General features: G+C 39.8%; 9 protein-coding genes and 1 non-coding gene across 10 annotated transcripts in view; 4 read left to right on the forward strand and 6 right to left on the reverse strand.

Moving 5' to 3' along the window:
- Window positions 1–5,955: 5,955 nt before the first annotated feature.
- Window positions 5,956–7,508, reverse strand: LOC106377735. Its single transcript, XM_048766684.1, has 2 exons — window positions 7,049–7,508; window positions 5,956–6,839 (listed from the first exon to the last, which is right to left on the reverse strand). The coding sequence occupies exons 1-2, from the start codon at window positions 7,506–7,508 to the stop codon at window positions 5,956–5,958; spliced, it is 1,344 nt and encodes a 447-aa protein (XP_048622641.1).
- A 241-nt stretch (window positions 7,509–7,749) lies between these two features.
- On the reverse strand, window positions 7,750–9,492 carry LOC125591367 (triacylglycerol lipase OBL1-like). Its single transcript, XM_048765485.1, has 3 exons — window positions 9,186–9,492; window positions 8,622–9,093; window positions 7,750–8,271 (listed from the first exon to the last, which is right to left on the reverse strand). The coding sequence occupies exons 1-3, from the start codon at window positions 9,329–9,331 to the stop codon at window positions 7,993–7,995; spliced, it is 897 nt and encodes a 298-aa protein (XP_048621442.1). The 5' UTR covers window positions 9,332–9,492; the 3' UTR covers window positions 7,750–7,992.
- Window positions 9,493–13,013: 3,521 nt separating this feature from the next.
- Window positions 13,014–13,120, forward strand: LOC125592132. Its single transcript, XR_007327981.1, has one exon. It is a non-coding gene; the product is annotated as a small nucleolar RNA R71 (small nucleolar RNA).
- A 4,079-nt stretch (window positions 13,121–17,199) lies between these two features.
- Window positions 17,200–18,752, reverse strand: LOC125591818. Its single transcript, XM_048766685.1, has 3 exons — window positions 18,324–18,752; window positions 18,125–18,183; window positions 17,200–18,025 (listed from the first exon to the last, which is right to left on the reverse strand). Exons 1-3 carry the CDS (start codon window positions 18,750–18,752, stop codon window positions 17,200–17,202), a joined length of 1,314 nt encoding a protein of 437 aa, XP_048622642.1.
- A 241-nt stretch (window positions 18,753–18,993) lies between these two features.
- Window positions 18,994–23,973, reverse strand: LOC106380625 (triacylglycerol lipase OBL1). The gene is made up of 6 exons (XM_013820430.3): window positions 23,565–23,973; window positions 22,913–23,106; window positions 22,472–22,505; window positions 20,430–20,565; window positions 19,866–20,337; window positions 18,994–19,515 (listed from the first exon to the last, which is right to left on the reverse strand). Exons 1-6 carry the CDS (start codon window positions 23,956–23,958, stop codon window positions 19,237–19,239), a joined length of 1,509 nt encoding a protein of 502 aa, XP_013675884.3. The 5' UTR covers window positions 23,959–23,973; the 3' UTR covers window positions 18,994–19,236.
- A 22,973-nt stretch (window positions 23,974–46,946) lies between these two features.
- Window positions 46,947–48,074, forward strand: LOC125591819. The gene is made up of 3 exons (XM_048766686.1): window positions 46,947–47,411; window positions 47,471–47,772; window positions 47,924–48,074. The coding sequence occupies exons 1-3, from the start codon at window positions 46,947–46,949 to the stop codon at window positions 48,072–48,074; spliced, it is 918 nt and encodes a 305-aa protein (XP_048622643.1).
- A 1,872-nt stretch (window positions 48,075–49,946) lies between these two features.
- LOC125591820 lies at window positions 49,947–51,737 on the forward strand. Its single transcript, XM_048766687.1, has 5 exons — window positions 49,947–50,159; window positions 50,237–50,477; window positions 50,564–51,180; window positions 51,251–51,469; window positions 51,549–51,737. The coding sequence occupies exons 1-5, from the start codon at window positions 49,947–49,949 to the stop codon at window positions 51,735–51,737; spliced, it is 1,479 nt and encodes a 492-aa protein (XP_048622644.1).
- A 3,263-nt stretch (window positions 51,738–55,000) lies between these two features.
- Window positions 55,001–55,819, reverse strand: LOC125591821. Its single transcript, XM_048766688.1, has one exon. It carries the CDS (start codon window positions 55,817–55,819, stop codon window positions 55,001–55,003), a length of 819 nt encoding a protein of 272 aa, XP_048622645.1.
- Window positions 55,820–57,315: 1,496 nt separating this feature from the next.
- Window positions 57,316–58,778, forward strand: LOC125591822. Its single transcript, XM_048766689.1, has 3 exons — window positions 57,316–57,382; window positions 57,468–58,084; window positions 58,155–58,778. Exons 1-3 carry the CDS (start codon window positions 57,316–57,318, stop codon window positions 58,776–58,778), a joined length of 1,308 nt encoding a protein of 435 aa, XP_048622646.1.
- A 5,628-nt stretch (window positions 58,779–64,406) lies between these two features.
- LOC125591823 overlaps window positions 64,407–68,839 on the reverse strand; it is a 5,480-nt gene continuing 1,047 nt past the window's right edge. Inside the window, exons 4-10 of the mRNA XM_048766690.1 lie at window positions 68,571–68,839; window positions 67,431–67,704; window positions 65,407–65,478; window positions 64,981–65,074; window positions 64,766–64,866; window positions 64,600–64,671; window positions 64,407–64,463 (exon numbers count right to left, since the gene is read on the reverse strand). The exon at window positions 68,571–68,839 is cut by the window's right edge and continues 18 nt beyond it. Coding sequence (XP_048622647.1) covers window positions 64,407–64,463; window positions 64,600–64,671; window positions 64,766–64,866; window positions 64,981–65,074; window positions 65,407–65,478; window positions 67,431–67,704; window positions 68,571–68,839 — 939 coding nt within the window. The remainder of the gene's footprint in view (window positions 64,464–64,599; window positions 64,672–64,765; window positions 64,867–64,980; window positions 65,075–65,406; window positions 65,479–67,430; window positions 67,705–68,570) is intronic.

The following is a 68,839-nucleotide window of genomic DNA, read 5'->3' on the forward strand; positions in this document are numbered from 1 at the left end:
TTGAATGAATATCTAAAATATAGAATTTCTAGGGTAATTTATTCTATGCTTCACATGATTATTCTTATTGCTTGTTTCTAGAGTAATTAACTAGAAACAAGATCATAGGATAGTTAGGTGCACGTGACATCATGGTCTATTACCTTATTTTAATCATGTTGAGCTAGGTTGTTAGACGCACGCGAAAACTGGTTTAGACAACTTAGTGAACAAATCGAATTGGTTCTGAAACGCTTGTCTGGAAGGAGTATCTATCGACATTCACTCTATAGTATCAATCGACACTCACTCTATAGTATCAATCGACATTCATTCATAAGTTCACATGCGAGTGATGGAATCACATGATTCCAGGCATCTGATTAGTAAGCGCATGCGATAGCTTGTTTACTTGCTTATATGAATTTGAGTTCTAGGATCAACCATTAGCATCTATAGATTTCAGTTCTGATAACCTGAATGAAACCCTAAGTCTAGTACCCTCCTTCATCACTAACAAACTCTCTACTATTTAATTTCTTGTTATTTATTGCTTTCTATTTCTTAGCCTAGCTTGATCTGAAACTCAAGTCTATTGTGTGAGATGTCGAGTCTCTGTGGATATGATCCTTAAGTGCTGCAATCGATCTTTTATTTGAGAGAGTTCCTCTTGGGGTAATTTGAGCACATCACTGATCATACTAGATGCACATTAAGGATTGTCAGGAGCACAAAGAGAAAGAAACTGCACTTTCAGTTGTTTAATTATCTCACTCAACATCTAGACTTCCTGAAGGTGGCTGAAGAGTATTGGAATATAACGGAACCGGTTTATCATTCTTGATCGGGTCTTCGCGTTTTCCACATGAAGCTTAAACTCCTCAAACCGCTTCTTTGTGCTCTGAACAAAAGGAAATATGGATACATTACCAGATGAACCAAAGTTGCGTATGAGGTCCTATGTGACAGGCAGGGAAATGTTTACTGGATCCTTGCCCTGACATGTTTTTGGCTGAAGCTAACATTAACACTCAGTGGCAGCACTATACAGAAGTGGAGGAGCAGTTCTATCGGCAAAAATCAAGAATCACTTGGTTGAAATACGGGGATCATAACACAGCCTTTTTCCATCGAGCAGTAAAAATTAGAAGAGCAAAAAAAAACACTGTGAGGAAAATTAGATATCGGAATGGGGTTGAGAAATCTGATCCTAACGAAAAAAAGGAAACGGCAGTGGCTTACTTCACCAAGTTTCTGCAGGTGGAGCAGCAGGGACATGGGTTGTCTCAGTCTGATCTTGAAAACATTATCTCCTATAGATGTTCAATTCCCATGGCTGAAACCTTGACAAGTCTAGTATCAGCCGAGGATATTCACAAGATTATCCTCTCAATACCATCGGGTAAGACTCATGGTCCTGACAGGTACACTAAAGAGTTCTTCGTTGCATCTTGGTCAGTAGTAGGTCTCGATTTTGTCAACGCGGTTCAATCCTTCTTTCAGAATGGTTTCATGCTGGCTGGAGTGAATGGTACAGTTCTGACCTTGATCCCAAAAAAGACAACCCTCAAGAGATGAAGGATTATAGACCCATTTCGTGTTGCAGCACAATCTATAAGGTTATCTCAAAAATTCTTGTGAACAGACTGAAAACGATGCTTCCTGAAGCTATGCTACCTAACCAAAGTGCCTTCATCAAGGACCGATTACTCTTGGAGAACGTTTTGTTGGCAACCAAATTAGTAAAAGACTATCACAAAGATACAATTGCTCCTAAAAGTGCGCTATAAATTGATACCACCAAAGCATTTGATACAGTTAGATGGCACTTCGTCATTCTCACCTTGAAAGCCATGGGCATTCCCGACATCTTAATTTTCTGGATTCAAAGATGTATCTCCACAGCCTCGTTTTTGGTGAAAGTTAACGGGGAGCTTGAGGGTTTCTTCACTAGCAGAGATAAGAATTTATAATAATAAATCGGTTTATTCACTAGCGGTGAATGTTAACAATATCGTAGAAAATTCGTCGGAAAAACTATCATCATAAATCCATCAAAATTTCCGCCGACAATATATTTTCCTAATGAAATAAAGGCGACGACACGTTTTATGTCGAGATTCCTTTGATAATTGTCATTCTCGACGGATCCTCAACGAGTACATCTGTCGGCATGTGCTATTTTCTTATAGTGTAAGAAGATTTGGAAGTACCTCATGCCTGTCACACCTATAGTTAGTTGTAAGAAGGCATATTGGTTATGGTATGTCGTTCCGAGGCATGCTTTTCGTTTATGGGTTTCTCATGTGGATCTTCTACCAATTAGGAGTATGCTTCCCACTGAAACTTGGCTATTGACTCTTCTTGATGTCTTTGTTTCTAATACTCTGAGACTAGATCACATGTTCTGGCATTGAGCCATCTCTGCTCAGCTCTAGGGCATGCCCTTTCTCCAACTTGGACAAACAAGGACTTCTCTACTGGATTGCTATCAGCTAGTTCACTGGATGATTACTCCAGAACATGGCCTCTCATTAACTCTTGGCTCAAACCGTCCTCTTCATAATTTGGACTGAAAAGAATAACTGGCTCCATACCGGCTCCTCGAGTCCGCCACTTATTCTCTTCAAGAAGCTCGATAGACTACTCGGGATATGTTCTTGCTTGGCTAGCTACCCCTTAGCCGGTGTCAATGTTTTCTCTTCCAGTGGTTTACCTATGCATAACCCTGCTAATAGTCTACCAAACTTTGTTCCATCTTGGTTTTTTAATTTTTTAGTCAAATATTATTTTCTGCTTTTAAGCACTTTTAAAGTAAACTCGGATTCACATTTTATCCAAAAAAGAAGTAAGACAACCATTTGTGTGGAAATAATTTTACCAACATTACTATAACACGATAAAAGTCACACATACACAAAACATATACAGAAAATAAATGCTCCAGTACAATTTATTGAGCACATAAAGTAGAGATACGTACGATTATTACATATAACAGAAAATAAATGCTCCAGTATAAATTATTCAACCCAACAAGAGCGCATAAAGTAGATACGATTACTACAAATTTAAAGTGGCTTTTAAAGACTATAGGTCTCAAGAACACGAACACGGCAACTCGAACTTGAATGTAAGATCACACAAATAAGAGCCCTTCTTATTAACTCTTGAGGAAACTATCTCAAAACCTCAAACTCACAAACTCATTAAGTTATGCTACACACCATCATCTCCTTATATAACTCTTTATTTATCCTAACCTCATTAGGATTAACACAACTAGATATTTCCTATTCTCTTATAGATAAACACAACATAAATAGGAAACTTGCAACTCAAGTCTTATTCGAGCTTATCCAACATTCTCCCTCTTAAGCTTGAAATCACTTTGTGTCAACTCTTGCACTCCAATGAAATCTCTCATTTCCTTAAACTTGATTCTTCCTAATGCCTTGGTTAGTATTTCAGCCTTTTGCTCAGTTCCAGGTACATGCTCAACTTCTATCAACTCCCTCTCAACACATTCACGTATGAAGTGATACCTTGAGTGTATGTGCTTGCTTCTTCCGTGAAAGACTGTGTTCTTTGTCAAGGCTATTCCAGATTGATTGTCGATCCTAATGGTGACCTTCTCTCTCGAACATCCGGTGACCTCACTCAGCACATCACGCAACCAAATTGCTTGTCTAGCAGCCTCTGTTCCTGCCATGAATTCCGCCTCACAACTAGACAACGCAAGAGTGTCTTGCTTTTGTGAACACCACGTAATAGGACTCTTTCCTAGATAGAAGATGTGCCCGGTCGTGCTCCTGCCATCATCTGGATCCATATTATAGCTGCTATCGCTATAACCCATCAGTCGAGGTATCTTGCTTGACGATCTTTCGAAAGACAAGCCGAGGTTTGCGCTCCCTTGTAGATATCTCAGACATTGCTTCAGCGCCACTCCATGTGATTCTCTCGGACTGTGCATATAACGGCTAAGTACACCTACTGTGAAGGATAGATCAGGTCTCGTATGCAATAAGTATCTCAAACAGCCAATATTTCTTCTATAGTTTGTAGCATCAATCTCTGTTTCTTCCTGTGCTTTCGACAAGTTCAGTCCAAGTTCCATTGGAGTTTGGACCGGATTACACTTAGACAATCCTGCGTCTTCAAGTATCTTCATCGCATAACGCCTTTGATTCAGAGTAATCCCATACTCATGCTGACAAACCTCCATGCCAAGATAATAAGTGAGCTTGCCTAAATCACTCATGTCAAACTTGCTCGCCATATTCCTTTTGAACTCATCAATAAGCTTCTTGTCTGTTCCGGTAACAAAGAGATCATCTAAGTATACTGCTACCACAAGAAGCTCTCCTTTAACCACCTTCCGGTAGACTGATGGCTCCTTTGAGCACTTAACAAACTCGAGTTCCATTAGTATTTGATTGAGCTTGTTATTCCACGCCCACGGTGCTTGTCTCAAACAATATAACGCCTTGTTGAGTTTGTAAACCTTATTCTCACTTCCCTTGATCTCGAACCCCTCTGGTTGTGATACAAACACGACTTCTTTGAGTTCTCCGTGTAAGAACGTGGTTTTAACATCTAGATGATGAATCTCCCATCCATTGGTTGCAGCTAAGTTGATCAATAGCCGTATGGTCTCAAGACGTGCAACTTGCGCGAAGACTTCATCAAAGTCGATCCCATGTTGTTGTACATACCCTTTAGCTACCAATCGTGCTTTGAATTTTTTGATGGCCCCATCTGAGTTTCTCTTTAGCTTGATACCCATTTAAGACCAATCGGTTTTGCTCCATAAGGAAGATCAACTAGATCAAACGTTATGTTCTTCACAATGGAGCCGATCTCTTCTTCACACGCCCTTTTCCATTCTTTTGAATTCTTTGCTTCTCAAAAATTCCCAGGCTCATTGTTAAGATATAGCAATACCTCTTCACCTAGTTTTTCGGCCAGTAAGATGTAATCTTCGAGGTATTTAGGCTGCGTTGTTTGTCTTTCTGATCTTCTCAATGGCTGAGGTTGATTCTCTTCTTCGTTAATGCTCTGTTCCAGAACAGAGCTGATACCTTCATCCTCATGTTTCTCTTCTTTGCTTGCGTTGATGTTGCTTGCGCTGGAAGTTATTCTTTCTTCTCCTTCTACACTGTGATTTCCAAATTCACCAAGCGTGACCACGAAGCTTTGATCATTATGTGTCTCTGTACCATCTCTGCTCTAGTTCCAGCCTCTTGTTTCGTCAAAGACGATGTCTCGACTAACAGTCACCTTACGCATTGATGGATCATAGAGATGGTATGCCTTTGACCCCGGTTCTGTGCCTAGATGAACCAGCACTCTCAACCTATCATCAAGCTTTGTTAGATGTGGTCCGACTATCTTTGCATACGCCAAATATCCAAACACTCGAACATGACTTATATTTGGCTTTCTTCCCCGCAACATCTCATATGGCGTCTTTGATTCCAAGGATCTTGTGGCTAGACGATTGATAAGATATGTATCATGCCTAATAGCCTCTCCCTGAATATAGTTTGGCATAGACATATGTTTCATCATGCTTCTCGTCATGCCCATTAGAGTACGGTTTCGTCGCTCAACAACGCCGTTCTGCTGCGGTGTATAAGGCGCAGTGAGGTGTCATTTTATTCCAGCTTCTTCACAATAGACATTGAACTTGTGGCTCACAAACTCTCCCCCTCTATCTGTTCTGAGTGATTGTATTCTCTCTTTCGTTTCTTGCTCTGTCAGGCTTCTCAACATTTTGAACTTATTGAATGCTTCTCCTTTTTCCCTCAATAGCATTGTCCACATGTATCTTGTATAATAATCAATAACTACAAAGATGTACCTTTTCTGGACATGTGTACTCGGTGTTATGGGACCACAGAGGTCGGCGTGAAGTAGTTCCAGTACCTTCGTATCCCGGTACGTAGTTGATTTAGGGAATGATTGCCTTGCTTACTTCCCAAGCATACAAGACCCGCATATATTTGACTCGATATGTTCCTTTGGCATCCCAATAGCTAGCTCTTTCCTCATCATATTGCGAATGGTCTCGTGATTGGCATGTCCTAAACGTGCGTGCCATCGATTTGCCTCTCCTTCTGCAGTTAGGTAAAGACAGGGCGTGCTCTCTATTCCCATACGAACTTTGTACAATCTGTTCTTGGATCTTGTAGCTCTGACAAGCAACTTCCCTTCCTGATCATGCATCGTTAGTACTTCTCCTCTCATTCCTATATCACAACCAGCCTCTGTAGACTGCCCAGCCTCTGTAGCCTGCCCTAGGCTGATAATATTATTCTTTAGGTCTGGTATCCAGTAAACATCAGTCATCTTCCTTGAGTCTCCGTTTATGTCAGTGAATGAGATCGTGCCCTTTCCTTTTATATCGATTCGGGAATCATCTCCAAACCGCACCTTTCCGGAGATTGTTTTATCAATGGTTGAGAAGTATCTTTTATCTCCCGTCATGTGGTTTGAAGCCCCATTATCGAGATACCCTACGTTCTCTTCTCCACTATTAGTCTCGTACTTATCTGGCAACACGTTCTTCTCATTCAGGAACACAACTTCATGCATCATGAGCTCATCGGACTCTTGCGTATCAGCATTGTCTGTCTCCTGGGCCTCTTGCAGTTTAAGCTTTAGTTCCGGACATTGAGCTACAAAGTGACCTATTTTGTCACACCGGAAGCAAGTGATTCGCGACGCGTCTCTCTTGTAATTGAATCGACCACGACCTCTTCCTCTGTAATATGAACGTCCTCCACGTTCTCTTCCTCTGTATGAGTTGTAGTCTCGATTTCCTTGCTCTGAGTTGTAGTAGCTTGGTTGCTCTCCTTGAGGTTTACCAAGATTATTTGCTTATGTATTTGCATACATTAGCTTTCCCTTGTCGTCCTCATCTTGATCGTCTTCACAGATACGCTCTTCATACATCTTTAGACGTCCAATAATATCTTTAAAACTTGTTGTAGAAAGATCGAGTACTTTCTCAAGAGATGCGACAATATGTATGTATTTTTTTCGAGGAAGACTCATCAAAAACTTCTTAACAATTTTTTTTCTTCAATGGTTACTCCTACGGCAGCTGATCTTGATGCTAATTCAGACAATTTTCCTCCGAAATCATCAATGCTTTCTGTTTCCTTCATCTTCAAACGATCGAACTCGGTCATTAAGGTTTGAAGTCTTGCTTCTTTGACCCGCTCTGCTCCTACATGCCGAGTTTTGATAGCATCCCACACTTGCTTTGCTGCCCCAAGCTCTTCGACCTGCAGTATAAGACTCTCTGGAATTGATTGGAACAAAAGGGCTAACGCCATATCATTCTTCTCGTTATTCTCAGCTTCTGTCTCCACGGCCTCCCAGACCTTATGAACTCGAAGGAGAATCTTCATCCTCATTGCCCATACAGTGTAATTTGTTGTATTGAGCATAGGACACTTTATGGTTGACGATCCTCCTCCATCCCTGGCTCTTTCGGTTGTCGCAACTATATCACCCATTGTTTTTGTGTGGCTCTGATACCAAATAAAGACTATAGGTCTCAAGAACACGAACACAGCAACTCGAACTTGAATGTGAGATCACACAAATAAGAACCCTTCTTATTAACTCTTGAGGAAACTATCTCAAAACCTCAAACTCACAAATTCATTAAGTTATTGTACACACCAGCATCTCCTTATATAAATCTTTATTTATCCTAACCTCATTAGGATTAGCAACTCGAACTTGAATGTAAGATCACACAAATAAGAACCCTTCTTATTAACTCATGCGGAAACTATCTCAAAACCTCAAACTCACAAACTTATTAAGTTATGCTATACACCAGCATCTCCTTATATAACTCTTTATTTATCCTAACCTCATTAGGATTAACACAACTAGATATTTCCTATTCTCTTATAGATAAACACAACATAAATAGGAAACTTGCAACTCAAGTCTTATTCAAGCTTATCCAACAGCTTTGAGTTTTAACTTTTAAGCAATAAGGGCAAGTTTATCCTCTGGGGTAGTAAATGATCGAGACAATCCTCCCAAGCGCGTGGAGTTGACGTAATCATATGGCAGATGATTAGAGGCACCAGGGAATATTATTCCGAAAACCCTAATAGACCTCATAATCCAATTCTCTTTGTAGTCACTGCCTTTCCAAAACCGTATTATGAAACTCCTTATGAACTCCCACGCACCATTTAACAGCTTCGGTATTAGCCACAGCAAGTTGAAGTAATTTTCATTTGGTGCATCTTCCCTTACCTTTAAAACGATAAAAATGCTTTAAACAGTAAACTAAAGAACTTTGCTAGCTCGTTTAAAAGTAAGGAAATACTATAATTTATATTTAGGGTTTAGAAATGCTTATGAGTCAAGATTAAAAATAGCAAATAAATTCAAAATTAGATTATATACCCTTTATGGGTCACCATACAGGTTATCTATCATCTATCATGTCAATTTCACGTGAAAAAATGATAATCATCTTTAAAGCCCAAATTAAAGGTCCTTCTTTCATACTTGACAAAACTCCCTCTCTTTATTGTTCTTTGTCATCTTTTAAATAAATTAGCAAGACAACAAATAATTGGACACGTGATGCTTTATTTTACCTTTCCTTTGTAGAGACTATTGAAGTAATTGCAAGTTCCGTAGTGCTTGAACGAGAATAAAACCTTGTCATCAAAGGGTATTCTAGGCACAATATCGTTGTTATAAACAAACCTCTCATACTCTATTCCATGCTTTCTCACCACTTCCTTCATAAACTCCCCAAACACCTCATCCCCTATGCGTGGCTGTCCAAATGTGTAGACTCCCTCTAGTTTATCTAGCAACTCATCCTCACCGTGAATCGCCAGTACTGCCGGAAAAAGAGCGGCTAGTGCCCCACCAAGGCTGTGACCCGTTAGAATAAACTTAAGGTTCTTGTTTTTTGCAAACATGTCCCTAAGCTTCTGTCTAATTGTGTAGTACGCATATTGGTGTCCTAGAGGTATTATTTCTTTGGGCCATCCATTTTTTTGGAGGCCTAGAGCTTTAGAGAACCCTGCGTGAACTTTGCCAACGTTTTTCAACTCGTACCTAATTAATAATTAAAATTTGTAAAACACTGATATATCGAGTAATTATATTGATATAGAAATGCAGGTATATATTAGAACATATATACGTACCAAGAGATGTCTAGATCAGTGCACCAATCATCAACGTCGAAAGGCTCGGTTCCTCTGAAGCTAACGACGATAAGATTTGGATTTGTACTCGATGCCTTGAATACGAAGGCTTGCGTCAGGTTTCTATTTTGGAACGCTGATCTCATAAATAAAATATAAAAAAAATTGGCAAATTTCAGATTTTATTTCGATGTGTTTCAAATTATATAAAGGTTCAAATATATAAACTATTATGTAAAAGAATATTTTTAACTGCAACAAGAAAAATAAATCAAATTTTCTCTTAAGAAATTTTGAAAATAAAATTTAATGTTGTAAGAATAACAATTGATGTTATAGTTTTTCTTGTCTCTGATCTCAATATCAAACTCCTGTAGCTGTAAGATCCACCGTAAGAGTCTCGGTTTAGCATCTTTTTTCGTCATCAGGTACTTCAAGGCTGCATGATCTGTGTGCACGATTACTTTCAAGCCCACCAAATAGAACCTGAACTTCTCGAAAGCATAAACTACTGCCAGCAACTCCTTCTCAGTGGTAGCATACTTGATTTGAGCATCATCAAGCGTTCGGCTGGCATAATAGATCACATGGAGTTTCTTGTCTTTTCGCTGCCCCAAAACAGCTCCAATCGCGTAATCACTTGCGTCACACATTATTTCAAATGGCAAGTCCCAATCTGGTGGCTGCACAATGGGAGCACTGACTAGAGACTTCTTGAGAATCTGAAACGCAGCGAGGCAGTCAGCATCAAAAACAAACTTCGCTTCTTTGCACAACAGACGGGTGAGCGGCCTCGCTATCATAGAGAAGTCTTTGATAAATCTCCTGTAGAAACCGGCATGTCCCAGAAAACTCCGAATATCCCTCACTGTCCTAGGATGCTGTAGGCTGGTCATAACTTCAATCTTTGCTTTGTCAACCTCGATACCCTGCTCTGATATCCTGTGACCCAAAACAATGCCATCTTTCACCATGAAATGGCACTTCTCCCAATTTAGCACCAAGTTCTTCTCCTCACATCTTTCCAGCACCTTGCACAGATTAGCAAGGCAGTCGGTAAATGAAGAACCGTAGACTGAGAAATCGTCCATAAAAACCTCCATAATGTCCTCAATAAGATCAGTAAAGATCGACATCATGCATCTCTAGAAAGTGGCAGGAGCATTGCACAATCCGAAGGGCATTCTCCTGTAGGCAAAAGTACCGTATGGACAGGTGAATGTTGTCTTCTCTTGGTCCTCTGGATGAATGGGTATCTGAAAGAACCCGGAGTAGCCATCGAGAAAACAGTAGTAGGGGTGGTTGGCTAGTCTTTCCAGCATCTGGTCAATGAAAGGAAGTGGGAAGTGGTCCTTCCTTGTGGCTGAGTTTAGCTTCCTGTAGTCAATGCACATCCTATGCCCTGTGACTGTTCTGGTAGGAATCAGCTCAGCCTTCTCGTTTGTGATGACAGTGATGCCACCCTTCTTAGGAACCACATGAACCGGGCTCACCCAAGTGCTGTCTGAAATTGGGTAGATCACCCCTGCACTCAACAGCTTTAGAATCTCCTTTTTCACAACTTCCATCAGTTTGGGATTCAGTCTTCGCTGGTGCTCTATGGACGTCTTTGACTCATCCTCCAAGTGAATCTTGTGCATGCAAAGATCTGGAGAAATACCTGTAATATCATCCAAAGAGTACCCCAATGTTTTTCTATACTTTCGCAATTTTGAAAGAAGCAAAGCGGTCTCCACATTATTCAGGTTAGCACAAATAATAACAGGATATGTGGAATTCGGTCCCAAGAATGCATACCTCAGCCCAGCTGGGAGGGCTTTAAGTTCCACCTTTGGAGCATTCTCCTCACTCCAATCTGGTTGGGAGGATGACGGTTTGACGGTTTTATCGGTGCCTGAGTCTTCAAGGCTGACATAGGCGACATGCTTCTCAATCGGTGAGGCTGAATCCAAAATCTCAGAAAATCCAACCACTTCTTGGTTCATGAACCCGAACTCACTCTCCCTTTGGGTCAATGCGACTTGTAGAGGATCATCAGTGTGCAACTCTTCATCCATTTCCTCCACCAGTTCAGTCAATGTATCAACCCAGAAAGTCTGTTCATCAATAGTCGGATTTTTTAGCACCTTCTCCACATTGTATCTCATCGCCATGTCTCCTAGACGTAAGTCTATATGCCCATTCTGTACATCAATCATGGCTCCAGCAGTAGCTAAAAACGGTCTGCCCAAAATGAGAGGATCTTTAGGTTCCTCTTCCAGCTCCAGAACTACAAAATCGGTAAGCACATATCCCTTTCGAACACCAACAGGGATGTTTTCTAGTACACCGACTGGTCTTCGCACTGATCGGTCAGCAAGGACCAAGGAGATCCTTGTAGGTGTGTAGTTTGTCATGCTTAGCCTCTCAGAGACAGAGAAAGGCATTAGGCTCACTCCTGAACCCAGATCGCAGAGACTCTTCTCAAAGGTAAGTGATCCAATGCGGCATGGTAGAACAAATGCTCCGGGATCTTCACGCTTTTTAGGCATGACATTTTGTAGAACTGCGCTACATTCCTCATTGAACATCAACACGCCACGCTCTAGGCTCATCTTATCGGTAAGAATCTCCTTCAAGTACCTTTTAAGAGAAGGTACCATCTTCACCGCTTCAACGAATGGCAATCTCACATGTAATTCCCCAACAAGGTTCTTTAGCTTCTCGTACTCACGTTCTTTGATCTTCTGCCTTGGTCTGGATGGGTATGGAGCCTTAGGAACATAAGCAGGAGGCGCCACATACACCTCTTCAGGTTCAGAGGTATTTGGCTTCGTTGACACGGGATCGGTCGATCCACATGGACCGGATCGGTCGATCTCCTTCCCCTTGGATCGGTCGATCTGTTCCTGAGATCGGTCGATCTCTTTCTTATTCGATTCCTCAATCGTTTTTTCACTCCTAAGTGTTACAGCATTCACAAACTCCTTGGGATTCGTCTCTGACTTCCCTGGTAGAAATCCAGGTGCTGTTCTGCTGCTGGAGGCGGTTTGAGCAACTTGCTTTTCCAAAACTTTCAAATGGGTGTTCAAAGCTTCAAACTTCCCATTAAGCTCTCCATACATGTTATCCACCTTGGTGTTTATCTCTGCAGTGCTATTCTTCTGACCTTCTAGCACCATTTGCAGCATCTTCTTAATTTCGTTATCCTGAGAAGACTGTGACGAAGAGGCATTCCCTTGATTCTGGTAGTTGTTGTACTGCTGCCTTTGCTGAAATCCTGAGTTGCCCGAGTTGTTCCCCTGATATTGATTTCTGTTCTGATATCCCTGGTTGAACACACTCTGGTTCTGATTCTGGTTCTGCCTGTTTCCTGCCTGAGGGTAGGACTGATGTTGTGGATTCTCCACATTGTTGCTCCGGTAAGACTGATTATTTTGCTGATTTTGACTCCATCCAAGGTTCTGATTGTAGCCTCTGTTGTAGTTTCCTTGACCACCAATGTAGTTCACATCAGCTTGCATATCATCTGAATCATCACCAACAGTTTCTTGTGAGGAACTATAGCCTTGCTCCTCCACAAATTTCACAGATTTCTGATCTCTCTTGAGAAGCATCTCAATCTTGGCATTCAGCTCATCTATCTTCTTGGATTCATAACCAACACCCTTCTGGCTGGTGTCAAACCTTGACTTGCGGTTTGCTTTGCTGGATGACAGGTTGTTCAGCAAGGTGTAAGCTTCTTCAACAGTCTTGGTCATGAAATCACCATTACTTGCTGTGTCCATGGCATCTTGACTCTCTTCATGAACTCCATTATAGAAAATGTTCAGCAAGCTCACATCAGTGTAACCATGGTGAGGGCAGTCCTGTGTGTACTCCTTGAAACGCTCCCAAGCCTCATGAAAGCTTTCTGAATCAAGCTGCTGAAAGCTTCCAATTCTGCTTCTCAGATATGTGGACCTTGACTTGGTGAAGAAATGCTGTAGAAAAGCAGCTCTTGTCTCTTCCCATGTAGTAAGAGATCCTGGAGGGATGGACTTTAACCATCTGATAGCTTTATCAGCTAAGGAAAACGGGAACAACCTGCATTTCAAAGCGCCTTGAGGAACTCCATTATGTCTGCTGGTGTCACAGACTCGCTCAAAATGCTCCAAGTGATACATCGGGTCCTCAGACGGGTTTCCATGAAACGGATTTTTCTCCACCAAATTAATGAGACCAGTCTTGATCTCAAAGTCTCTTCTCTCAATGGGAGGTGGGCGAATCCCAGAACGATCGGCATAGAATGCATCTGGTGTATCATAATGTGCAAGCGTCATCCTAGGCATGCCATAGTCTCCAGCCTGTTGTCTTGCAGCTACACCAGCCTGCTGATTATCACCAGCATTGTTGCCTTCTCGTTCTTCTACAGGAATTGGATTTTGCGGGTTGTCCTGAAACTGGTCTTCTTGGTGTTCAGCCATTTCAACCTCTTCAGCGGACTCAAGTCTTTTCTTTTTCACTTGTCTCTCTAGGCGGCCGAGCTCTAACTCCAAAGGTATTAAATTCGATGATCCTTTGCTTCTAGTATGAAATCCGCTCATTCACCTGAAAACACAAACAGAAAGAGAAAGACAGAAACATTAGACAAAATAAAAATGCTATAGTCTTAAACTGATCATTAACTCTAGGGTGACCAAATGGTCCCCGGCAACGGCGCCAAAAACCTGATGTGTCGAGTTTTAACCCGATTATCTAACTGCAAGTGCACAGTAAAGTACGCAGTAGTAATGCGGGATCGAATCCACAGGGACCGATGATCACACGTAGAGTTGCAGACAAGTTAATAGCTACAGCGAACGAAGATATATTTTTGATGGTTTTTATTTAATTTTCTTTAGTGTCACAAAACATAAACAAGCTGTAAAAAGATGATTTAAACGATTTGAAAACTATTTTAAAACAAACGTTGGGCATTGGGAATTCTCAGGGATTTCTTTTTAATCAAGATACAATTAATGGCAGACACAGGGATATATTAAGAACCGTCTAGAACTCAAACACGATATTAGAATTAACCTACTTCCGTAGCGCTAATTCTCTATGTTATAGAAATCTCCACACTAACTTCCGCTGAGTTTCAATTTCTAAACAAGCATTAAGAACAGATTCAATATGTTCACAAAGCGCAATAACATCAACTTCCGAGGGTTAAGGACACTTTGCTCATCTAAAGTATTTTCGGAAGTTCAAACAATCACTTTCGGTGCATCAAACAATCTGATATCATGAACTAAGTGATCAATTCAGTTCAAGCAGTAAGAAATCCATTAGATGAAGAACCAAAACGTAATCCCTTAGTCTACACACGTTTTATGAATCAAAACATCAAGAAATCCCCTATGAGAACCCCTAAACCCAACTAGATGACTACTCACACATAACTAAACAAGAACAAAACGATTTTGATGAAGAAAACATGATAAGATTGTATTAAAACAGAGTAAAGGTTCAGAAAATCTTCTCCAAATGGTTTTGAGATGAACTTCTTTACAAATCTTCACAAATCACACAAAACAAGCTACAAAACTCTCAAATCTCTCTCAAGAACTTGTAAATCTCCTTCTTGGTCGTCTCTGGTCTTTTCTGAGTCCCAAAGGTCGAGTTCTTCTTTTTTTCATTATTGAGGGGAGTGGGTAAAAAGGAGTGAAAAGCTCGTCTGTGCGTGTGGAGCCCGTAGAGCGTGGGATCTGTCGATCCACATGGACAGGATCGGTCGATCTGTTGCTGAAAGCGTGGGATCGGTCGATTCACATGGACCAGATCGGTCGATCTCCGTCTGTGCGATCAATACTTCTCATTCGGTCCATTGTTCGGTCCATCTTGCTTCTGAATAAATCCCGAATGCGTTCTTTTCTTGCAAGCTATCTAGTAACCTGCATATTACACTTAAGAACACCAAAACGCATCAAATAGACCAAAACATTAATTAAAACCGACCATTTAATTGCTCCAAAACGAGTTTAAAACCGTTAAAAACACGGAATATCAATATAACGGCTAAGTACACCTACTGTGAAGGATAGATCAGGTCTCGTATGCAATAAGTATCTCAAACAGCCAATATTTCTTCTATAGTTTGTAGCATCAATCTCTGTTTCTTCCTCTGCTTTCGACAAGTTCAGTCCAAGTTCCATTGGAGTTTGGACCGGATTACACTTAGACAATCCTGCGTCTTCAAGTATCTTCATCGCATAACGCCTTTGATTCAGAGTAATCCCATACTCATGCTGACAAACCTCCATGCCAAGATAATAGGTGAGCTTGCCTAAATCACTCATGTCAAACTTGCTCGCCATATTCCTTTTGAACTCATCAATAAGCTTCTTGTCTGTTCCGGTAACAAAGAGATCGTCTAAGTATACTGCTACCACAAGGAGCTCTCCTTTAACCACCTTCCGGTAGACTGATGGCTCCTTTGAGCACTTAACAAACTCGAGTCCCATTAGTATTTGATTGAGCTTGTTATTCCACGCCCACGGTGCTTGTCTCAAACAATATAACGCCTTGTTGAGTTTGTAAACCTTATTCTCACTTCCCTTGATCTCGAACCCCTCTGGTTGTGATACAAACACGACTTCTTTGAGTTCTCCGTGTAAGAACGTGGTTTTAACATCTAGATGATGAACCTCCCATCCATTGGTTGCAGCTAAGTTGATCAATAGCCGTATGGTCTCAAGACGTGCAACTTGCGCGAAGACTTCATCAAAGTCGATCCCATGTTGTTGTACATACCCTTTAGCTACCAATCGTGCTTTGAATTTGTTGATGGTCCCATCTGAGTTTCTCTTTAGCTTGATACCCATTTAAGACCAATCGGTTTTGCTCCATAAGGAAGATCAACTAGATCAAACGTTATGTTCTTCACAATGGAGCCGATCTCTTCTTCACACGCCCTTTTCCATTCTTTTGAATTCTTTGCTTCTCAAAAATTCCCAGGCTCATTGTTAAGATATAGCAATACCTCTTCACCTAGTTTTTCGGCCAGTAAGATGTAATCTTCGAGGTATTTAGGCTGCGTTGTTTGTCTTTCTGATCATCTCAATGGCTGAGGTTGATTCTCTTCTTCGTTAATGCTCTGTTCCAGAACAGAGCTGATACCTTCATCCTCACGTTTCTCTTCTTTGCTTGCGTTGATGTTGCTTGCGCTGGAAGTTATTCTTTCTTCTCCTTCTACACTGTGATTTCCAAATTCACCAAGCGTGACCACGAAGCTTTGATCATTATGTGTCTCTGTACCATCTCTGCTCCAGTTCCAGCCTCTTGTTTCGTCAAAGACGATGTCTCGACTAACAGTCACCTTACGCATTGATGGATCATAGAGATGGTATGCCTTTGACCCCGGTTCTGTGCCTAGATGAACCAGCACTCTCGACCTATCATCAAGCTTTGTTAGATGTGGTCCGACTATCTTTGCATACGCCAAATATCCAAACACTCGAACATGACTTATATTTGGCTTTCTTCCCCGCAACATCTCATATGGCGTCTTTGATTCCAAGGATCTTGTGGCTAGACGATTGATAAGATATGTCGCATGCCTAATAGCCTCTCCCTGAATATAGTTTGGCATAGACATATGTTTCATCATGCTTCTCGTCATGCCCATTAGAGTACGGTTTCGTCGCTCAACAACGCCGTTCTGCTGCGGTGTATAAGGCGCAGTGAGGTGTCATTTTATTCCAGCTTCTTCACAATAGACATTGAACTTGTGGCTCACAAACTCTCCCCCTCTATCTGTTCTGAGTGATTGTATTCTCTCTTTCGTTTCTTGCTCTGTCAGGCTTCTCAACATTTTGAACTTATTGAATGCTTCTCCTTTTTCCCTCAATAGCATTGTCCACATGTATCTTGTATAATAATCAATAACTACAAAGATGTACCTTTTCTGGACATGTGTACTCGGTGTTATGGGACCACAGAGGTCGGCGTGAAGTAGTTCCAGTACCTTCGTATCCCGGTACGTAGTTGATTTAGGGAATGATTGCCTTGCTTACTTCCCAAGCATACAAGACCCGCATATATTTGACTCGATATGTTCCTTTGGCATCCCAATAGCTAGCTCTTTCCTCATCATATTGCGAATGGTCTCGTGATTGGCATGTCCTAGACGTGCGTGCCATCGACTTGCCTCTCCTTCTGCAGTTAGGTAAAGACAGGGCGTGCTCTCTATTCCCATACGAACTTTGTACAATCTGTTCTTGTATCTTGTAGCTCTGACAAGCAACTTCCCTTCCTGATCATGCATCGTTAGTACTTCTCCTCTCATTCTTATATCACAACCAGCCTCTGTAGACTGCCCAGCCTCTGTAGCCTGCCCTAGGCTGATAATATTACTCTTTAGGTCTGGTATCCAGTAAACATCAGTCATCTTCCTTGAGTCTCCGTTTATGTCAGTGAATGAGATCGTGCCCTTTCCTTTTATATCGATTCGGGAATCATCTCCAAAACGCACCTTTCCGGAGATTGTTTTATCAATGGTTGAGAAGTATCTTTTATCTCCCGTCATGTGGTTTGAAGCCCCATTATCGAGATACCCTACGTTCTCTTCTCCACTATTAGTCTCGTACTTATCTGGCAACACGTTCTTCTCATTCAGGAACACAACTTCATGCATCATGAGCTCATCGGACTCTTGCGTATCAGCATTGTCTGTCTCCTGGGCCTCTTGCAGTTTAAGCTTTAGTTCCGGACATTGAGCTACAAAGTGACCTATTTTGTCACACCGGAAGCAAGTGATTCGCGACGCGTCTCTCTTGTAATTGAATCGACCACGACCTCTTCCTCTGTAATATGAACGTCCTCCACGTTCTCTTCCTCTGTATGAGTTGTAGTCTCGATTTCCTTGCTCTGAGTTGTAGTAGCTTGGTTTCTCTCCTTGAGGTTTACCAAGATTATTTGCTTATGTATTTGCATACATTAGCTTTCCCTTGTCGTCCTCATCTTGATCGTCTTCACAGATACGCTCTTCATACACCTTTAGACGTCCAATAATATCTTTAAAACTTGTTGTAGAAAGATCGAGTACTTGCTCAAGAGATGCGACAATATGTATGTATTTTTTTCGAGGAAGACTCATCAAAAACTTCTTAACAATTTTTTTTCTTCAATGGTTACTCCTACGGCAGCTGATCTTGATGCTAATTCAGACAATTTTCCTCCGAAATCATCAATGCTTTCTGTTTCCTTCATCTTCAAACGATCGAACTCGGTCATTAAGGTTTGAAGTCTTGCTTCTTTGACCCGCTCTGCTCCTACATGCCGAGTTTTGATAGCATCCCACACTTGCTTTGCTGCCCCAAGCTCTTCGACCTGCAGTATAAGACTCTCTGGAATTGATTGGAACAAAAGGGCTAACGCCATATCATTCTTCTCGTTATTCTTAGCTTCTGTCTCCACGGCCTCCCAGACCTTATGAACTCGAAGGAGAATCTTCATCCTCATTGCCCATACAGTGTAATTTGTTGTATTGAGCATAGGACACTTTATGGTTGACGATCCTCCTCCATCCCTGGCTCTTTCGGTTGTCGCAACTATATCACCCATTGTTTTTGTGTGGCTCTGATACCAAATAAAGACTATAGGTCTCAAGAACACGAACACAGCAACTCGAACTTGAATGTGAGATCACACAAATAAGAACCCTTCTTATTAACTCTTGAGGAAACTATCTCAAAACCTCAAACTCACAAATTCATTAAGTTATTGTACACACCAGCATCTCCTTATATAAATCTTTATTTATCCTAACCTCATTAGGATTAGCAACTCGAATTTGAATGTAAGATCACACAAATAAGAACCCTTCTTATTAACTCTTGCGGAAACTATCTCAAAACCTCAAACTCACAAACTTATTAAGTTATGCTATACACCAGCATCTCCTTATATAACTCTTTATTTATCCTAACCTCATTAGGATTAACACAACTAGATATTTCCTATTCTCTTATAGATAAACACAACATAAATAGGAAATTTGCAACTCAAGTCTTATTCAAGCTTATCCAACAGCTTTGAGTTTTAACTTTTAAGCAATAAGGGCAAGTTTATCCTCTGGGGTAGTAAATGATCGAGACAATCCTCCCAAGCGCGTGGAGTTGACGTAATCATATGGCAGATGATTAGAGGCACCAGGGAATATTATTCCGAAAACCCTAATAGACCTCATAATCCAATTCTCTTTGTAGTCACTGCCTTTCCAAAACCGTATTATGAAACTCCTTATGAACTCCCACGCACCATTTAACAGCTTCGGTATTAGCCACAGCAAGTTGAAGTAATTTTCATTTGGTGCATCTTCCCTTACCTTTAAAACGATAAAAATGCTTTAAACAGTAAACTAAAGAACTTTGCTAGCTCGTTTAAAAGTAAGGAAATACTATAATTTATATTTAGGGTTTAGAAATGCTTATGAGTCAAGATTAAAAATAGCAAATAAATTCAAAATTAGATTATATACCCTTTATGGGTCACCATACAGGTTATCTATCATCTATCATGTCAATTTCACGTGAAAAAATGATAATCATCTTTAAAGCCCAAATTAAAGGTCCTTCTTTCATACTTGACAAAACTCCCTCTCTTTATTGTTCTTTGTCATCTTTTAAATAAATTAGCAAGACAACAAATAATTGGACACGTGATGCTTTATTTTACCTTTCCTTTGTAGAGACTATTGAAGTAATTGCAAGTTCCGTAGTGCTTGAACGAGAATAAAACCTTGTCATCAAAGGGTATTCTAGGCACAATATCGTTGTTATAAACAAACCTCTCATACTCTATTCCATGCTTTCTCACCACTTCCTTCATAAACTCCCCAAACACCTCATCCCCTATGCGTGGCTGTCCAAATGTGTAGACTCCCTCTAGTTTATCTAGCAACTCATCCTCACCGTGAATCGCCAGTACTGCCGGAAAAAGAGCGGCTAGTGCCCCACCAAGGCTGTGACCCGTTAGAATAAACTTAAGGTTCTTGTTTTTTGCAAACATGTCCCTAAGCTTCTGTCTAATTGTGTAGTACGCATATTGGTGTCCTAGAGGTATTATTTCTTTGGGCCATCCATTTTTTTGGAGGCCTAGAGCTTTAGAGAACCCTGCGTGAACTTTGCCAACGTTTTTCAACTCGTACCTAATTAATAATTAAAATTTGTAAAACACTGATATATCGAGTAATTATATTGATATAGAAATGCAGGTATATATTAGAACATATATACGTACCAAGAGATGTCTAGATCAGTGCACCAATCATCAACGTCGAAAGGCTCGGTTCCTCTGAAGCTAACGACGATAAGATTTGGATTTGTACTCGATGCCTTGAATACGAAGGCTTGCGTCAGGTTTCTATTTTGGAACGCTGATCTCATAAATAAAATATAAAAAAAATTGGCAAATTTCAGATTTTATTTCGATGTGTTTCAAATTATATAAAGGTTCAAATATATAAACTATTATGTAAAAGAATATTTTTAACTGCAACAAGAAAAATAAATCAAATTTTCTCTTAAGAAATTTTGAAAATAAAATTTAATGTTGTAAGAATAACAATTGATGTTATAGTTTTTCTTGTAACCGCAATTGATTAGAGCACTTCCCATAGGAAGTTATGAAGTTCTTAATAAAAAGTTAAGCATAGATATATAAAAAAAAAAATTATTTTGTGTATTTAAAAATTTGTGAGATTCTTTTGCTAAAGTATTTTTGGTAAAAAGTTTCATGATTTTGAAATACCCACTACAATAATTATAATATTTGTTAGTTTATCATATTTTGACAACTTTCTGATATACTTCAATGAAGGTGTTTATTATGTATTAAACGCCAAGCTAATTACGAATCTGATATATATACTTCAATGAAGGTGTTTTTTTGTATCAAAAGCCAAGCTAATTACGAATCGTGATCCACAAAACAAGATCATTCAGCCGATGTAATTCAACCACTAGTCTACAACCATGTGGGGAGTTAAACTCTTGTGGTGTTTCTTAAACAATAATTTTTGGAATCAAGAACGTTAAAATAAGATCTCCATCTAGTCAAAAAAAGATCTCCATTGTTTTGAATAATGTTTCGTTGTTTTAAGTAAAGATTTTTGGTTTAGTACGTAGAGATGATATACTATTTTTTAATGTATCAATCTACTAATACCATCATGCACTTTCTGTTTCACGAATCTTCACTTCTAACATATATAAAATATATTTAATCAAAACATATATAAAATCTATATCTTGTTCTCATCATATTTGTGGTCTTAAATATATATAATATATGATTACTACTGTTGATCAAACAGTGCAACAACCATAAATTTAGTTGGGAAATTAGCATACTACAAATGCACCGAACATTGTAATCATCAACATAGTTTTAAATAATATGTAACCTTCTACTTGTATTCTATGCAGTCATAAAATTTACAAAACATATATCAACTTATTGTATAACAAAATGTCTCACTGATCATGTATATAATCTAATAATTTGTCGTATACGAGTGTCATATGCCATTCGTGTTTCGATAAAATGTACATATATATAATTAACATTTAAGTTTTACTAAAGGTTAATTATCTTAGCTAAAAACTGAAATATTTCATAAGTTCTGAAAAAACCATCCACATAAACTCTCCAATCTAATAATATTTTATGCCTAAAATTTAAATGAATCCCAAAATTAGTCCTATTTGCATAAAATTATATTTATGGTTTTTAAGTTTAAATGCTAAACTTTCTGGATTATATTTGCCAAATTTAGTTTGAAATTTAAAAAAGTTCGATCATTAACATTTAAGACCGTATACATACTTGAAAAATTTCTACTTTTACATGCATGAAAATACGCTTCAATAATAGATTCGCAGACGACTCCTTTAAGTAAATCAGTAGGTTCCCTTGTTTTAAACAACGACCGAGTTTCTCTATATCATCATGAGCTCACTCGCATACCCGTTTTTGTAGTCTAAAATGAAGGAACTGAAATAATTAACTTATTGCGAAAAACTTTCCCACCTTTTTTCTTACTATCAACTGTATGCTTTACGTCCACCGTAAACACATCTATATAATTTCCACGTTATGTTTTACATATTCCTCTTTCAAATGCTTTATGACTTTTGGGGCTCTATTTATGACTTTCTGTATTTGATCTTCCGAATCCTTTATGCTCTAAACTTTAAAGTGGGATAAAAACATTCCCGAAAGAACAAAGCGTATAGTTTTTAACATTTGTACCAAAAAACAAAGCGTATAGTTTAATTTACCGTTGTAAAAGTCGTAGTAACTCACGAAGTCCATCTGCATCACAGGATAGATATAGTCAGACTGAGAGTGTGAGAATTAAAACAATTATTTGTTATATATAAAAAGTCACAAAATCAGTATTACTACTTATAGAGATCTAGTCATCTAATATATCTATTATTTTGACAAAAAATATATATCTATTATTATAATTATTAGTGGCAGTTTGGAACGCGCCAAAGATATACAAGACAAAAAAAGTTATCGATTAAAGGGTTAATTAAATCATTTAACTTCTGATTTTTACAAGCAACAAAGAGAACTATTTGTATCATTAGACTCGTACGATATAATTAATCGTGCGAGGAAACGATCAAGAGAAGAAAGAAGAAGATGAAGTTAGTGAGGCGTGTCTTTGCTAAAAAAAAAAGAAAAAAAAAAGAGAAGAAGCTGAATTTGACCTTCCAAGTGTTCTTTACTACGGAAGTGATGAAAGATTTGTTCTCATAAGAGACCTTAGAAGCCATTATTGACAACATCGACTTGTACTCGATGGTCCCAACACTTATGTTCTTGTCAAGCTCTACTCTTCGATCTGTGCATCCTACAAATGACACATATGTCGCCGACGATTCCTCTGGCTTTACCAACTTTCCTGTAACAAAAGGTTTTGGTTATTCCTGTAAAAGTATTTACCAACATCATCCACAAGAATAGGTGGATAATTTGTCCTAAAAATTCTATAATGTTCTTCATAAATTACGCGTTGAATTCATTTTATCTTATTAAACAATTCAAAACTCTTGATGCAATATCATTCATTACTTTATTTTAATATGTGTGTCTTGCATGTACAGTAATGCTCGTTCTGTTACAAGTCCGTTTAAGGTATGATAAGTGTCGTTTGTCTAAGTCCAAAAGTCCAAAAGTCCGAGGAGAGTGTTAAAATATAGGACTACATGATATATGCTCCTTGAGATGTTAAAATTTTCGGGATACTTATGTCATTATGTAAACGAAGGAAACAACTAAAACCTTCTCCAAGTTCAAGAATTTGTTTGTAGTGACAAGTGGAGATAGTTAATAGAAGTATGTTATTGTTAGATTTGTTACCTGTCAAAACATGAAGTATCAACTTGAAGAAGCCTCCATTTGCCGTAAGAAGATTAGGCCAATAGGTGAGAAAACGTCCTATGGATGCAAAGGGTTTTCTTAAGAGCATTAATATCTTTTGAACCAAAACGGCTAACACAATGATCCATCGAGTTGCGAAAGTTCTCCGGACGCTTTTGAGCGTGTCCGGTGGAGAATCTATGAATCCTGTGTTGGTCAGGTTGGGGAAAAACAAAAGGAGAAGGAGATCAAGAATACTTGCTTTGGTCGGATCGACCAGAAAATAGCTACTACAGAATTTCATATCGGTTTGGGACATTATCACTATATGAAAAGACCAGACTTTGCCGAAAAAGAAGAAGAAAGAAGTGATGTTGGTTGATTTGTGAGTCATGCAAGCTAGAGCAAGGCTACGTATTTATAGTGCTTGTAATAATTGGTATCATAATTTTTAGTTATTTATTGTAACTTTACGGTTGATAAAATCATATAAGTCCCTTGTGGTTACTAATTAAAATCCCTCGTTGCTTTTCACGTGCTAAAAATATATCAAATGGAATCCATTTACAGTGTATAACCTAAACGAGCGTACCTACCTCGAGTATTTTGTGTTTGCCTAATTAACGTGAAACAAAAAAACAGGCTGATTATATTGTATATTTTCTAATAGTCCAGGGACTTGGAATATAACATTTAGACTTATTTATTTCGTGGAGATTTAACCAGTTGAATTAAAAAGAGTTTTGTGTGTTTTATACTTTTATTTCGGTACATGCACTTCTTTCAAAATTTTCATTTTGTTTTTCACAGTCAACTTTCTCCAAAGTTTGTGCGTTCCATGATTCCATCCTCTAGTATGTATATTATGCATACAATAAATAGGGTATTTGGTTTTACTTCATGAATGTAGATTTGTGGTTGTGTACATCAATTGGATTATCTAATTTGGATATCAGTATTTTTAATGTCTACTTAATTTGGTTGATAATAATTTGATCACCAAAGGTTCTTTTATGGAATACTAGGGTCGGCCGTAGGGCGGGATATATTTTACTTGTGATTTAGCTTATTACTTTTTTCTGATTTTGTGGTTGTGTTTTAGATTTACATTTACATTTGCAAGATATGTGTATGATAATGATTTTTGTCTTTTAAAAATTTTTGGTGAAGAGGGATTATATGTGATAAGATATATTTTGCTTGATTACTGTAGTTGTTTTTGTTGTCCAAAAAATTAACTTTATGATACTATATATTAGTTAAATTTTTCTACTTAATTAAATTATTTGATATATAATGTGTGTTATATTTGATGATAGTATATAAATGTCTTTTATCTGTAATTCAATTAAAACATCAGAATATTGAAATTTAACAAAAAAAAATGAAAGAAGAATTTTTTTAAATGATTTGTTTATGTTTTTATAAAATTTATATATATAATATTTATGTTATTATTATTTTGTCGAATTGAGTTATATTTTATATATGTCCAAATCAAGACCAGTAAAATTTATTAATTATTGTGTCTATTCATTTGTCGAGTATTAATTTATAGACTTTCTACAACATATATATATATATATATTATTTATTTATTCATTATTTTGTGTCGATATAATGAATATCCATTTATTGGTTAAATATTTTTATTACCAAAAATTATCGACTAAAGCAAGAATTTCATTGATTATACAATTTGTTAAGAAAATACATTTCAAACTGAAGCAAACATATAATGGAGTATGAACCAAAACCAAATTGTTGCGTGTTAAGAGCATATCAAAAATAGATGAGGTGTTTTTTCTTCTTTCAATATATTGCTAATACATTTTTATAGTTTGGAAGATATTTTATTTCTGGATATTCGTGCTTAGCAGGAAATAATTATCGTAGTTAGTGTAGCCGTTGTTGAAATGTCTTTATAATGGTCGAGAGACGTGCAGAGATAAACACAAATAAATGAGGCTGGAACAGAGAGTTTGAGTTAGAAATCGTTTGCGTGGCTGCTAAATTAAGAGAGAGGCTGTGCTGGGAGTCCTCGCTGTAGGTGTGAGGACTAAAATTAGATCAATTCGCCTTGAGGGATGATTGTATCACATTGAGAAATATTTACATAGTTCATGAACATGATTGAATGGATTTACCAAACATGATTGAAACAAGATCAGTATCTAATAAATCAAAGTAGTTGCAAACTTAAGCATAACATTCTATCACCCTCGCTCATTTAGAGCGTGGAATGGTTAATTAAAGTGTCCCAAAAATCGATGAACAGACGTTGGCAATCCTTTGATAAAGACATTTGTGAACTGAAGAGAAGAGTGAACATGAAGAACCTTAATTAACCTGGCCCAGTTTAACCTTTTATCTGACAAAGTGAACGTTCATTTCAGTGTGTTTGGTTCTTTGATGCTTCATTGGATTACTAGAGAGATACAACACTGATGTTATCACAATGAACCACCAACTCTTTAGCTAAGGGACAATCTAGCTCAAAAAGAAGATTATGCAGTCAACAAGCTTCTGCTACAGTATTTTCAACGCTTTTGTTCTATGCTTCAACAGTTGAGCGAGACACCATTGGCTGTGGTTCCGAGGACAAAAGGACAAAATTAACACCAAGATAGACACATAACCGGATGTTCAGCAACGTGTATCTGGATAACAAGCCAAATCGGCATCACTATACGGAATCAATTAATTTATGCTTCCCTGTCGGACAGAGAAACTGATACATAATTAAGTTACAAAAAAAAGACCAGAAGTCATTAGCTAAACTAGAAAGGATTATGGTCATTTGTTATAAATTTTCAATTCTATTGATTGTTGGGATGAAATTGATATTTCATGATGTGGGTTGGGGTCCGGAAATATTACGGAAACCTCATAGTATTCAAAAAAGAGAAAAAATACAAAGAAAGCTGATACATAATTTCAAGTTTCTAAGTCTAAAAACTGAACTAATGCATAAACCAAAGAGACATATACTCCACAGAGAGGTCTACATCAGGGAAATCCCTTATCTCTTTATTTATGTATTATGTATATGGAAGTATTGGTAGCAAATATTAAAAAGACAGAGAGAGAAAAACAATTGACGAGCATAAAAGTTGCAAGGGCTTGTCCCTAAATTTCTCATTTGCTATTTGCAAACGATAGTCTTTTCTTTTGCAAAGCACAAAAGAGAGCAATGTCAAACAATTCTCATGATTCTAAAGGAATATGAAGTGATATCGGGTTAGCAGATAAATTTTCAAAAATCTTCGATTCAATTTGGTCACAAGATTGAAGAACCAATCAGAAATGAACTACGGGACATTTTAGGGATACATAATTTAGGCGATATGGGATCTTATTTCGGAATTCTTGAGAATTTGGGAGGATAAAAATTACAGGTTTTTTGTTTTGTTCAAGATCACTTGAATAATAGAGTAAATGGATGAACTTTCAAGTTTTTTACCAAGGGGGGAAAATAAATGATTATAAAATCTGTGGTAACGGCTTTGCCAAACCATTTAATGTCCTGTTTTCGCATACCAAAGATGATAAACTATGTAGCCCCAAGGATGAAGGAGGTTTGGGTTTTCAAGACCTCACAGATTTTAATACAGCCATGCTTGGGGAGCAATTTTGGAGATTGATAGACAAACCGAATACACTATTCTCTCATGTGTTCAAAGGAAGGTATTTCAGGAATGCATCACCCCTGAAACCAATTAGATCGTACTCGTCGTCCTATGGTTGGCGCAGAATTGTCTTTGCTAGATCTCTAGTTAACAAAGGACTAATCAAACGGGTGTGATTAGGATCTTATATATCTGTATGAAATGATCCTTGGCTCCCATCCACTTGCCTGAGACCATCAAATAAAAATCAGCACAATCTTTACCCGGACCTTACAGTGGATTCTCTCATCAATGTAACATCGAGGATATGGAGTTTACAGGTCATTCGGACTCTGGTGGATCCTCAAGATGTGAAAATAATTGAAAGTATACCATTAAGCCGAATTCATACAGTAGATCACGATGGATGGCATTTTTTAAATAATGGGAGATACACGTTTAAATCTGGATATAAAGTAGAACGAGTATACTTGGATAGAGAAATTATGCTACCTGAGTATGGTCATTCGTTCTCTCCTCTGAAGGCTTTCTGCTGGAAGGTTCGCTGTCCACCTAAGATGAAACAATTTTTTCGCAACTGGTATCAGGATGTATAGAGGTTAAGAAAAAAATTATTTACAAGAGGAATACAAGGGGATACAATTTGTGCACGATGTGGAGAACCTGATGAATCCATAAATCATTATTTTTTATGTCCACCGGCGGTTAAGGTTTAGGCACTCTCACGAATTCCTTCGAATCCAGACATCTTTCCCACTCAATCACTCTTTGCGAGCATGGATTATTTATTTTGGAGGTTTCTCCGGAATTGGATGTACATCAATTTGCATGGATCTTATGGTACATATGAAAGGAAGAAATAACAGAGTTTTTAGTAATTTGGACATTGATCCTAGAGATACTCTTAAACTGGCAGAAACAGAGTCTTTACTTTGCGCTGAGGCGCAGATCTCACTTACATGGGGAATCGAGCAAACTCGATAACTAAAACGAAAATAAGCCTAAAATTCTCTAAGTGTCGAGTTTCACTGGGAATTATTATGTGTCTACTTCTCTCTGCCTAGGATCCCTTTATATATGCCTCCAATGTCAGCCGTCTTTTCTTTTCTATCATGATTTGGGTTTATCCTTTTGCCGAGATTCTTCCATATCTTCCTGAAATCCATGTTTATTTTAGAAATTTATATTTATCCGCCATTTTCCATTTTTATTCATTCAAGCCAAGTAAACTGACATTGCAATCCGGGGTGGTTCTCATTTCAAATCATAAATGGGACCGTTTTATGATTTATGCATTTTTTACGACTTTTCTCGGAGAAATCGTCGATTTTTTCGATTTACGGTTTTTATGTTGTTGGTCTTATGAATTGATGAAAATCAATTTGTCTAAAACACAATGGTGTTAAGTCAACCATCCTGGACTTGACGTTTGACTTAAGCTTTTACGAGAAAAGAATATCTTGCTTGTTTTCTCCGTAAAATTCGGAAAATCTGATTGCGACGAAACAAAAGACATATCGAATGATATTCAATCAAGAACATGATGATCAGTGGACATGGCAATGAGAAGGCTTCATGGGCTATGAAAAGAGACAATGAAGGGAAAGAGAGAGAGAGAGAGAGAGTCCATTGGCGATGAAGACTCGAGAAGAGGATGTTCAGACAATTAAGACTCAAGGAGAGGGTGCCATGGGTAATGTTGTTGGACGATGAAGGCATGAGGCAGCTTGACGAGTGATGTGAAATGAGCTTAAAGAGAGATGTGAGTTAAGGAGGAGCTTGACGAGCGACGTGAGCTTGAAGAGCGATGTGAGCCAGAGGAGCTTGACGAGTGATGTCAGCTAATTACGAGGATCTTGACGGGCAATGTGGAGTGAGATGAAGCTTGGAGGGCGATGTCAAGCTTGAAGGAAGATGCAAATCATGATGCCAAGCTTAACGGGCGATGCGAATCATGATACCATGCTTGATGGGCGATGCAAAGTGTGATTCCAAGCTCAAGGGGCGATACAAACAAGATGCCAAGCTTAAGGGGCGATGCGAAGCAAGATGTCTTCATTGAAAGGCGATGTGAAGTAAAGAAAAGGAAAGAAGTGGAACCCATGGGCCAAGAAGAGTGCTTGGTGGGCGATGCAAAGCAAGGAGAGAGTGATTGGAGGGCGATACTGAAGAGAGAGGAGAAAGGAGGTGGGTCCCATGAGTAATGAAGCCTTTCTATTGTTCATTTCTTTTTTCTGTTGATCGTTTAATATACTTTCAAAACTGTTTTGTTTGTGTTACGCAAGTTTTTCCGCAAAGATTTTTTGAATGTTTTTTGGCGGAAGATTAATTCGTAGATTTTGTTACGAAAGCTTTTCCGCGGAAATATTCTGAATTTCATTTTACAGAAGATTGTTTCGTAAAGACTCGTTTTACGAAAAAAATTCCGCAAAAACTTCTTGAAAGTCGTTTTATGAAAGATTGTTTCATAAAACTCATCATTTGTCGCAAAAACCTTCGAGATGAATTTTTTCTGAGTATCTCATGTTTGGATAAAAATTCTTTTATTCCCTGTCCGGGATGAAATATACCAAGTTTGTTCTTGTATCCTTATGCAATTAGGCTAGGCTTTTGCAGTATAATTTCTTCGACATTTCCAGCTCATATTTGCTTAATGCACAATTTCTCAGAGGATTTTAGCTGTTGATTTTGTCATGACCGATTTTGATCACATCACCAATTTTTATTATAATATTAAACAGATTTATTTAAGATATGATATAGAAACTTTAATTGTTATATATTCATGTATATTATTATCTCATTTTGCCTACAAAATAGAAATTATAAATGTTTTATTAAAACATATAAAGGTATTTTCAAATATATTTTAAATAATTTGATGATTAATACTATTCACACAGATATGTTTGAATTATATAAATAGAAAAAATAAATTCCAATTTAATAGTTTCTCAAAAATAAACATTGAAGAGAATTTATTTGGCATATAAAAGATACATATCTATCTATCAATCTTTATTTTTAAAACTAAAGTACCTTCTAAGAATAACCATTCCTACATCGTAATAACTACACCTTGTGCCACTGAATTAATATTAATTAATTAACTATAATTACTATGTTTATGTATATTAATTAACTAGAAAGATATATTTATTAATATGCATAAACATACTAGTAATTGTTTTAATTTAAATAAATACATCAAAAATGGTTAATGTAGTTAAAAATATTAATTGAAGAGTATGTTTTATAACATATCATTTTGATTGATTTAATATCCAACAACAATATGAGGAATCAACAAAGTACATACAATTAAAAACCGCCGATCTATTATAAATGTTATATATTACAAATCGAAAATAAACATCCGAACGGACGCATGTCTGTCTAATTATTATAGTATTGTGTTGTAAAGAATTTCATATGTCTATTCTATTAAAACAAACACATTTGTGGATACACGGGTAAAGTTATAGTGTTATATTACAAAATGTACCATTGGGATATTAGTGAAAATTCAATATTCTATTGAGGATTATTTTATCATATTAAATTGGTCACAAAACATAGAATGTTTAAAAATATTTTCATAAAGCTTAATGATATACAATGAATTTTACCACATTTAAACCATGGTATATGATTGTTTTAGAGTCTATTACATGGGTTTGGAATATGTTTTAGAATATTTTCAGGTTCAGGTACGTTCTGGAGAACTTTGGTGATTATGAAGCTTTTTAAGGTGCAGAACTGCACTGATGCGTCAGACGTTTAGCCATGGATGGAGGCCTTCCCACGGCACGATTTAGCTGATCTTTTGACACAAGATAGAGATTTGAGTTTTTCAATGCACCCGATTTAAAGTCCATCCAACGATTAGATCTAAAGTTCTGCCTGATTTAATGAAGAGTGGTACATCTGCCTCACGAGAGAAAGCTGTCGAGAAAATGAAGGAATGTCGATTGATGACACAACCTTGGTGTCGATCAACGGTGAACCCAGAAGACGGGCCGAGACTATTTCATAACCATCGTTTGTCGTTCATATGGATACTGAGTTACCAGTATGGTTTACAGAGTTTTAGTTGAGTATGCGTATGTTGATGCCAAACAAAAAAATTATCTTCTGGTTCTAAATAGAAAACCATATTAAATCTTAGAATTAAATGAATTTAAATGGGAACGGAGTTTGCATAGACATGAGCTTTAAATAAGACGGGTTTAAATGAAGCGGGTTTGCCTATTTTCACATCTCTAATAAAAAATGCTACATTTGTTTTTACTTCAATTATTTTATTATAATTGAAGTACAAAATAATACTTACTTATTTTTAAGCGATTACTTACAGATTTTCATTTCATTTTTAATTAACCAATTCATTTATTATTTTCCCAAATAAATCAACTTCATTTACTACATGAGTACAAAATAGTTACCTATTTTTAATTATTTTATTATATATTTTATATTCCTTTTCTCACTCTTTTAATTATTTTATTAATTATTTTTACTATAATATTTTGAGCATATTAACAATAATAATTCGACATCTTTGAATGAAATTTATCCATTTGTGACAAGAATTCAAAATGGTTGAGAGAGAGTTTTTATTTATTTACATAATTAGTTAGAAACAGACATTTGAGGACCTGTTCAACTACGAGTTGTTTCTTTCGGATATCTGTTTTTTTTATAATAATAATTACTGGGTTTAATTTAATGTATAGAAATCTAAAATTATCCAAAAACTAATGTATATGAAACAACTTTGGATATTTTTACCAAAAGTAACAAAATTAACCTTAAATAACCAAATAACTAAAAGTAACCATATTATCCGATTTGATTCGGGTTCGATTTTGATGTATAAAAACCTAAGAAAATTAAAATACTTATACAATTAATTATACGATGACACATATAAAATATATAATATTAATCATGGAAAATAAAATACAATTTATTTAAAAAAAAACAAAAAAGGAAATTAATACCCGCAGCGTGCGAGTCAATCTCTACTGTTATATTAAATAAATGATACGTGATTAGTATCAGATGTTGAGCAAACACACATAAAATTACAGTTGTCATATCCATACATTTCACTTATTTTTGGTATGTGGTTTAGGTGGTTCGAATAACCTTTACCTTAAAGGTCAAATACTTATGCCATACTTTGCATTTAAATTGGAATAACCTTTAGCGAAAAAGGAATACTTTTATATTTTCCTTTATTTTTTTTATCAATGAAAATAAATTAGAACCATTAATTTAATCAATAAATCTTATAAAAAAAAAGCAACAACTAAACTGAGATTAACAACTGAAGAGGTTTGCTTCTCCTATTAAGAAAGTATAAAAAATCCTAGAACTATTTGACAATTTTGTTTTTATGTGTAACATTCACATACGCTTTTATAAAAATCAAATTTATGGTATAGTTAAGGTTAATATGACTAGAATTTAATATTGATATTTTATTTCCTTTTCAATTATTAAAATGGTGGGATCATGGTCGTCTATATCTGGAATGATCTTTGATTCCAACCATTCGTCGGAGACCATCTAACAGTAACATTTAAACTTCCACCCTAACCTTATAGTGGATTGACTCATCAATTCAGCATCGTGTACATGGAATTTGCAGAAAATTCAGTATTTGGTGGATCCTCAGAATATGAAAATTATTGACCTCTACGCAGAACTCGGACGAAAAATAGTGATGAATCTGTGAAATATGGATACAAAGTGGAACGAGTTTATCCGGATAAGGAAGTATCGCCAACAGTGGTCGGCCCCATAGTTGTTACATTGAAAGTGTTTTGCTGGAAAGTACGATACCCACTGAAAATAAAGCATTTTATGTGACAAATAATGTCATGATGTATACACTACAAGAAAATCGAGTATTAATAGCATCGGAAAAACGCTATGTAACGATATTATAGCGTTAATAGGTACGCAGTATCATCGACCGCAATAATAGGTCTGCCACCTAAGATAACGTTATGTTGTTGTGCTACCGTATTGAAATATACTATAGCGCGTTTTTATATGCAACTAAATATTTTCTAATCGCATTTTCTTTTTGCTATTATTTACATTATTATAATTATATATATTAATTGTTATTTTCGTATTACTATTGATATTAAATAAGTGTAATTTTTTCTTTAATATTCTTTTATAGAAATAGAAATAAAAAAATATTATTTATTAATACAAGGGCTGGGCAAATAAACCGAACCCGAAAACCCGAACCAAATCCGATCCGATAAAAAAGAATCCGAACCGATCTGAACCCGACGTAAATACCGAATGGATCTTGTTTTGTGGTATTTCGGGTTATGAGTATTATCTGAACCGAGCCCGAATCTAAATATATATCCGATAGAACTCGAAACATTCAAAACCTCGAAAAGATCTTGTACCAAACATGATCTTAATTCCTAATATGCATCCAAAATACACTAAGAAATATTGAACATCTAAAATACTTATCTATTACATAATGGTTGGTGGTTCTATTAAATGAAGGTTGATGGTTGAAGATGGCCGTTGAATCTTGAAGCATTCAGATTTTGATTTTGTTTACGTTAAACAATGTTTTTCATTTCATCATAACTTGTGAAGAACCCTAAGATAGGGAGGATCACTTTAGCTGGGTGTTGGATATGATCCGAGAAGGCAAACGGCTCTTCTGGAACTAAGATGGATTGAAAGGATCGTCAAGAGATGCGGAATGACTCTTGATATACCCACGATCTAAGGCTAACCACCAAAGAAAGAATGAATGTGTTGGCTAACCACCAAACAACACACAAAGATGAATTGGCTGACCACCAAATCAACAAGCCAGTTCACACCAATGAACTAGCTAAAGAACTCTCTCTCTCACTCAGAGAAGAAACAAAATAAACAACCAAAACTAAACTGATTTTATTGATGAAATGGACTACATATTTATAATGTTTTGTAGATCTAGGAATTAAATGAAAAAGTAGATCTAGATCTAGATCTAGTCTTTAATACGAAAATAAAGAGATAAGACGAGACAAGGTGACTGTTCGGCTTCTGTCCAGATTCGTTGTATCCTGAAGCATGAACCGCGGTAAGGAAAACGACGGATGTGGGACTGTCCGTATGAACCACCATGTCCGGATCATGAACCAGACTGGACCAAGTGCGTCCTATGTCTTCAGAAAGGTGAAAGATCCTTGCCTTAGTGAGATTTGGCTGATCAAAGTGCATGAACTGATCAAAAGGGTCGATCAGTCCATCAGTATGGTCGCCGGTACGTGCAGTATGAGGCAATCGAGCCAAAAGAGAGAAGTCTCGATCATTTTGTGAAACCTCATGATCCAAGTCAAGTCTGGCATGATCTTTCTCAAGTCTGGCATAATCTTTCTCAAGTCTGGCATGATCTAAGTCAAGTCTGGTACGGTGAGAAACATGAACCTCGGTTGAAATGTTCAAAACGTCCTGAACTCCATGCTGAGCTGGTTCCATGTAATGATCTGTGGACTGCGGCACATCAATCCCTTTCTCTTCAAAAAGATTTGTCCTCAAATCTGAAACATTAAAAGGAAAAGGATTATAAGCAAAAGAACCATAATCAGAACGTTGCTCACCTTGAGTTCGGTCCGGTTTGTGAATGGAAGAAGATCCTTCTTTATGACCACAATTTTGCTCTCCACCTGACCCTTCCTTCGGTTCATGTGCATAGTCATCGAAAATTGGTAAAGGGTCTTCCTTTTCTCGCTCGGTTTCAATTTTCTCCAAAGTCACCAACGATTTCTGTTTTTGGCACTTGTTGGCATAATGACTGACCCTAAGGCATTTGAAGCACCTGGTAGAAAGAGCCTTGCTTGTGGTTTTCACAGCCTTGCTTTTATCAGAAGACAACACATTAGTTTTCAAATCAGAATTTGAAGGAGAAGAAGAATTACTTTGTTGTTTTGGTGCATGTTGGGGTCAAAATCGGTCACGACGAAATCAATGTCTGAAAGTCCGTAAAAATCGGCATGAACGTTTTTACGAAAAATAAATCTTAGAAAAAGATCTATTTTTACGAAGAATCTTGTGGAGAAAACACATTCACGAAAAATCGGAGAAAGACGCGAACAAGGTTGCCGCGTAGCAAACATCGCAAAAGCTGGTCGCTACGTAGCGACCGAGCTCTCACCAAAGCTCGGTCGCTACGTAGCGTGCTCGGTCGCTACGTAGCGTGCTCGGTCGCTACGTAGCGTGCTCGGTCGCTACGTAGCGTGCTCGGTCGCTACGTAGCGTGCTCGGTCGCTACGTAGCGTGCTCGGTCGCTACGTAGCGTGCTCGGTCGCTACGTAGCGTGCTCGGTCGCTACGTAGCGTGCTCGGTCGCTACGTAGCGTGCTCGGTCGCTACGTAGCGTGCCCGGTCGCTACGTAGCGTGCCCGGTCGCTACGTAGCGTGCTCGGTCGCTACGTAGCGTGCTCGGTCGCTACGTAGCGTGCCCGGTCGCTACGTAGCGTGCCCGGTCGCTACGTAGCGTGCTCGGTCGCTACGTAGCGTGCTCGGTCGCTACGTAGCGTGCTCGGTCGCTACGTAGCGTGCTCGGTCGCTACGTAGCGTGCTCGGTCGCTACGTAGCGTGCTCGGTCGCTACGTAGCGTGCTCGGTCGCTACGTAACGACCTAGCTCTCCCCGAAGCTCGGTCGCTACGTAGCAACCGAGCTCTCCCCGAAGCTCGGTCGCTACGTAGCGACCGAGCACGCACACGACTCGGTCGCTACGTAGCGACCGTGCTTTCTTAAAAATCGATACGACACGAATCCATGCATTCTCGTTTACTCTTTAGTGCTATCTCCCGAAAACCATAGCCAACCCATTTCATGTTTCTCGTCATTTGAAGTCATCAATCGAACTTTACGATAAAAACCGCGGAAAGTTCGTTTTTATCGAAAGAAGCCGTAATAAACGTTTCGAGTCAAACAACGGCCCAAAGAGACCTAAGACGTGACTCGAAATCCACTTACGATTTCTTAACCAAAACCCCATAAACCGTAGGGCGGTTTATGCTTGGTTCGCAAGGAAAGATAAATGTCAAGTTTCCGCGGATAAATACGAAGTATTCGAAGATAATTAGAAAAATCGGGAAAAACTTAATATCTCCATTTTTAAGTTATGACGGCTTAAGGGCAGAAGAGGAAAAAGCGTAAACCGACCTAGGAGCGAGTATATAAGGAGTCCTAGGCGAGAGGCACGGGGAACAACTTTTGAGACGGAGAACTCTCGGCACTTAGAAACTCTGAGACATTATTCTCGACATGCTCTGTTTCCATGACTGGCACCCAATTACCAGACGAACGCGCACAAGCAGTTCGATCTCTTGGTTCACTCTTGAACTACGTTCAGCTTGATCCTCGAAAGGGGTACGTAGGCAGCCTTTCATAAGGTTCAGTCCGAAATCAATCAAAAGCTTTTCTGTATTTTCTTCGTCTTTTGTTATCGAGCTGCGACTCAACTAGGTTTGAGCTTTTAGGCCGCTAGAACTAGGTTACTCGCGGACAGCCTTTGCGGCCAAAGCTTTTATGATCTCTTGTAATGATCGCAACGCTCTTACGCGGACTTGAAATAAGATCTATTGTTTTCTCTAAATTCGTTTGTTATCTTTTCACGATTTCCGCATATATTTGGTCACTTGCCGTTGGCTCTCGCAGAGATCTGGGACCTCTGGGAAATTAGGGTTTTCCTAGTTTCCTAATTTAAACGTAAATCGACAGTGCGAATTTCGGTTCCCACAGTGTAGAAGAAGTGTTGGTGTTTCCCTTCTTTTTGAGTTGCCGGACAACATGAATCGCTTTATGCAACATCTTTTCCAAGCTGGCATAAGTCTGAAGCTCGTTCTGATCAGACACATCACGGTTGCTTCTCTTGGCTTTGGTGAAGGGAAAATCACCACTCCTGATCCACTTCTCATCATCATCGAACTTGTTTTGTCTCTTCCTTTGGTTTTTTTGTTTCTGCACAAAATCAAACCCATTAGAAGCAAACTGTTTCTTATTTCCAAAAATTATTTGCTCTTTTTCTAACATGGTTTTAAAAGGAAAGTAAATGTCTTGTTGTAGTTTTGATTTCTTGAGAAGTCCAAACATCGTGAAAACACTTAACAAAAGAGTTAGCAAATAAAAATCCTCACACTCTCAAAGTGTTTAGCTCACGATTTTTAGGTGATCACTCAGAGTTCTTTCCACTGGTTCAAAGGATGATAGGCAGTCAAAATTCAGCAATCAAAACCCAAAACAAACTTTTGTGGGAAAAAGAAAAGAAAAAGAAAGATAAAGAGAATTTTGATATGGATCCGCCTTAACTGTCCTAAGGCTGAGTTTCTCTTCAGCCAGCAGGGTTTCTCTTCCACCACTCCCCCTGGATTTCTCTTCAGGAGTGATTAAAGCCAAAACTTTTACTCTTTTTTTTTTTTTGATAGATTATTTTTTCTCTCTTTTTTTTTTTAATAACTGGCGATCACAAGGGAGTAAAAGAACAGTCCGGATCCAACAAGAAATAAGAAAATAAGATGAGAAGATGAAAAGAAATAAGAAAATAAGATGAGAAGATGAAAAGATGAATTGAAAACAAACCAGCCAAAGTGGCTCTGATACCAACTGAAGAACCCTTAGATAGGGAGGATCACTTTAGCTGGGTGTTGGATATGATCCGAGAAGGAAAACGGCACTTCTGGAACTAAGATGGATTGAAAGGATCGTCAAGAGATGCGGAATGACTCTTAATATACCCACGATCTAAAGCTAACCACCAAAGAAAGAATGAATGTGTGTGGGAACTTAAATTCGCACTGTCGATTTCTGTTTAAATAAGGAAACTAGGAAAACCCTAATTTCCCAGAGGTCCCGGATATCTGCTGATACCACACGCCAAGCAATCAGAACACAATAATGACAACGATAAAGTATAAGAAATTGAAAAGAGAGCAAAGTAGATCTTATTCCGAATTCAAGTTTGAGCGTTACAACAACGTAAGAGCCTGGGCTACGAGAGCTGTCGGCGAGATTCCTAGTTCTAAACCCTAAGACGGCAACAACCTAGTTGAGTCGCAGCTCGAATAACAAAAACGGAAATATGCCTAATTGCTCTAAGTGCTAAGTTTGCTCTGAGAAAAGTCCTCCCTATGCCCCTCACCTAGGACTACTTATATACTGGCTCCTAGGTCGGTTTACGCTTTTCCTCTTCTGCCCTTAAGCCGCCATAGCATAAACATGGAGATATTCAATTTTTTCCGATCTTCGTAATTATCTTCAAAATTTCGTATTTATCTGCGGAAACTTGACATTTATCTTTCCTCGCAAACCAAGCGTAAACCATCATGCGGCTTACAGGCTGTTGGTTAAGAAATCGTAAGTTGGGCCTCGAGTCATGTCTTAGGTCCCTTTGGGCCGACTTCTGCCTCGAGGCGTTTATTACGGCTTCTCTCGATAAAGAGTGACCTTCCCGCGGTTTTTACCGTAAAGCTTGATCGATGACTTAGAATGGCGGGAAACATGAAATGGGTTCGCTACGGTCTTCGGCAGATAGCATCGAAGGGTAGACGAGAATGCATGGACTAATGTCGTATCGACGTCTCGGAAGAGCTCGGTCGCTACGTAGCGACCGAGCGGAAGCGACCGAGCGGAACGAACGTTCATTCTTGGTCGCTGTGTAGCGACCCTTTTCGAGCTCTTTTCTGATGTCTCGTGTTTCCTCCGCAAAGCTTTTCGTAAGGAAGAATCTATTTCGAAAAAGTATTTGTCGAAGAAGGTTTTTCGTTTTCTTCTTCGAGGATTTGGACGTTAACTTCGTCGTAACCGTTTTCGACCCCAACAGTTAGCTCCCCCAGCTCGTTAGGATCGTGGGTTTCTAGTGAGATCCCAACGTGCGGTATGGCGAGTTCGGACGAGATTGGTGTATTTGGGCGAAGTTCGTGTCCGAAAATCCGCAAGTAAATAGTAATTTCTCATGCCTAAAAGAAGGGAGGTAATTTCTTCACAATCTTTACACTTACTCATTCTCATAGAGAGGTTTCTTGAAAAATTATTTCCTCTTTCTCTTTCTCTCTATCATTTCCTTCTTGACAAAAAAAGAAAAATACGAGATGTCGATTAAGAAAAGGAGTTCGAAAAAAGGGTCCTTGCCCGCGAATATTTCTGAAGAGCTCTGTGTGCCAAAGATGGAATTTGTTCCTCATTCGGTACACCAAGCCGAGAACGAGGCATGGTGGGTGGCGTGTTACGGTTCGATCACGCCTCCCAAAGAAAAATCGTTCCCGGTAATGAACCATCGCCCGGTGGAGGAAGGTGCACCAAGTAGGAGTACTAGTGAATTCCTCGAGGTCATGCGGTCGTTCTACCATATTTCGGACGCGGTGGAGTTCAGGGTTCCTCGTCGAGGAGAGCACGCTAGTAGTCCCCCGGAAGGTTACTTTACTTATTACGAAGCATTCGTGGTGCGCTGTCGTTTGTGGTTCCCGATTCCCGAAATTATCGTCCGTGTGTTGGATCGTTTCGGGGTGGCGATAAGCCAACTGAATCCTCTTGGCATGCAGCACCTCATTGGAGTCCTGATCCTGAGTTACGAGCATGGTCTCTCCCTTATCGTCGATCATTTCGAAGCGCTACTTTGGTTACAGATCATCAAGGATACGGATACGTACAGGCTGGTTCCTCGGAACTTCATGTCAGTGGTAAAGTTTTTTACTTCTAACTTCAAATGGTGGAAGAAGTTTTTCTTCTTCGTTCGTGTAGACGCCGCGTCCGTTGAGGAGAGTTGTATCCCATTGTTCCGGAGGTTGCCGAACAATCGTCCCTTCATCAATCCTCTTGCTCTGTTTCCCGAGGAAATTATTGCGGTGAGGAATCTTCTCAGGAACGGTCCTTTTTTCTGGACTTCCTTTACGCCGAAGAGAGTTCGAAAGGCGTTGAGGTTTGTGCATCCTAGTCCTGCTTTGGGCGGAGAAACAAGGACTGATTCCGAGCCTATTGACCAAGGTTCCAACGCTGCTCCCACGATTGCGACAGGACTGAATTCTTCGAAGGGGAAAGATATTGACCTCGGTGACCTAGTGTTTTCGGTGGACGATTGCATGCTTCCAGGATGGGATCCGGATCTTGCTTTCGGCGATGGAAGCGGTACGAGCGAGGTCCCTATTCCGGACTTCGATGATTTCTTCGCTGGTCTTCCGTCGCGCTTCGATGCTCCTCCGGCCACGAACGAGTCGGGGAGGCCAAAAGTCGTCGCGGAAGGATCTCGTATCATCAACGGGGTATAAGCTTTAAGAATTTTGACGATCGTTATTATATATATATTTTTTTTTTGATTATAACGTGTCAATCGGTTTTACAGGGCTTGAACTTGCTTGGATCGGCCATTGAGGCGAGCCATAGAGAGGCCATGATCTATCGCTTTAAAGCGGAGAAGGCGGAAAAGGATCTTGCTCGCATGCGAGACGAGATGTTGGCGCGAGATGCTCAACTCGCTCGTGATCATGCCAGGGCTGTTCGTAGGGCGGAACGGAAGGGCAAGAGGGAAATTGTCGAGGTGATGAAGACTCGCACCTCTCAATTCCAGGTTGAGTAGGGGAACCTCAAGAACGCTTTCAACTCGCTGGGCGACTTCCGCGAGTGTCGCGGCTCAGTCGGGAGCCTTTGGAAGATGCGGGCGGATGACTACGTTTTCGAGAGGGAGATGGAGTTAATGAAGGGTGGCATGAAGGATCATGCTCACGCTGAGACGCTCATTTCTCCGATCGATGGGAAGATTCAGGGATTCAGGGATCCCATCCCGGTTTCTCCTGATACCGTAGAAACCACGACTGATTTTGCCGGTGACGATGAGGAAGTGAACTATCCCGCGGATGCATTCGGAGCTTCCTTGTCCGGGAATTTTAACTTTGATCTGTGAGTGTTTTGACGGGAAGAAGTTTTTTCCCTTATCTAGTATTTTGCGGCCAAGTGTGGCCTTTGTTCATATATGTCCGGCCGAGTGTGGCCTTCGAACTTTGTATGGGCCTGTTTTAGCCGTTTTTTTTTTGTTTTTATCGGGACTGGCCGTTGGTGGCTTTGAACCCCTACCGCTATGTGGTTTATATAATGGATGTTTGTTTGAGTTACTTTGTTTCGAGTAAGTTTGAAGTAAACATGAGTTGTCGTCTCATATTTAACTTCGTTGAGGCGTTCAATCTGTTGGTTCGTTTGAGACGTGAGTTTTCGTAAAAATTATTTATTCTTATGATCTTTCGGGAATGTTGAGATATGAACGGAGAGACATGTTTTATGAACGTGAGATATCATGTCTTTGAGATGTCTGAGACCAATACGATGGGTTTAGGGCAAGACCTAGGTTTACTCTCGGTTTTAAGGTTTGTGCGGTGACTAGCCGGCTATCGGTTTTCCTGTTGCGATTTCTACCTGATTCGTACCGATATAAAGTCCGTGATAGGTTCTCGGCTTATACGACTTGTATGGTACGAATCGAGCATCTTTCCAGAGACAATTTTTAAGCCAACTGGAAGTGCTAGACCAAAATTTCGGATTTTTTTTTGTAGCGCGCTTTCGTCCTTGTGTTGGACGTTCGAAGATCAAAAGAGTGATCAAGTTGCGTTTGTTTAAGATGGCTGCTGTGTTCGTCGGGGCCAATCGACGAACGGGATGTAAAATTTTTGGTGGTCGCGTTCGGACAATTTGTTTGTATCGTCTCGATTTTTAACTTGGCGACGTCTCGCAGTTATTTCGAAGACTATACGTATATTTTCAGTGCTGAAGAGAGATTGTCTTGCAATTTTGGGCCGTACGAGGCTGCTGACAAGAGTATTAACAAAAACGGAAATATGCCTAATTGCTGTAAGTGCTAAGCTTGCTCTAAGTCCTCCCTATGCCTCTCACCTAGGACTCCTTATATATTGGCTCCTAGGTCGGTTTACGCTTTTCCTCTTCTGCCTTTAAGCCGCCATAGCATAAAAATGGAGATATTCCATTTTTTCCGATCTTCGTAATTATCTTCAAAATTTCGTATTTATCCGCGGAAACTTGACATTTATCTTTCCTCGCAAACCAAGCGTAAACCGTCATGCGGCTTACGAGCTGTTGGTTAAGAAATCGTAAGTTGAGCCTCGAGTCATGTCTTAGGTCCCTTTGGGCCGTCTTCTGACTCGAGGCGTTTATTACGGCTTCTTTCGATAAAGAGTGAACTTCCCGCGGTTTTTTCCGTAAAGCTTGATCGATGACTTTGAATGGCGGGAAACATGAAATGGGTTCGCTACGGTCTTCGGGAGATAGCATCGAAGGGTAGACAACAAATGCATGGACTAATGTCGTATCGACGTCTCGGAAGAGCTCGGTCGCTACGTAGCGACCGAGCGAACGAACGCTCGGTCGCTACGTAGCGACCGAGCGGAACACGCGTTCGGTCGCTGTGTAGCGACCCTTTTTGAGCTCTTGTCCGATGTCTCGTGTTTCCTCCGCAAAGCTTTTCGTAAGGAAGAATCTATTTCGAAAAAGTATTTGTCGAAGAAGGTTTTTCGTTTTCTTCTTCAGGGATTTGGACGTTAACTTCGTCGTAACCGTTTTCGACCCCAACAATGTGTTGGCTAACCACCAAACAACACACAAAGATTAATTAGCTGACCACCAAATCAACAAGCCGGTTCACACCAATGAACTAGCTAAAGAACTCTCTCTCTCACTCAGAGAAGAAACAAAATAAACAACCAAAACTGAACTCCTTTATTCATCAAATGGACTACATATTTATAGTGTTTTGTAGTCAAAGACAATTAAAGAAAATGTGGGAAAACAATGAATAGAAAATACAAATTTGACTAGATCTAGTCATGGCACGGAAAATGGAGAAGACTAGATCTGGTCAAGGCACGGAAAATGGAGAAGACTAGTCAAGATGTCAAGGTTCATCCGAACCAGATGGATGCACGGGGTAACGATAAGGACGCTTGCGGGACTGTCCGGATGGTCCGCCGGATGAGAATGCATGTCCGTCTTCGGTTTCTTCACCACCCAAGTCAAGTCTGGCATGATCCAAGTCAAGTCTGGTACGGTGAAAAACATGAACCTCGGTTGAAATGTTCTGAACGTCCTGAACTCCATGCTGAGCTGGTTCCATGTAATGATCCGTGGACTGCGGCACATCTACTTGGTTTTTGTTTTATGCTTTTATTTATTTGGTTTTCTTTTTATCAGTAAATATGTTTACTTTTCATTTGATTTTGAATGATCACATTTGATGTTCTTTATTTTTGAATCGATTTTACTTAGTTTTGGTTACAAAATAGGCACAAATTAAATATTTTAAAACTTAAGAACCGATTTTACTCATGTTTTGGTTATAAAATAGGTAAAAATCATGTACTTTTAAACCGAAAAATCGATTAAAATCCGAACCCGAAAGTATATTGGGTTGTACCGGTTCTTTGAAGATTTACTAACCCCGATTCAAACTCGATAGAACCCGAATCGGTCCCGAACCGAACTTTCGTATAATTCGAATAGGACTGATTTTGATAAACCCAAAAAACCGAATCCCGATTGACACCCCGAATGCCCAGGCCTAGTTAATACCTTACAAAAAATGATGTATACTAAACCAAAGCAAAAAAAATAATCTAAATCCAAACTAAACCAAGTAAAAAAAACACTAAACCAAACCAAAGAAAAACCTAAACCTAAATCTGAGTTGAATCATCATCAGCCGCATCACGTCGTCATCTTCATCCACCGCATCACCATCACGCCATACATCCTTTGTCTTCTTCACTCTCCGGTGAGCAGAGGCGGCTAGCACCACCACCATGCCGTAACTCCTCTGTCTTCAAGCTCATGACAACCATCTCTGCTCACGATCCACCTTCCTGTACCAAATCAAAAGAAAATCAGAGAGAGAGAGATTGAAAGAGAGAGAGAGAGAAAGAGCTTGGTTCTCGTGAAGAAAGATGCGAAACGGATCCAGAGTGGCCAAGGTGGAGTAGATGACGGCATAAACTCCGAGGCTTGTTGGTGGTAGGGAAGCTCGTCGCCGTCTAAATCGGTGAGTCTGAGAGCTATAAGCTATCTTCCGGCGACTGTAGAGCTTCCGAATTGACTCCGACGTCGTTTATCGAAGGATTCACTCTACCGGATCGAGATGAGTTCGTGACGGTTAGAGAGAGTTAGATCTGAGGGTGGGGAGATTCGTTAGAGCTTCTCCGGGAAGCCTCGTCGAAGAGAGGTGGTACTTGATAGAGAGAAGCGAAGGTTGTCCAGATTCGGAGAACTTCGGCGGAGGAGATAGATGTCAGAGAAGTATCAGAGAGTGAAACGAGATAGAGAAATAGGAGAAAAAAAGGAAGTAAGAAGCTTCGACGCCATTGATGCCGTTCTTTGAGCTCTCTCGCTCTCTCTATCTTTGAGAAATTGAGATTTGGAGAAGATGACAAGTCGTATAGGAGAAGATAAACGAGAAAGAAAGAGATTTAATTGTTACCCTTGGATTACATTTCATCAATGGCTAGAAATTGCGATCTTTGAGAAACAATTTTAACCAATGAGAAATAAGGTTGAAGATAGACAAAAGGATAATTTTGACCTTTAGATTCTAATCAATCAATGGCCATAAAAAAAGTAATAAAAATTGTTTTTTCATATCTTTTTAATTGTTTGGAGTTTTGGGAGTATACGGATTAGATTTTTTATATGAAGATTTGTGATTAAGATATGTTTAGTGTTTAATGAAATTTAGGGAATATGGTTTATAGGTTATATATAGTTTTAATGTTTTGGATTAAGTTATATGTTTAATGAAATTTAGGGAATATGGTTGTTATATGTTTAATGTTTTGGATTAAGTTATATGTTTAATTTTGAAGATGTCAACTTTAAATATGAAAATATTAAAGGTTTAAGGTTTGTATGAAGATTTGAAGTTAAATAATAAAAAGATTAAAGTTGTTAGATTTTAGTCAAGTTTAGTGTATATGATTAATTTTGGGGTATGATATATATAAGTCTATAGTCTAGGGTTTGAGGTTAGATTTAATAAACTAAATTTTTAACAAATATTAAAATTTGAATTAAAATTTAAAACATGAGATTAAGATTATTTGATTAATAAAAAGATTAGAGTTGAAAGATTTTTAATTAGAATTTAGGGTATATGATTAACTTAAGATTAGTTTCAAGTTTGGAGTTTAGAATAAAGGTTTGAGTATAAGGTTTGAGGGTTAAAGGTTTGGGGTATTGATTTAAGATTTGAGATTAATTTTTAAAAATATTAATTTTTTGAGTTTATATTTAAGATTTGAAGTTAAATTTAAGATTTGATGTTAAAATTTTAGAGTTAAAATTTTTTAGTTTAGAGTTTATGATTCAGGGTTTATAGTTTATGATTTTTGGAGGCAAATATAATGGAGGGAGAGAAAAAGTGAAACAAGGGGTGAGAGGAAAAATCAATTGTTTTCCCGCTTAAATTATGCATAGCGTTTTGAAAATGAAAGTGCTATGTATATTATGTTTCGAAAAAGCGTTTGCAGAATTAAATCCGGACTAACCAAACATAGCGTTTGCATTTTCACAAACGCTATGTAAAAGTAAGAGGTATGAAAAACACAACATAATCGAAAAAACGCTATCCTGTTATGATATCAAGATTTCTTGTAGTGATAGTAGTTAAGAAAAACCTGTGACCGAGGGGATGCAAGGTGATATACATTCTGCTAGATGTGGAGCATCGGATGTATCAATAAACCATGCATTTTTTGAATTTCTACCGGCAGTTCAACTTTGGGCACTCTCAAAGATTCCATCGTATTCGTATATTTTACTTACCCATTCACTTTTTGTAAATATGGATCATCTGTTTTGGAGAGTCTTCTCACAAATGGAAGATCACCAGTTTGCATGGATATTATGGTACATTTGGAAGGGTCGGAAAAACAAAGTCTTCAATAATGTGGATCGATGGAATCTTTACTTTTGGGTGAGGAACATGCATCAATTACACAAAGGATAGTCCAAAATACAGAGGTAGAGATTACGACTTTACTATCCATACCAGGCAGATGGTGTTTTACAAATGGACCACGGAAAGACTGGAAAAAATTTCAGGACAAAATTGGTATATTACCTTAGAAGAATTTGATTGATTGGTGGGGCCAAGAAACACTTGGGCTAGTCTGTCCCCCCTTCACTCGGAAGTAGAAGCGTTTATTTGGGTTATGGAATGCATGAGAAATTTAAGTCAATTTCATGTCACATTTGCAACGGATTCTCAATTGGTGAAGATGGTTTTGGAACCAAGAGAAATGCCAACATTTGTAAGTTATTTGGAAGACATAAAAATCCTAAAATGAAATTTCACAACTTAGAGATCATTCATGTACCACAAATACAAAGCACGAATACAAAGTTCAATATCGGATAGCTTTGCACGCAGTGCCAGGAAACAACTGTCGTTTATCGTTCAAATGGATGCGGAGTTACCAGTTTGATTTGTAGAGTCTTCGTGAGCTTATGTTGATGAAAAAAAACTACTTACATTTATTCCTATGTTTTATGAATAACAAAGTATCTTACATCTCTATAATAGTTTTGAGAAATCTATTTTTGATGTATTCCTCAAGTTACTTTTCACAAGCCTAACTATGTAAGCAATTTTAATAAATTTAAATTAACCTAACAATTACTTTTTAGATATTATGATTTAAATGCGTATATATGACTTATTTATTAAATGCTGCCACAACAAGATAGTAATTTTCACTTGTATCCTATAGCTTTTGCTATAGTTGATTCTGAGAATGATGCCTCATGGAGTTGGTTTATGAAATGTCTGAAAACCATCATTCCTGATGAAGAGGATTTGGTTTATGTCTCTGATCATGCAACCTCAATTGAAAACGCTCTTTTACAACATTATCTGCTTGCTCACCATGGAATCTGCGTCTTTCACTTTGAAAAGAATGTCCAGGACAATTTCAAGAGTTCAACACTTGTCCCTTTGGTTGTTGAAGCTGCTTATGCCTACACCAAGGATGATTTTGATTGCTATTTTCATGAGATTGAGGCGTCCGACATTGTATTAGCAGATTATCTTCGTAAAGCAGACTTCAGGAAGTGGTCCCGAGCTTATTCTCCTGCAAATGGCTTCAACATCATGACGTCAAACTTGGCCGAATCTATAAATTCTTTGCTGAAAGTGAGTCGTGAGTATCCAATAGTCTGTCTTTTGACACTATTAGGATGATAATGACTAAGTGGTTCACTGAACAACGTGAGCAAGGAGTTCGTCACATGCACCCTGTCACTCTCGTTGTGGGGAACAAGATGAAGGAGCTATATGATTTTACGTCTCGCTTTCTCGAAGTTTCCAAAATCAATGATTCAGAGTTTGAGGTTAAGGGAGATACAAGAGATCAAGTGGTGAATTTTCAAACAAGGCATTGCTCATGCTTTGTGTTTGATGTTGAGAAGTTTCCTTGTGCTCATGCAATTGCCGCTGCAAAGGCTGGAAATAAGCATGAAACTGATTATGTCGATGAGTTTTTCTCCAATAAAAGGTGCGTTCTCTCAGTCATTGTGGTAATACTTTACCACGTCTATATAATTGATCGAATTTATAAGGTTTTATAAACATTGTTCTACAACACTTCTTTTTCATTTTTCTTTCTTGGTTGTACCTTTATCTAATTCTCTTAATTTTCTTATTAGGTTTACACTAGCATATTCAGAGAGTGTATATCCTGTTGGTGATAAAGCATATTGGGATATTCCTCCCCATGTAGCTTCGTTTGTTTGTCGCCCTCCATCTACACGATTTCCTAGTGGCAGGAGGGAAAAAAAGAGGATACCAAGTTCGTAGGAGTATGGAAAATATCGGCCCATATCCAAACCATCACCCAAGTCTTACAAATGTAGCAGATGTGGATAGAAAGGACACAACAAAGGTAGTTGTGTAATGCCTATTTGATAACTGAGTAGTATAAAAACTTGTGTGCAATTGATTATTTTATATGATGTTATAAGAGACAATTGGAATCACATAGCTTTTGGGGAACCTTTTATTATTACATTTATCATTTTATAATGCTTTATAAAGTTTACATGTGTCTAATAGAAGTTATGTTACTTATTATACGAAATGTGTACATTAACCACCCTTTATAAAACATTAGGATTCAGATTAATTGCAGAAATTATATGTTCTTTTGATATCTTAGCTTACCTGCATGAACATAAATAAAATATGTTTCCTTATCAAAGGATTAAGGTACAAACCAAAAAATATTTTCCTCATCATGGAGGATTAAGGTACAAGCCAAAAGATGTTTCTCATTGAAGACATCAACAAAAGATAACACTAAAACTGAAAGTTTCATTGATATTAGTTAAAAGCACTAAAAACTGAAAGAGCTTCATTTCTTCAAATTCGCCATGCTTCTAATCGGTTTTTTCCAGATCTTCCAATACACGTCCTATCACATCACCAGCTGAATCTTCTTGTTTCTTTTGTCTTTTTGATTTGGAGGTGTCAACGTTAGGTTCCTTTATAAGCATAATAATCAAGAAAATCAGAAATGATAATTGGATGTAGTCAATGAAATTTGAAAGAATATTTTAGAAACCATTATACACAGAGATATTTACCTTATTTCCTCTTCCACGTTTCTTTGTAAACTTCACGGGCTTGTTAGATGCATCCTCATTCAGTTCTCTATCCTTCAATTTAATGACACAATAAGTAAAGTTACATAGAGTATATTAAACATTTAAAAAGTCAATCAATTTATAAAGACTTATAAATTAGCTTACTTCCTTGGTTTCCTGATTTTCACTATCTATAGCATCGACTTCTGCATCATCTTCTACTTGTTGTTGTACTTCATGGGGGGGGGGGGGTTACACCTTTCTTCATTCCTGTAGAACCTAAAATCTACACAAAGTATTTGATAGTGATCGGGATTTGATCTAGCGAAGACAAATGATGTAGGCAACGATATCTTCAGAACACAACGATGTTAAATAGTTTCCAGTAGGTGAAAATGGACTTTATTGATGAATAAGATCGAATACAATGAATTGAACTAGATCGAGTGGTACAAATGAGATAGGTAAAGAAAGAATCTAAAAGTGGAAAGACAACAAGATCGATATGAATGTTTAGCTCTCTCTAGGGTTTTCAACGTATCCTCTTCTGTTTCCATTCCTCATCCTTTATAGTAAGCTGACTTCGAGACTTCTGTGGTAGCTCCGCGATCTCAGCTTCTTGTTGCGCGATCTCCGCGACCTCGACGACTCCTTCTCGAGCTCGTATCCTCGCTACGGGCGCAGCCCCTTTAAGGCCCATGTCTTTGATCACGGCCCACTATGGTATTGACCAAAATTGGGTCCAACATTTGTCCCCCAGCCTCTTTTGATTTGATCGAAAAGGAAAAGGAGCGGTTGTCTTTTGATCCGGGTCTTCTGGTTTGATAACAGATATCGCTCGGATCCGGTTTAAATGATCGTTTTCAAAAAAGCCGTTCGTTGGCGCGTTTTTTTTTATTATTTTAATCGGTAACGGTTACTTTAGCCGCCGCTAGGGCATAGGCTAGGTAATAATTACTTTTCTCGATAGCGATGATAGAGCCGTTAAGGTGGCTTATATATACGTAGAGGATCTTCTTTTTGCCTCAATCTCGTTTCTTCTTTCTAGTCTCTTTCCTCTGCTCCGAAAATTTTTGTCGAGCTTAAGATGTCTTCGTCGTTAAATTTCCCTCGTCCGACTATCGAGGCTGATGATCTCGAGAACCTTTACAAGGTGTACGGGGTCGATCGCGCTGTCGTTCTTGATTTGGCCGGTACGAATGAGACTCTCGAAACCGTGAGAGAAGGCTACTACGGAGCCTATATTTCCTTCTTTCATTCCTGCGGTCTTACCTTCCTGATCCCGGAGCCAATACTGGAGGTCCTGGCGGAGCTTGGGTTACGCTTACCCAGCTTCTCCCAAATTTTCTTAGGCATCTTGTCGCCTTCTTGGTTAAGGCTAGGGAGGAGGGTCTTGCTTTTGGTCTTAGTGAGTTTTGTCAGCTCGTTCTGGTGAAGCGGAATAAGCAGAACCCAGGTACTTTCCTCGTGTCTCCGCGCCCAGGTGGCCACATCATCGAAGACATCCCTTATCGCGACGAGAAGTGGCGCGAGCAATTTTTCGTTTTCAATATGGATCCAGCATCTATGGGTGACTTCGATTTCTCCCAGCTTCCCCGACGTTGGGCTGAGAATATCGGTTAGTTTTCTTTTGCCTATGTGCTGATGATTTCTTTGTTTAGGGAGTCGAAGATTAAAACTTTCGTTTATTTTCGTTTGATTTAGTTCCTTCTGGAAGTTCTTCAATGTCGGATGAGATCCGCGATATTATGAGGGCCCTTCGGAGAGGTTGTTCAAACTGGTCTACTTTTGATCGAACTCGGATTCAAAATGTCCACGCCTTGCCGGCGGGGACCAATAAAGCTCCTTCGGCCGAGGGGTCTGAAGGCGAGACCGATCATTCCCAGGAGGTCGTAGCGACTCCTTCTGTTCAGACTCAGTCTTCAAATTGGCTAACTAGGCAGCTTGTGAGAAGATCGTCATTTCAAACTTCTGGGTTTGCATCGAGGGACCGAGCTTCCGGAAAATCTCCCTTGATCTCGATTCATGATTCCGACGACGAAGATGTTTCAGGAGAGACTCGACCTCCTGTCTCGTTGAGTCCTGGCTCAGAAGACGAGACCATGGCGGCGACTCGTAAGCGACGTCGGTCATCGGAAGGTGACTTGCCCAGTCCGTCTCGTCCTAGGTTTGCTTCTGAGGGAGATGGCTCTTTGTTTGCGGCCCAAAGCGAATTAATTTACCTCTCTGGTCGCATGAGGTCAGCGGGTTGTCGTCTCCCATCTCTCGCTTCCTCAGTCGAGAGGGAAGCCTATGTCAAGGTTGCTGTGGCGAGCTCTAAGGTTCGTCTCTCGCCTTCATTCTATTTGAAAAGCTGTTTTGTGGTATTTGCTCATTTCCATTTCTTCTCAGATGATGGAAGCTTTTAATGAGTACGTCGTGATGATGGCGGATCATGTCGTGGCTTCTCGGAACGACAAGGAAATCGAGAGTATTGGTTCTGAGATCAAGAGGCTTTCGAAGGAGCTCGAAGCCACCAAGCGAGAAGGGAAGAAGGATGCCGAGAAGATCGAAGATTTGACTGAAGACTGGAGAAGATTTGCTCTGACATCCCAGATGGTTGCTCAAAGGGCAAGAATTTCGCCGCGCTTCTTGTATTGCTCGTCGCGATATTGCGGCAAAGTATCGGGAAGTTCTCGAATCTTTGAAGGGTAGGTGGGCGAGCAAGAAGAAGGAAGTGTCTGCTGAGATCTGGCTACAAGAAGTGACCGCAAACATCGATCTCCTGAACGAGCTTAGGGATGGGGGCCTGACTGTGGATGCGGAGCTTGCACGATTAAAGGGAATTGAAGGAGATTGTGAGGATCTTGTCGCCCTAGCCGCCGTGCCGGATTGGTAGATCTCTGAGCTCGATCTTCCTCAAGTCTCAGATTATTCGGTGGATCAAGTCGGGGGGGTCGTCTGTCCCCGATGATTCCGTTTCTAGTTAGTTTTTTCTGTTTTAATATCTTTTGGTTTTTTTGACGATCTTTGATCTTGATATCTTGGATATCTTTTAATGGATAAGCATAATATTTTGGAATATCCTTGTTGCTTTAGCTTTCGAGATTCTTTTTGTTCGGCTAGTTGAGATATGGCGAGGTTCCGATCCCTATAAAGCTTTGGCTTTGTTCTAGGATTCGTCATAGTATCTCATTTAGTTTCAATTTTGCTCGCTAAAGGAATATGACTTCAAGAAGATCCAACTCTCGCGATTCCGATAGCGTACGAACTCGAACTGGTAGTGCCACTGCGGAACGTATTCGATCCGGAGATGTGAGTGATGCACTCACAGAAGTTCTTTGTGAGGAGACCCAACTTCCGCGGCCTTCAACCAAAGGGGCCAAAGACCCTGAGGGTGAAAAATCTGTTTCCCGCGTTAAGTCGAGTAGCCCAACGGGTTTGGAGGGGCATGATCGTCCTCCGAAGAAGGCTAAAACGAATGGTTCGGATCGTCGTCTTGGTATCTCGGGTGAAGCTGCTATTGCTAAGCCGTTCCACTAGCAGTTCTCGCATTCCAAGGATTGTCCTATTATGGAAGATCCAGACAGTGTTGCTCATTTAGTGAGGCACTTCAAACCTGCTGGATGTGCGCTTCCCTCTCTGCGTAATATGACGGAGCGCGGGGCTTACGTAAAGATGGTTGTGGCCCATGCCAAGGTCGTTCCTTTTGAAATTTGGTTCTTGTCGGTTTGTTTTGTCTAAACTGATTTATCATGTTTCAGGCTATGGAGGCTAACAACGAGTTTGTGGTGATTTTAGAAAAACGCCTGCAAGATGTTCCGCGTTCTGACGAACTTTATGAAATAAAGAAGGTCGTTTGTGAGCTAAAGTTCGGTCTAAAGATGGCTCAAGACCGGGAGCGTGCCAATGCTGCTCAACTGACTACCGCTGAAAAGCTGGGGAATCAGGCTGCTTCGCTCGAAGATCGTCTGCGAGTTGTGAGTAACGAAAGGAAGTCGGCCCTCGAGCAAGTTTCCTTTTTGGAAGAGAAGGTTGAATCTTCTGCCAATAAGTTCTTTGACGACCTTCGCCGCGCGACTCGTGAGGCCAAAAAGACTATGGCGGATAGCTATATGGATGTGCTGGTCTCTCTGAAGGAGAAATGGAAAAAGAAGAAGGCTGCAACTGATTGTGAGGCTCGTCTTCGAGAAGTCATGGCAAATATAGATCTCTTGAACGAGATCATGAGCAACAATCTCCTAGCTTCGAATGAGTTGTTGCGGCTTCGAGCGAAGGAGATCGAGCTTTTGTCCGAGGTCGATGTGATGGCGACTTCGGATTTTTCCGTTGGAAAGCTCGACCTGCCTCAGATTTCAGAGGATCTGCCGGAGGATTTCTTCGATAAGGTCCCTTCTGTGGCGGATGACGTGGCGAAATGCTCGGGTGATCGCTTTGAGGATGGTGAATTTGGCATCGAAGGGTAGCTTTAGGGACTTTCTTTGTTTTTCCCTCTACCATTTGTTTCTTTATTATTATTTTTATTTAATAAAGAAGGGATCGTGGGTCCCGATTTATTTGTTGCCATTTTTATGTTTTATGCGAGGCCGATCTTTTGGGGCCATGTGTCGATTTGTTCTAGATACTTCTATCGACAGTTTCGATGTAACAAAAGATTTTGTTAGCTAGTTTTGTCGCGCTTGTTGGCGGAGTTAGCCGCGGACGAGGACTTGATCAGGGTCCTGGTTTTTGGTCAACTATCGCAGTTAGGCGATTTTCTGACACGAAAAGTCTGGTGTGTTCGAATGTCTAAGAACTGTATTTATTAAGATGTCGGATTCTCTTTCGTTACATATTTGTGAAAAGAAGGCAGTTTTTGATATTGTCGTGCCGTTTGTTCTTCGGGTGTTGCGATATGCCCACTTTGAGTTCTGTAGGTGGAAGGTGACTGGACTCGTGTCGTGAGTTGCCTACGTACCTTCGTCGAGGGATCAAGTCATAACGTAGTTCAATTATTTTCCCTGGGATGGGGTATGTTGTTCGATTGTTCATGTTCGTAGGTACGTCTGTCATTAATTTTGGCTGCCTGATTAAGGGTGTAGCTCAATGTCGTTAAAGCTCGCGAGGTAGAAGAACTCCTCTGATAGTTTCGAATCCTTTCGAGGTTGGAAATTTCAGGCATTGGTGATATGTCGAGGGGACTGCCTTCATGTTGTATAGCCAAGGTCTCCCGAGGATTGCATTGAATGGGGCTGGACGGTCTATCACGATGAATTCAACGATTTTTTCTGATTTCTCCAGCGGTTACCGCGAGCTCGATCGATCCGAGAGAATAGGTGGTCTTTCCTGCGAAGCCGATGAGGGGAGTTCGCTCTTGCTTTAGGAGTGCTCTAGTGAATCCCATTTTTTAAACGCATCGTAGAAGAGGACATCGGCCGAACTTCCGGTGTTGATCATTACTCGGGATAGTTCACAGCCACCGACGTCGATTCGTATCACGAGCGCGTAGTCGTGTGGTTTACCGAGGTATACGATTTCCTTTTCGTTGAAAGTGATTTCGTGATCGGGACTTGACAAGGGCTCTCTAATTCCTACGTTGTTTTCTGCTCTTCGTTGGTATGCTTTGATTGAGTTGACCGAATTGCAGAATTTGGAGCCTCCGTAGATGAAGTCGATCCGTTTTTGCCCTTGTTATGGGCCGGAAAATTCCACCTCTTAGTCAGTGCTGTTCGGCAGTGTCTTTGCCCCCCAGACAGATTGCGATTGAGAGTCTGCATTCTATCTTGTTTTTGAATCGGTTTCTCCAGCAGCTCCCGAATTTTGGTCATTTTATTCTTTCGCTTGAAGTTGGAGATTTTTACGCTAGGAGGTTTTGTGTTTGGGTTGTATGGAGTGACACCGGGAGGGGGGGGTGACTTAGTCGGGATTTTCCAATGTGCGGATTGCTACCGAGATGTCGAAGCGGATTTTTCCTTCGGTTTGGCTCTTGATTTCATCGGTTGTGTTGCTGTTCTGCCCCCATGAAATCATGTCAACTCTTTTCTTCAGGGCTGGGGTGGGGGGGGAGAGCTCGGTGATTCCTGTTCGATATCCCTGCCTCTTTTGTTTGTTGGGGCTTTGGCCTTTCGGTTGAATTTCGGAGTCACTGGCTCTTCTTCTTCTTCGGCTTCTTTATTAGTTTTCTTATTTTTCGTTTTGATTGCGAAGTGCGGCTCGACATTCTTCGGTCGAGTGGCCCTTGCGATCATGGAAAGCACAGTATTTGCTAAGGTTGTATGTTGAAGACTTTTGCGGCGAATTATTTATTGCGTAGGAATGTTGCCCTTTGGTGGTTCGTTCTTTAGGAGTAGCAGGTTTTTTGGTTGCGTTGTTCTTGTTCGCGCTATATTGTTCTTTCAGGGCTGCGACTTCCTCTTCGTGAGTGGCGATATAAGAGACTCGGTGTAGGGTGTCGTCCGACGAGATAGGTGCTCGTACCGCCAATTCTTCCCTGAATTTGGATGAGAACCAGACACCATTCTTTAAAGCTGCGAGGGCAACGACTTCGTTCGGATGTGAGATCTTAGCTTTGATTTCTCGGAATTTGTTTATGTATGCTCTTAATGGCTTGAAAGGCGCTTGTTTGAGATTCCAGAGATCTTCTTTGGTAACTCTTGTCTCTATGAAGACTGAGTATTGTTTGAGGAACGTAGATACCAACTGGGTAAAGTTGTCGATAGAATTTTCTTCTAGTCTAGCGAACCACTCTAGTGTGACTCCAGTGAGGTTCTCGGCAAAGAAACGGCAGTATCCAGCTTCTTTTTCGTCGTCGGTGAGGTGTGCTCTTGATATCGCTAGACGGAAAGCTTGCACATGGGCCTTCGGGTTTGTGTTCCCGGCGTATTCGGGGAATTTTAGTTTCCCAACGTGATGCAGTCTTACGCTGGTGATTATGTTTGTGAATGGGGTCCTTCTCGTTTCCTCGATGACCATGTCGATATCGGGAGCGGAGCTCGTCGCCATGTGTACGATCGTATGTATCCTTTTGAGCTCGGGGTCGTTCCTTTCGATATAATTCTAGAAGGTTCCAGTTTCATTCGGGATTCCCAAGTCTTCCCTTTGGGGGTCGATATTGACGGGACCGCGAAGATCGTGTCACCAAGCTTGTTCTGTTGGGTTATCGAACCATGTTTGATTGAAGGTCCTAGTCGCGGAGGGAGTTCGATTCTCGGGGATAGAATGGTTTAATGGTGAGATTCGTGTTCTTGGCTCCCCCTGCCTCTCCGTCGATCCGTTCTGGAATTGGATCGGAGTGCTTCGTGGGCGTTGGAGTCCAGTGTCGATTTCGTCCAGTCCACTGTAGCTTCGGCTTCGGTGGGTCATGCCCTGCGGCAGTGGTCGTTGCGAATTTTCTCTCGCATAGCGTCCGGATCGGGCGCTTGGGATCTCTGGGGTGTCGAACAGTCCAGTGCATTGGGGGTTGGAAGTCGTCCTTAACGGATCGAGGGGCGTTTGATTTCTTTCCCGAATATTTGCAGCTCGATGCTCTGCGAGCTCCATTTCGGCTTGGTCCAGTCTATTAGCAATGGCTTGGTTGGCGATCCTTTGACTACAAATCTCGTCGATTAGAGTTGTCATCATTCCTCGGAGTTCGGTTAGTTCTCCTCGGGTTTGGGCTAGAGGAGTCGGTGAGATCGGTCTGCATTGGGATCGGGTTAGGTCGTCGGAGGATGATCTATCTCCGGGGCTGTTCCAAACTCGAGCTCCAGCTCGTTCCGGGATCGTCGTCTGGTTGATCGGAAGAGATCGATCTTGATTCGAAGTCCCGATTGGAGGGATTCGTTGCGTCGGAGCTATTTTGGTCGCATCATTAGCTCCCGTTAACCCAGTTGGGGTCATTCCAGCTCCCGAGTCGGATCTGATAGGATCAATGTCGTTGACTCCCGACGACGTGGTTCCGGTGGTTTGGTTGGGATCCATAGTCGCGCTTAGGAAATTTAGATCGGTTTCTTAGCAAAGATGTTTTTCGTTTATCTTCCCCACAGTCGGCGCCAAAATGTAAAACCTAAAATCTACACAAAGTATTTGATAGTGATCGGGGTTTGATCTAGGGAAGACAAATTATGTAGGCAACGATATCTTCAGAACACAACGATGTTAAATAGTTTCCAGTAGGTGAAAATGGACTTTATTGATGAATAAGATCGAATACAATGAATTGAACTAGATCGAGTGGTACAAATGAGATCGGTAAAGAAAGAATCTAAAAGTGGGAAGACAACAAGATCGATATGAATGTGTATCTCTCTCTAGGGTTTTCAACGTGTCCTCTTCTGTTTCCATTCCTCTTCCTTTATAGTAAGCTGACTTCGAGACTTCTGTGGTACCTCTGCGATCTCAGCTTCTTATTGCGCGCGATCTCCGCGACCTCGACGACTCCTTCTCGAGCTCGTATCCTTGCTACGGGCGTAGCCCCTTATCGCGACGAGAAGTGGCGCGAGCAATTTTTCGTTTTCAAGATGGATCGAGCATCTATTGGTGACTTCGATTTCTCCCAGCTTCCCCGGCGTTGGGCTGAGAATATCTGTTAGTTTTCTTTTGCCTATGTGCTGATGATTTCTTTGTTTAGGGAGTCAAAGATTAAAACTTTCGTTTATTTCGTTTGATTTAGTTCCTTCGGGAAGTTCTTCAATGTCGGATGAGATCCACGATCTGATGAGGGCCCTTCGGAGAGGTCGTTCGAACTGGTCTACATTTGATCGAACTCGGATTAAAAAGGTCCTCGCCTTGCCGGCGGGGACCAATAAAGCTCCTTCGGCCGAGGGGTCTGAAGGCGAGACCGATCATTCCCAAGAGGTCGTAGCGACTCCTTCTGTTCAAACTCAGTCTTCAAATCGGCTAACTAGGCAGCTTGTGAGAAGATCGTCGTTTCAAACTTCTGGGTTTGCATCGAGGGACAGAGCTTCCGGAAAATCTCCCTTGATCTCGGCACATGATTCCGACGACGAAGATGTTTCAGGAGAGACTCGACCTCCTGTCTCGTTGAGTCCTGGCTCAGAAGACGAGACCGTGGCGGCGACTCGTAAGCGACGTCGATCATCGGAAGGTGACTTGCCCGGTCCGTCTCGTCCTAGGTTTGCTTCTGAGGGAGATGGCTCTTCGTTTGCGGCCCAAAGCGACTTAATTTCCCTAGCTGGTCGCATGAGGTCAGCGGGTTGTCGTCTCCCATCTCTCGCTTCCTCAGTCGAGAGGGAAGCCTATGCCAAGGTTGCTGTGGCGAGCTCTAAGGTTCGTCTCTCGCCTTCATTCTATTTGAAAAGTTGTTTTGTGGTATTTGCTCATTTCCATTTCTTCTCAGGTGATGGAAGCTTTTAATGAGTACGTCGTGATGATGGAGGATCATGTCGTGGCTTCTCGGAACGACAAGGAAATCGAGAGTATTGGTTCTGAGATCAAGAGGCTTTCGAAGGAGCTCGAAGCGACCAAGCGAGAAGGGAAGAAGGATGCCGAGAAGATCGAAGCTTTGACTGAAGACTGGAGGAGAGTTCATCTGGAGAACGAGGCTTTGACATCCCAGATAGTTGCTCAAAGAGCAAGAATTGCGGCGCTCGAGGTCGAGAGAGATCGGGACATTCGCCACACTTCTCGTATTGCTCGTCGCGATATTGCGGCAAAGTATCAGGAAGTTCTCAAATCTTTGAAGGGTAGGTGGGCGAGCAAGAAGAAGGAAGTGTCTGCTGAGATCCAGCTACAAGAAGTAACCGCCAACATCGATCTCCTGAACGAGCTTTGGGATGGGGGCCTGACTGTGGATGCGGAGCTTGCACGATTAAAGGGAATGGAAGGAGATTGTGAGGATCTTGTCGCCCTAGCCGCCGTGCCGGATTGGTCGATCTCTAAGCTCGATCTTCCTCAAGTCTCAGATGATTCGGTGGATCAAATCGGGGGGTCGTCTGTCTCCGATGATTCTGTTTCTAGTTAGTTTTTTCTGTTTTAATATCTTTTGTTTTTTTTGACGATCTTTGATCTTGATATCTTGGATATCTTTTAATGGATAAGCGTAATATTTTGGAATATCCTTGTTTCTTTAGCTTTCGAGATTCTTTTTGTTCGGCTTGTTGAGATATGGTGAGGTTCCGATCCCTATAAAGCTTTGGCTTTGTTCTAGGATTCGTCATAGTATCTCATTTAGTTTCATTTTTACTCGCTAAAGGGATATGACTTCAAGAAGATCCAACTCTCGCGATTCCGATAGGGTACTAACTCGAACTGGTAGTTCCAATGCGGAACGTATTCGATCCGAAGATGTTAGTGATGCACTCACAGAAGTTCTTTGTGAGGAGACCCAACTTCCGCGGCCTTCAACCCAAGGGGCCAAAGACCCTGAGGGTTGAAAATTTGTTGCCCGCGTTAAGTCGAGTAGCTCAACAGGTTCGGAGGGGCGTGATCATCCTCCGAAGAAGGCTAAAACGAATCGTTCGGATCGTCGTCTTGGTGTCTCGGGCAAAGCTGCTGTTGCTAAGCCGTTCCACTGGCAGTTCTCGCATTCCAAGGATTGTCCTATTACGGAAGATCTTTGATCTTGATATCTTGGATATCTTTTAATGGATAAGCATAATATTTTGGAATATCCTTGTTTCTTTAGCTTTCGAGATTCTTTTTGTTCGGCTTGTTGAGATATGGCGAGGTTCCGATCCCTATAAAGCTTTGGCTTTGTTCAAGGATTGTCCTATTACGGAAGATCCAGACAGTGTTGCTCATTTAGTGAGGCACTTCAAACCTGCTGGATGTCCGCTTCCCTCATATGACAGAGCGCGAGGCTTACGTAAAGATGGTTGTGGCCCATGCCAAGGTCGTTCCTTTTGAAATTTGGTTCTTGTCTGTTCGTTTTGTCTGAACTGATTTATCATGTTTCAGGCTATGGAGGCTAACAACGAGTTTGCGGCGACTTTAGAAAAACGCCTGCAAGATGTTCCGCGTTCTGACGAACTTTATGAAATAAAGAAGGTCGTTTGTGAGCTAAATCTCGGTATAAAGATGACTCAAGACCGGGAGCGTGCCAATGCTGCTTAACTGGCTACCGCTGAAAAGCTGGGGAATCAGGCTGCTTCGCTCGAAGCTTGTCTGCGAGTTGTGAGTAACGAAAGGAAGTCGGCCCTCGAGCAAGTTTCCTTTTTGGAAGCGAAGGTTGAATCTTCTGCCAATAAGTTCTTTGATGACCTTCGCCGCGCGACTCGTGAGGCCAAAAAGACTATGGCGGATAGCTATCTGGATGTGCTGGTCTTTCTGAAGGAGAAATGGGAAAAGAAGAAGGCTGCAACTGATTGTGAGAACCGTCTTCGAGAAGTCGTGGCAAATATAGATCTCTTGAAGGAGATCATGATCAACAATCTCCTAGCTTCGGATGAGTTGTTGCGGCTTCGAGCGAAGAAGATCGAGCTTTTGTCTGTGGTCGATGTGATGGCGACTTCGGGTTTTTCCGTTGGGAAGCTCGACCTGCCTCAGATTTCGGAGGATCTACCGGAGGATTTCTTCGATAAGGTCCCTTCTGTGGCGGATGACGTGGCGAAATGCACGGGTGATCGCTTTGAGGATGGTGAATTTAGCATCGAAGAGTAGCTTTAGGCACTTTCTTTGTTTTCCCTCTGCCTTTTGTTGCTTTATTATTTCTTTTATTTAATAAAGAAGGGATCGTGGGTCCCGATTTATTTGTTGCCATTTTTATGTTTTATGCGAGGCCGGTCTTTTGGGGCCATGTGTCGATTTGTTGTAGATACTTCTATCGACAGTGTCGATGTAACAAAAGATTTTGTTAGCTAGTTTTGTCGCGCTTGTTGGCGGAGTTGGCCGCGGCCGAGGACTTGATCATGGTCCTGGTTTTTGGTCAACTATCGCAGTTATGCGATTTTCTGACACGAGAAGTCTGGTGTGTTCGAATGTCTAAGAACTGTATTTATTAAGATGCCGGATTCTGTTTCGTTACATATTTGTGAAAAGAAGGCAGTTTTTGATATTGTCGTGCCTTTTGTTCTTCGGGTGTTGTGATATGCCCACTTTGAGTTCTGTAGGTGGAAGGTGACTGGACTCGTGTCGTGAGTTGCCTACGTACCCTCATTGAGGGATCAAGTCATAACGTAGTTCGATTATTTTCCCAGGGATAGGGTCTGTTGTTCGATTGTTCGTGTACGTAGGTACGTCTGTCGCTAATTTTGGCTGCCTGATTAATGGTGTTGCTCGATGTCCTTAAAGCTTGCGAGGTAGCATGTCCTGGAGTTCTTCTGGATTCCTCAGATAGTTTCGACTCCTTTCGAGGTTGGAAATTTCAGGTATTGGTGATATGTCGAGGGGGCTGCCTTCATGTTGTATAGCCAAGGTCTCCCGAGGATTGCATTGAATGGGGCTGGACGGTCTATCACGATGAATTCAACGATTTTTCTGATTTCTCCAGCGGTTACCGTGAGCTCGATCGATCCGAGAGAATAGGTGGTCTCTCCTGTGAAGCCGATGAGGGGAGTTCGCTCTTGCTTTAGGAGTGCTCTAGTGAATCCCATTTTTTAAACGCATCGTAAAAGAAGACATTGGCCGAGCTTCCAGTGTCGATCATTACTTGGGATAGTTCACAGCCACCGACGTCGATTCGTATCACGAGCGCGTAGTCGTTTGGTTTATCGAGGTCTGCGGTTTCGTTTTCGTTGAAGGTGATTTTGTGATCGGGACCTGACAAAGGCTCTCTAATTTCTACGTTGTTTTCTGCTCTCCGTTGGTATGCTTTGATTGAGTTGACCGAATTGCAGAATTTGGAGCCTCCGTAGATGAAGTCGATCCGTTTTTTCCCCTTGTTAGGGGCCGGAAAATTCCACCTCTTAGTTAGTGCTGGTCGGTAGTGTCTTTGCCCCAGACAGATTGCGATTGAGAGTCTGCATTCTGTCTTGTTTTTCAATCGGTTTCTCCAGCAACTCGCGAATTTTGGTCATTTTATTCTTTCGCTTGAAGTTGGAGATTTTTACGCTAGGAGGTTTTGTGTTTGGGTTGTATGGAGTGACACCGAGAGGGGGAGTGACTTCGTCGGGATTTTCTAATGTGCGGATCGCTACCAAGGTGTCGAAGTGGATTTTTCCTTCGGTTTGGCTCTTGATTTCATCGGTTGTGTTGCTGTTCTGCGCCCATGAAATCATGTCAACTCTTTTCTTCGAGGCTGGGAGGGGGGGGGGGCAGAGCTCGGTGATTCCTGTACGATCTCCCTGCCTCTTTTGTTTGTTGGGGCTTTGGCCTTTCAATTGAATTTCGGAGTCACTGGCTCTTCTTCTTCTTCGGCTTCTTTATTAGTTTTCTTATTTTCGTTTTGATTGCGAAGTGCGGCTCGACATTCTTCGGTCGAGTGGCCCTTGCGATCATGGAAAGCGCAGTATTTGTTAAGGTCGTATGTTGAAGACTTTTGCGGCGAATTATTTATTGCGTAGGAATGTTGCCCTTTGGTGGTTGGTTCTTTAGGAGTAGCAGGTTTTTTGGTTGCGTTTTTCTTGTTCGCGCTATACTGTTCTTTCAGGGCTGCGACTTCCTCTTCGTGAGTGGCGATATAAGAGGCTCGGTGTAGGGTGTCGTCCAACGAGATAGGTGCTCGTACCGCCAATTCTTCCTTGAATTTGGATGAGAACCAGATGCCATTCTTTAACGCAGCGAGGGCAACGACTTCGTTCGGATGTGAGATCTTAGCTTTGATTTCTCGAAATTTGTTTATGTATCCTCTTAATGGCTCGAAAGGGGCTTGTTTGAGATTCCAGAGATCTTCTTTGGTAACTCTTGTCTCTATGAAGACTGAGTATTGTTTGAGGAACGTAGATACCAACTGGGTAAAGTTGTCGATAGAATTTTCTTCTAGTCCAGCAAACCACTCTAGTGCGGCTCCAGTGAGGTTCTCGGCGAAGAAGCGGCAGTATCCAGCTTCTTTTTCGTCGTCGGTGAGGTGTGCTCTTGATATCGCTAGACGGAAAGCTCGCACATGGGCCTTCGGGTCTGTGTTCCCGGCGTATTCGGGGAATTCCAGTTTCCCAACGTGATGCAGTCTTACGGTGGCGATTCTGTTTGTGAATGGGGTCCTTCTCGTTTCCTCGATGACCATGTCAATATCGGGAGCGGAGCTCGTCGCCATGTGTACGATCGCATGTATCCTTTTGAGCTCGGCATCGTTCCTTTCGATATAATTCTGGAAGGTTCCTGTTTCGTTCGGGATTCCAAAGTCTTCCCTTTGGGGGTCGATATTGACGGGACCGCGAAGATCGTGTCTCCGAGCTTGTTCCGTTGGGTTATCGAACCCTGTTTGATTGAAGGTCCTGGTCGCGGACGGAGTTCGATTCTCGGGGATAGAATGGTTTGGTGGTGAGATTCGTGTTCTTGGCTCTCCTTGCCTCTCCGTCGATCCATTCTGGAATTGGATCGGAGTGCTTCGTGGGCGTTGGAGTCCATTGTCGATTTCGTCCAGTCCACTATAGCTTAGGCTTCGGTGGGTCATGCCCTGCGGCGGGGGTCGTTGCGAATTTTCTCTCGCATAGCGTCCGGATCGGACGCTTGGGATCTCTGGAGTGCCGAACAGTCCAGTGCTTTGGGGGTTGGACGTCGTCCTTAACGGATCGAGGGGCGTTTGATTTATTTCCCTAATATTTGCAGCTCGATGCTCTGCGAGCTCCATTTCGGCTTGGTCCAGTCTATTAGCAATGGCTTGGTTGGCAATCCTTTGACTACGAATCTCGTCGATTAGAGTTGTCATAATTCCTCGGAGTTCGGTTAGTTCTCCTCGGGTTTGGGCTAGAGGAGTCGGTGAGATCGGTCTGCATTGGGATCGGGTTAGGTCGTCGGAGGATGATCTATCTCCGGGGCGGTTCCAAACTCGAGCTCCAGCTCGTTCTGGGATCGCCGTCTGGTTGATCGGAAGAGATGGATCTTGATTTGAAGTCCCGATTGGAGGGATTCGTTGCGTCGGAGCTGTTTCGGTCGCATCATTAGCTCCCGTTAACCCAGTTGGGGTCATTCCAGCTCCCGAGTTGGATCTGATAGGATCGATGTCGTTGACTCCCGACGACGTGGTTCCAGTGGTTTGGTTGGGATCCATAGTCGCGCTTAGGAAATTTAGATCGGTTTCTTAGCAAAGATGTTTTTCGTTTATCTTCCCCACAGTCGGCGCCAAAATGTAGAACCTAAAATCTACACAAATTATTTGATATTGATCGGGGTTTGATCTAGGGAAAACAAATGATGTAGGCAACGATATCTTCAGAACACAACGATGTTAAATAGTTTCCAGTAGGTGAAAATGGACTTTATTGATGAATAAGATCGAATACAATGAATTGAACTAGATCGAGTGGTACAAATGAGATCGGTAAAGAAAGAATCTAAAAGTGGGAAGACAACAAGATCGATATGAATGTGTAGCTCTCTCTAGGGTTTTCAACGTGTCCTCTTCTGTTTCCATTCCTTTTCCTCTATAGTAAGCTGACTTCGAGACTTCTGTGGTACCTCTGCGATCTCAGCTTCTTGTTGCGTGCGATCTCCGCGACCTCGACGACTCCTTCTCGAGCTCGTATCCTTGCTACGGGCGCAGCCCCTTTAAGGCCTATGTCTTTGATCGTGGCCCATTATGGTATTGACCAAAATTGGGTCCAACAATTCCCTAATATTACAAGACAAAAAAATAAATTAGCAATTTCGAATTCAATAACAGTCTTATAAATCAGAAATGATAATTGAATGTAGTCTATGAAATTTGAAAGAATATATTATAAACCATTATACACATAGATATTTACCTTATTTCCTCTTCCACGTTTCTTTGTAACCTTCACCGGCTTTTTAGATGCATCGTTATTCATTTCTCCATCCTTCAATTTTGATGACACAATAAGAAAAGTTACATTGAGTATATTAAACATTTAAAAAGTCAATCAGTTTATAAAGACTTATAAATCAGCTTACTCCATTGGTTTCTGGATTTTCACTGTCTTTAGCATCGACTTCTGCATCATCTTCTACTTGTTGTTGTACTTCACGTGGGGGTGTTACACCTTTTTTCATCCCTAATATTACACGACAAAAAAATAAATTAGCAATTTCGAATTCAATAATAGCCTTATAAATAAGAAATGATAATTGAATGTAGTCTATGAAATTTGAAAGAACATTTTATAAACCATTATACATGGAGATATTTACCTTATTTCCTCTTCCACGTTTCTTAGTAACCTTCACGGGCTTTTTATATGCATCTTCATTCATTTCTCCATCCTTCAATTTTGATGACACAGTAAGAAAAGTTACATAGAGTATATTAAACATTTAAAAAGGTTATCAATTTATAAAGACTTATAAATCAGCTTACTTCATTGGTTTCTGAATTTGCACTCTCTTTAGCACCAATTTCTGCATCATCTTCTACTTATTGTTGTACTTCCCGTGGAGGTTTTACACTTTTTTCTTTCCCTAATATTACAAGACAAAAAATTAACTTAGCAATTTCGAATTTAATAAAAGCCTTTGTAAATCAGAAATGATAATTGAATGTAGTCTATGAAATTTGAAAGAACATTTTATAAACCATTATACACGGAGATATTTACCTTATTTCCTCTTCCACATTTCTTTGTAACCTTCACGGGCTTTTTAGATGCATCCTCATTTACTTCTCCATCCTTCAATTTTGATGACACAATAAAAAAGTTACATAGAGTATATTAAACATTTGAAAAGGTTATCAGTTTATAAAGACTTATAAATCAGCTTACTTCATTGGTTTCTGAATTTTCACTCTCTTTAGCACTGACGTCCACATCTGCATTGACTTATGTGTCATCTTCTTTTAGATAAATCAATTAGGTTCCATACATAAATTCAATTCGATTTTGGAGTGTATATACAAAAGCAAAGAGAAAATTCAATTTGATCTAAATTGAATATAAAAAGTCAAAAGAGAATACAGAGAATGTAATTGAATTAACTTTTGCCAAAATCGAATCAAGTTGAATTGGAATTGAAACTGAAAGAGATTGAGATTTTAAGTCAATCAATTAGGTTCCAAACAAAAATTCAATTCGATTTAGATTGTTGATTCAAAATTGATGATGAAACTCAATTATGTTTGCCACGATAATGATTCAAAATGGGGAAGATCGTTGTGTTGATTCTTCTTCTTGGAATTTACGAACATATAAAACGATGAAGAAAGGATAGAAAACAAGAAAGAAAAACAAACGTGTCGGATGGAAGAGGATGAAAACGTGGTGTGGGAAGAGTTAAATTTACAGTTTTGCCATCGCTTTGTCAAATGATAAAAACAAATAAATTGTTGAGGACATGGTTCGAACCCGGGATTTCGACTAAACTGAATTTTAAGGAAACCTCAAATTACCACTAGACCATATCACATACTCGTTACGCTTAACACGGTTTCTAGTATTGGTGTTTATATATCATTATTTTAGTATATAAATATTGTAAACCGATTTATAAGCCCTTCTATATTAGTTATAGGCCTTTATAAATTTATTTTTATAGATTTATAAGTCTTTCTAACTTTTAAATACGCCTTTATATATCCTAAACTCGATGGATTTTACAAGAGGTAAAAAACCAGTTTTAATAAGGTGTTACAAATCTACTGAAATACAAATTTTGAAATAAACCATTTTGTTTTCCTTGATTTTATAAGAGTCTATAAACCATTTCTAATAAGGTGTTATAAAGATACTGAAATACAAATTTGGAAACTTAAACCTATATGACACATAGTCTTTCATTTTAAACATTTATTTTTTATATTATATGCTCTTATAAATTAGTTTATACAGATCTATAAATCATTTTGGTTGTTTATACGACTTTATAAACCTTAATTCTTTTTGTTTATGAACTGATGAGCTCTTGAAAATAATTATTAATAGCTTAAACCGATTTATAAGCCTTTCTATATTAGTTATACACCTTTATAAATTAATTTTCATAGATTTATAAATCTTTATAACTTTTAAATACGCCTTTATATATCCTAAACTCAACTGATTTTACAAGAGGTAAAAAACCAGTTTTAATAAGGTGTTATAAAGCTACTAAGATATAAATTTTGTAATAAACCATTTTGTTTTGATTTTATAAGAGGTTATAAAATATTTTTAATAATGTGTTATAAAGCTACTGAAATACAAATTTACCATCTAACTTTCTAAATTAAAGCAAAGCCATAAATCCAAGTCATAAACTCATAATACTCAGAATTCTACAAACAAAGTTTACCAAACACGCATAAAACAAATAGTTGTTCACACATAACTATAAGCAAGTGATAAAGTTTTTGTACATTCCCACATTAGTACTCATTGTAATTCCGAGAAGATATCAACCGCCAACTTTTCTCGGATGCTTGCAATTTTTTCTTCACTCAGCTTTGTCAAGTCCACTATACGCATTGCATGGCACTCTATCAGCTTCAATGCATAAACTCCACTGTCTTCTATTTTAAGAACCTGAAACAAAAATGTGTTAGTAATATATTTGTCTTAAGAACATAACAGGTAAATTATAATATAAGTTATTTGAACTATGATACAAATCTAACATGAAGATTTATAAACAGTTATAAAGATGTTACCTGTGGGAAACCTTCAGATACAATTTTTATCGAGAACTTGCTTGTATCCATGCTGACATCTTTGAAGAAGTTGCGAAACATGAATGGGAGAGCCATCGCATATGCATTTATATAAGGGACCAAACTCGCATATGTGAACTTCATTGCTGCACAATTGAATGTTGTGATACTTCTCTTCTCCAAGTTGACTACAACTCCAACCCAATACTTTTCTTCTACTGCAATAGCCGAAAACCACTTTGCGGTTAATATCTCTTGATTGATTCTCAGTTTCCTAAATTGTACATTCATACTTATTATGAAGGTATTAGTTTCACCTTATGAAATATATAGTTTCTTATAAAATAAAACTTACTTTCTTTTGTTTGACATTTTTCATTCTCTCATATTTTCCTTTCTTGTTTTATCAATTGGCTCAAAGGGATGAAGAATCGGATGTTTCTTCCTTGCTCATGTAAATGGGGTTGTGTATGAATGGATGGAATTTGACCTCTTTCACTTCTTTTTAGTGGAACATTATCTGTATCAGCTTTAATCTTCTTTTGAAGTGGAGGCTCAACATCTTCGTTTACCTACATACCAAAAAAAAATAGTTTTTACGAAGGGTTATTATGTTTATAAAATAAATCAATACTCATAAAGTTTGGAAAACAAACATGGCTATCTTGTTGTACCAATCTCTTTTTAATTTTCATTAGAGGTTGGAAAACAGGAATCTCACAAATATCTCTCATAAGAACCTGATTCATGCAAATTGTTTTTATATAATTGTTTAAGAGGCCTTATCGATTATGAAATAGTTTATAAAGCCTTATAAAATACCTCATTTGTACTCTTTCTACTATGACTTTCTTGGGAAAGGAGATCAAACTTAGAAGAAGTAAATGTTGGAGTAGGCGATGTAACCTTCAAACAAAATATTTTGAAAATTAGATGTTTATGTTATATACATTAAACTTTTACAAGGCCTTATAAAATATATTAATTTTGTACCATTGTATTAAAGTTTGGATCAAAAAATTTATAAACCTTTATATCCTATTTTAGATTCATACCTGCGACGTTTGTTTCAAGCAACTTTCTGATTCAAGTTTTTATGTGTCTTTGTCTTGAGTTATTTTTTGTGTAGTCTCATTTTACCCAAGAATATTCTCTTCTTTCCTTAGATGCTCTGTACCAGATTTCGCTTCTTCATCACATATTTCTTCTTCATTTTCATCATCTGGTGCACTTCTTCCATCCCCAGAGTTTGCTTCTTCAGCAATTGTATCTTCTTCATTTCCATCATCTGGTGCACTTTTTTTATCACCAGAGTTTGCTTCTTCATCAATAGTATCTTCTTCATTTTCATAATCTTGTGCACTTCTTCTATCACCAGAACTAGCTCCATTCTCACAATCTTCTTTGTT

This window comes from Brassica napus, chromosome C8, assembly GCF_020379485.1.
Source record: "Brassica napus cultivar Da-Ae chromosome C8, Da-Ae, whole genome shotgun sequence".
Classification (NCBI taxonomy): domain Eukaryota; kingdom Viridiplantae; phylum Streptophyta; class Magnoliopsida; order Brassicales; family Brassicaceae; genus Brassica; species Brassica napus.

What these genes read in the sequence shown, in the direction of transcription:
- LOC106377735 (XM_048766684.1), bottom strand. Translation starts at nt 7,508, where the DNA reads ATGGGTGATATAGTTGCGACAACCGAAAGAGCCAGGGATGGAGGAGGA. An exon ending in AGAAAAAAAATTGTTAAGAA is followed by an intron (nt 6,840 to 7,048) that starts GTTTTTGATGAG and finishes GTAAACCTCAAG; the next exon opens with GAGAGCAACCAAGCTACTAC.
- LOC125591367 (XM_048765485.1), bottom strand. Translation starts at nt 9,331, where the DNA reads ATGAGATCAGCGTTCCAAAATAGAAACCTGACGCAAGCCTTCGTATTC. An exon ending in ACTGATCTAGACATCTCTTG is followed by an intron (nt 9,094 to 9,185) that starts GTACGTATATAT and finishes ATTATTAATTAG; the next exon opens with GTACGAGTTGAAAAACGTTG. An exon ending in ATAGTCTCTACAAAGGAAAG is followed by an intron (nt 8,272 to 8,621) that starts GTAAAATAAAGC and finishes ATCGTTTTAAAG; the next exon opens with GTAAGGGAAGATGCACCAAA.
- LOC125591818 (XM_048766685.1), bottom strand. Translation starts at nt 18,752, where the DNA reads ATGGGTGATATAGTTGCGACAACCGAAAGAGCCAGGGATGGAGGAGGA. An exon ending in CAAGATCAGCTGCCGTAGGA is followed by an intron (nt 18,184 to 18,323) that starts GTAACCATTGAA and finishes GGACGTCTAAAG; the next exon opens with GTGTATGAAGAGCGTATCTG. An exon ending in GACGACAAGGGAAAGCTAAT is followed by an intron (nt 18,026 to 18,124) that starts GTATGCAAATAC and finishes CAACTCATACAG; the next exon opens with AGGAAGAGAACGTGGAGGAC.
- LOC106380625 (XM_013820430.3), bottom strand. Translation starts at nt 23,958, where the DNA reads ATGACTCACAAATCAACCAACATCACTTCTTTCTTCTTCTTTTTCGGC. An exon ending in GATACTTCATGTTTTGACAG is followed by an intron (nt 23,107 to 23,564) that starts GTAACAAATCTA and finishes CTTTTGTTACAG; the next exon opens with GAAAGTTGGTAAAGCCAGAG. An exon ending in ACTGATCTAGACATCTCTTG is followed by an intron (nt 20,338 to 20,429) that starts GTACGTATATAT and finishes ATTATTAATTAG; the next exon opens with GTACGAGTTGAAAAACGTTG.
- LOC125591819 (XM_048766686.1), top strand. Translation starts at nt 46,947, where the DNA reads ATGCTGCCACAACAAGATAGTAATTTTCACTTGTATCCTATAGCTTTT. An exon ending in CTATAAATTCTTTGCTGAAA is followed by an intron (nt 47,412 to 47,470) that starts GTGAGTCGTGAG and finishes ATAATGACTAAG; the next exon opens with TGGTTCACTGAACAACGTGA. An exon ending in GAGTTTTTCTCCAATAAAAG is followed by an intron (nt 47,773 to 47,923) that starts GTGCGTTCTCTC and finishes TTTTCTTATTAG; the next exon opens with GTTTACACTAGCATATTCAG.
- LOC125591820 (XM_048766687.1), top strand. Translation starts at nt 49,947, where the DNA reads ATGTCTTCGTCGTTAAATTTCCCTCGTCCGACTATCGAGGCTGATGAT. An exon ending in TCCCGGAGCCAATACTGGAG is followed by an intron (nt 50,160 to 50,236) that starts GTCCTGGCGGAG and finishes TTCTTGGTTAAG; the next exon opens with GCTAGGGAGGAGGGTCTTGC. An exon ending in CCCAGATGGTTGCTCAAAGG is followed by an intron (nt 51,470 to 51,548) that starts GCAAGAATTTCG and finishes GAATCTTTGAAG; the next exon opens with GGTAGGTGGGCGAGCAAGAA.
- LOC125591821 (XM_048766688.1), bottom strand. Translation starts at nt 55,819, where the DNA reads ATGGCGACGAGCTCCGCTCCCGATATCGACATGGTCATCGAGGAAACG.
- LOC125591822 (XM_048766689.1), top strand. Translation starts at nt 57,316, where the DNA reads ATGGATCGAGCATCTATTGGTGACTTCGATTTCTCCCAGCTTCCCCGG. An exon ending in GCGTTGGGCTGAGAATATCT is followed by an intron (nt 57,383 to 57,467) that starts GTTAGTTTTCTT and finishes CGTTTGATTTAG; the next exon opens with TTCCTTCGGGAAGTTCTTCA. An exon ending in TTGCTGTGGCGAGCTCTAAG is followed by an intron (nt 58,085 to 58,154) that starts GTTCGTCTCTCG and finishes ATTTCTTCTCAG; the next exon opens with GTGATGGAAGCTTTTAATGA.